General features: G+C 39.5%; 1 protein-coding gene and 2 long non-coding RNA genes across 12 annotated transcripts in view; 1 reads left to right on the top strand and 2 right to left on the bottom strand.

Annotated features, from left to right (window-relative positions):
• Positions 1–7,317: 7,317 nt before the first annotated feature.
• Positions 7,318–45,788, bottom strand: LOC146768496 (uncharacterized). Of its 2 annotated transcripts, XR_014953139.1 has the most exons (4): positions 23,949–45,788; positions 23,704–23,843; positions 21,776–21,865; positions 7,318–21,666 (listed from the first exon to the last, which is right to left on the bottom strand). It is a non-coding gene; the product is annotated as an uncharacterized LOC146768496 (long non-coding RNA). The 2 variants fall into 2 exon arrangements; XR_014953138.1 differs by having other exon boundaries at positions 21,776–23,843.
• Positions 45,789–54,098: 8,310 nt separating this feature from the next.
• The window catches only part of TSNARE1 (t-SNARE domain containing 1), a 460,205-nt gene continuing 442,214 nt past the window's right edge, over positions 54,099–72,089 (bottom strand). For all 9 annotated transcript variants that reach the window (XR_014953137.1, XM_085572620.1, XM_085572617.1 and 6 more), the window contains one exon: positions 54,099–65,164. The gene's annotated coding sequence lies outside the window, so the exon portion shown is untranslated. The remainder of the gene's footprint in view (positions 65,165–72,089) is intronic.
• LOC146768497 (uncharacterized) overlaps positions 65,076–72,089 on the top strand; it is a 12,407-nt gene continuing 5,393 nt past the window's right edge. Inside the window, exons 1-3 of the long non-coding RNA XR_014953140.1 lie at positions 65,076–65,185; positions 65,317–67,217; positions 67,367–72,089. The exon at positions 67,367–72,089 is cut by the window's right edge and continues 5,393 nt beyond it. This is a non-coding gene — a long non-coding RNA (uncharacterized LOC146768497). The remainder of the gene's footprint in view (positions 65,186–65,316; positions 67,218–67,366) is intronic.

Raw genomic sequence — 72,089 nt, forward strand, 5'->3', positions numbered from 1 at the left:
GTGCACTGAATGCTGCTTTAAGCCCATCTGTAATGCTCAAAGGGCAAAGCTCACAAGTCTCTAATTTTGCTGGATCTGTATGAGCAGTGGTGGCCACTGAAATCAGGGTTCAGGCGGGGTGTGCCTCAAATGGACCAGCTCACTGAGCTGTTTCTGCTTGCAGTGGATAAATTCTGCCTTTTACAGAAGATACCTGGGGAAATTTAGCAGTTCCTGCAAAAGGAGCTCATGAAACATCCCTGCTCCAACCTCTTCCCTGCAGGTAGTTCATCTCATGGCCTGAAACCCTTGGAGGCACCTTATTGCTTGCTGACTCCACTTCTTAATTTATCTTCAATACTTCCTAAATCGATACTAATGAGCTAAAGAAGTTGTCAGGAAAGAAACAAGCAAACTCTGGTCTCTGCATCAGTGCCAAGATAAAATGGTGATGTGGATGTTAAGAAAAACAGATCTAGGTAGGTATATAGAGGGGATTAAATACATAACTTAAGAGGAAACATTCTTGGAAGAAAAGAAAAAAATCATTGAGATCTGCTGCTCATTATTTCTAGTTCATTAAAAAGTAATTGCTACATTTTACTCTTCTTATGGCTGAAGATTTTAAAGGACTTTACAAGCATTAGCAAACCAACTTTTCCAGAATCCCAAGCAGAAAGTTGAGGCTTACTATGTGCACTATGTGCATGGAGAAACTAGTCATCATTAACATTTGAAGATAATTCTCTAAGTCCTGGGAACCAAAAACATCTTTTAGCTCTTATTTTACTTCTCTAGAGGTAGAATTTTTATGTAGGGTAATTATTTATAATTTTTCTTTTTTTTTCTGGAAAAATTTGGCTTAGACAAATAATCTAGAGCCATCAGTGACTCCTGCCAGAAATTACAGAATAATTAAATAATTTTTCCCTTTCACATTTTCAGACTTTGACAGCAAGACACTGAAAACTTATGAAAGTTCAGGTTGACATGTGTCAGTATTTTATTGAGAAATTGTTGTCAAAGTTCAGACATAAAATTCTTAATTACTCCTGTGGAGGTCCTAGGTCAGCCTTGGCACAGGTTGTGCACAAGCAGAAGCAACAAGACCATGAGCAGTGGTTACACTGCAGAGACCAGAAACTTTTTCACTCTTTTAATATTGTATTTTTATGCACAAAATCAAACTGCTACATGTTGAAGGAAAGATAATCTGAAAAAAGAAAAAAAACAACAACCTTCTATCCTTCAGCTAAGAGCAGCAGAGGAGAATTTTAGCTCATCTTCAGCATCCCTTTGGGTATTAAAATAGAAAAGAAAGGAATAAGATACTCTATGAGGGTATCCTGAGCAGGTTTTTTTTATGATAGTTATTATTAACCAAACGAATCTGTGATTGGGGGAGATACTATCTATGAATAATGAAAGGTTTCCTTTTGTCTTCAATTTCTAGATGAATTGAGATTAAATGGATGTTGTTCGTGAAATAATAATAAAAAAATGCTGACACCATAAATCAACCAGAACCAATCTTCTACTTTCCCAGGCATTGCTGTAAGAAAATTAATTCTCTGAACCCAGGAACAAGCCCTGTATCTCAAAGTAAATTGATTAACTGTGTTCCAGCTCTTGTGTAATTAGAAATAATGGTTCCCATTCTTTTGGGTGAGTGGCAGAAGCAGGACTGATGAGTTTGCAATGTCTGTTGGTGAGATATTGTTGAGGCCTTGTTGCCTCATTGCCTTGTACTTTTTGTCCTGTGAAAACTCATAAACTAAAGCTGCATCTCTTTGTCTGGGATTTTTTGAAAGTGCTTGACCCTCATCAGCCTCTTCAGCTTCCTTGGCTGTGACGTGCACTGGGAGAATGTGGATCTGTTGGATGGAGCACCTGGAGGAAAGGCTGAGAGAACTGGGATTGCTCAGCCTGGAAAAGAGAAGGCTTTCTGGTAACCTGATTGTGGCCTTTGAGTACCTGAAGGGAGCCTAAAAGAATGATGGAAAGAGACTTTTTAATGAGCCTGAAGTTACAGGACAAGGGGAAATGGCTTCAAACTGAAAGAAAGTAGGTTTAGATTGGGTATTAGGAAAACATTCATGAGGGTGGTAAAGCCCTGGCACAAATTTTCTAGAGAAGTTGGAGATGGCCAGTCCCTGGAAGTGTTCAAGCCCAGACTGGACAGGGCTTGGAGCAGCCTGAATAGTGGAAGGTGTCCCCACCCATGGCAGGGGGTTTGATGGTATTTAAGGTCCATGACAACCCAAACCATTCTGTGATTCTGTGATCCTATCTCATGGAAGAGACTTTCTGTCTCGTCAATTCTGCCATTAAGAATGGTTAGAAGGTGTGACCCCAGAGAAACAGCACAGAGTTTCTTCCTCCTTCCCACTCTGTGCCTCCCATGCAGAGATCCCATGGATGGGAAAATTCAAGCATCTGATGACCTGTAACCTTATCCCCACGTTCATGGGCCATGAGAAGGAATTTGGCACCATGCTGACAATGCATGCATTCTGGCTGATCTAAGATGGAAAATAAGTGCTATGTTGTCTCTTTGGCAGTCTCATAAATTTATGCTGGTTTCTGGCATTTGGATGCCTGAATATGAGACAGATGCTGAGGGACCACATTTACCCAAATCTTTCCAGCTTCATCTCCACTCCTATGTTTACACTTGATACCATGTGGGACACTGACCAAGCAAACTGGGCTGATTCTTCAGGTGAAGCTTCACAAGGCCCTGTGGCACATGCTCGCTTCATCATTTCCATCTACATATTTAGGAAAAGTAAATTTTGCCCTCCAAAATTATTGTTTTACAAATCCAGGCAGATTTCCCTCTCCACATCTGTTTTTGAGCAAACAGAAATAAAGGGCTTTCATCATTCTAGAAATGGAAGTGTAGCATCTGAGGAACACGGAGCAACAAAATCTACAGAAAACCCATGAATTCCAGACAATATTGAGATCATAAATCTTCACTAAACCACTCATTTAGCTAGTAAATTCCAGCATGAGCAGGGGGAGTTTGGACTGGGTCTTTACATTTTAGTTCTTTGTAATGTGTTAAAGTACATTTATGGGATTTCTTAAATCCACAGAGGCCTTCTATGGAGTAGTGGAATTACTGTATATCACTTCAAGGCATATTTCCTATGCTGTTTGCACTGTTTTTCAACCCATTTTGTTTTGAGGATCCCTGAACATTTTCCACTAGAGGTTGTATGCCTCTAAAGAGGTCTTAAATATAGATCACATAGCAAAATAGAAACTGAAACTCAAAATATCCTGCATTTTTTAATGTTATCCCCAGTATTCATCTTTAGACATGGGCTCTTAGAATCTATGAGCCAAAATCCTCAAAAAGTACTTGAAAACTATAGCTTTTTGATTTATTTTTCATTGAAAACAACTTATATTCAGGGTTTTACTCTTGTTTTTGTAAGTAATTTTAAGAAAATATTTTTTTTTGCAAATTTATTAAAGTTTAGTTATTATAGTAGCAATAAAAAAATTAATAATAACTGGAAGGGTGAACTTATTGCTTCATAGAATTTTCTTATAAGAGGCAGGAGAGGGAAAGGTGCTGATGTCTTCAGTGAAAGCATATGAGGAAATGGCTAAAAGATGTGTCAGGGGAAGTTCAGGTTGAATATTAGGACAAAGATCTTCACTGAGCACTTGGTCAAGCACTGGAACAAGCTCCATAGGAATGTGGTCATGACTTCCAGCCTGTCAATGTTCAAGAAGTGTTTGGGCAAAAGTCTTGGATACAGCATTTAACTTTCCAGTTGTGTGGTGCCAGGAGTTGGACTCGTAGATCCTTCTGAGTCCCTTCCACTTCAGGATGTTCTATGAAAAATTGTGCAATATTTTCACCTTAAGTGACTACATCTGTTTCTGTTGTGAAACTAGAATTCTGTTATGTCCTTTGAAACTTTTGGCATTTTGTCACTTGTCAGTTGGACTGAGCTCTCCTGCAAATCAGCAATCAGCAGGTCTGCACAATTCCTTCCCAAAGCTTTCTCTTTACTCATGAAACTGCTGTAGGATGGCAGCTGAAATTATGCCCAATGCTGATGTCCAAACAAGAAAAGCCAGCAGCAGGTCAGAGATGAGAGAGAGCTCAGAGCATCTTTTTAGATACATCTGTGCTGTAATTTGTCTCACTTTCCATCTGGAGCCAACTCAGCCCTGTCTCTGACCTGAGCATTTCAGTCTGGGGATTCTGATCACAGAGAGACAAAAAGCAGAGAGCTTGGGTTCTAACAGCTTGAACAGAAAATGAGATTGGAATTCGACCTGGGAAAATGAAACTGGAATCGGACCTGGGTTTTATATACAACACACCTCAAAACACATAAAATGAGGCCAAAACTCCAGCAATGCTGCCAGGCTGCTGGGAACCAAACACTTCTGAAAAATGCCACGAACATGTGGGATGTGACTCTCACTTATAGTCCAGGAAGTGAAGATATTTGCTAATGGAATGAAACAAAATTCCTAAGATTTACTGGCTTGGGTTGGAAAAGTTTTCCATGGGGATTTCTTAGGCTGTGATGAATAAAAACCCATTAGGTTTCTCCTGGTGTCTGGGAGAGATTGACTGATGCTGTGCAGTGTAATGGAAAGCTGGCTAATCAATACTGGGCTATTTTTCAGTTTAACTATATTAATTGCACATACTGTGTTCATTTGTGTCTGAAAGAGAAATAAACAGGTGTGAACATTGATTCTTGCTAAATAACAACATTATGAAAGAACATTATTTAGGCATGTCTCAGCTTCTCACCATTGTTCTAGGGAGGCAGAATTATGTAGAGCCCTCTTCTGCTCATTACCCATGAAAATGAAGACTCACTAACCATGACATCCATCATGTTCTAACACCATGGCAGTATTTCCATGTATCCATGATGTCTGAATGATTGAGGCAGGTAGCAGGGTAGAAAATTAGGCCATACCTCAGTGGGCAGTCATTGGTTCTTGGCTGTAGGCACAGAGAAAATGTTCCCCCCTTCCAATCCATGGAAAATGAGCCCAGCAGCTTAAAAGTGATGATCTCCTTCTCTCCAGAGGGCAGATTGATAGAGTGGAGAGAGCAGCACCTGCTCAGACTCCTCCCAGCCCTTCCTTAGGGCTTGCTGAGAAATGTGAAGAAAGTCTTGTTTTGCAAACATCTCCCTCCTATCCCCCTGCCCAAGTCCATCACATCCAAGCCTGATACAAAAGCTGGTGCCACAATTCATCCTCCTGCCTCAAGTCACAGCCAGAGAAAACTCCTGAAAAGAAGGTGTTGACCAGTGAGGTTTGGCAGGTCAAATTTCATGCTTTCCATGAGGGATTTGTGCACCTGAACCCCACATCAGCCACTGATGTAAGAGGAGCTTTTGCATCACCATAACCTCTGACAGTCGCTCCATCACGAGGCATCTCCAGCCTGCTGCCACCTCCCTGTGCACCAGATGGGTCCTGGTCATTATCCCCAGTCTGGCACTGCCTCTCTATCAGCCAAAGATGTACAACAGATCCATTGTATCACAGCTTTTTGGATGTGAACAAATTAGGTGCCTTGAAAATATCATCTAAGCTTCTTCATATTTTCATCTTGCTGCCTTGGGGGTGTAATGTATGTCCAAATCCATTTATGTAAGGAAGATTCATAATGTCTGATAATAAATAATAGTAATAATGGTAAATTGCAAAGTGATAACAAAAATTTGATACTAAATAATGTCTAATAAAGTAGATGTTTATTTAATGTGCATTGCCTTTATTATCCTGACTTTAGTTGAGGTGCATGTTTTTCACTGCTGGGAATTCAGCCCACAGATTGTATAAAAGGTGGTAAAAATGCAAGGTAACATTATAACCTGACAATAACAAAGCAGAGATGCAAGACAGGGAGCACTTTCTGCAAAAAAAAACCCCGCTGCCTTCAAAAGTTGTAGTGAGGATCCTTGACCTTGTGGTAAATCAAACCTGCTTCAAACCCTTACCCCCTCACATGCTTTCTTGCATGAATAAAAATAAAGCAAAATCAGTTTGTGGATCTATTGGCTTCACACAAACATCCTGTGGGGAAGAGGAAATGAAACGCAGCAGCTACCAAACAGAAATTAGAAATTGTCATTGTGTCCACATGCCAGTGACCAAGACAGAGAGGGCAAAGGGATAAAGAGACAGACCAGGATGTGAGCTGCTGAGGCACAGGGTGGCCGAATTGCCTTGTTTCCAGCAGGCAGCCCATGATGCTGAGCTGCAGTTGAGTGTTTTATGCACTCTGGGATTTTGCAGCCTCGTGCCCAAGCCTTGGCCGTGGCTTTGGCATTGCAGCAGGGGCCAGAGAAAGCCACAGATTGCACTGGAGGCATCAGAGACCCAAAACAATGTTCTGGGACTTGGTTTCCTGGCAGGCTTCTCACAAAGAGTTTTCAGGCTCCCTTCAGGCACTGAGAAACTTTTAGAGTAAGGAAAACCCTGAAATTTTCCCATATATTAGCATAATTCCCACCATTCTGGCAGCTTTCCCTGCTGTGACATTAACACAAAGAGTCACATCCTGTACTGCTCTCACCTTTGATAAAGTTATAATTTATGCAACCCCTTGCTGTAGCTGTAGTCAGCGTTGCTGTAGGATGTCAGGATGTTTCAGGTGGGTCAGGAAAATTCAGTGTTTCACTATCCCTGCAAGCAATTCTAAGTCCTGTTATTCAAAACCTCTTGTGACTGACAATATTCAGACCAAGAGAAGAACTAATTAGTCTGAGGTAGCCTGGGAGTCTTTCTGCTGAATTCAGAAGGCTTTAGGATCAATCAGCTGGGCTTTGTGCTGCCAGGAATAAGAGACACTTGCCCTGGGCTGCTGTGACAGACTATTTCAGCTCCATGTATGAGTCATAGCATTAAATTTCCTCTCTTTTTAATGACATACAGGTTCATTTGACAGCCATTTCTCATTGTTTTTCTGCTAAAAAATCTTTGTCAGGCTCTTTTGAAAAGACAGGTGTCCAAAATACATATTTTAAAACCAAGCTCTATGAAATCCTCATATTAATAGCTGGCTACCACTTGAAAATTAAGCTCTCACTTCCTGGGTCCTCTGTAACTATATAGTCAGAACCAGCAGTCTTCTTCTTCCTTGTCAGAGTGCAATTGCAAGTAAATTCATTAATTAATTTTCTGGTTTCCCCAGGAGAGAAAGAGGTCATTATTATAATTATCACCCCTAAATTTAAAATGTGTAAACCAAGGCATAGCAACATCACGTGAACTGCTTAGCAAAGCCAAGATTAAACAAAAGATAGGTCACCATCTCTTCAAAAAAAAAAAAAAAAAAAAAAAAAGAGGTAAAATCCATGACTGCAGGTAAAAATCTGTACTTCAGCACTTCCAACCTGTGCAGGATGAGATGGGAGCCCATTCAACAACTTATTTGCAAAAGTCTTTTGATTGTTTATTCCTAGAAGGAAATTATGAGAAGTCAATTGTCCCAGGCTCTGTATGAAATCAGTCTGTAGAGAAACTGTGATCAAAACTGAAAAGAGGAGATCATGGTAACTTAAGAAGAAAATAGGAGAAGTCAGGAGCAATCCCAAGGATTTTAACCTTCCCCTGAGCAAAAAGGATTGCCTGAAGCATGAAATCTTTCCTTTTAAAATTAAGATAATAATAATCTATAGTAGTGATTAAATTGCTGTGTCTTCACTGGTGTCATCTTCAAGAGCAGCACTGCCTTGGGAGTGCTGGAGTCCAGAATAATTGTCTAAAATTGGTGTTTAATCACAGTGATTGAGTCTAAATTCTGTGATGTGTCTGTGTGTGTTATGGCATGTCCAGAGAGCCTTTTCTCTTGTTCTCCAGGTCAGCTCATCTCTTACCCAGGTACAGGGGATTCTAGACCACCTAAAGGAAGGTTTAGGTGATATGGGACTGGCTGGCTCTGTTTCTAAACCCCACAGAATTGGGCTACATCCAAAACACAGACACAGGAGCTTGGGAGCACTACTAACCCAGTTCTGATGTTGATCAGTGCATTACCTTTCATGAGTTGCATTTAAAGCCTGAGGTGCTCTGAGAAACTCAGCCAGCTCCTTGATAGTCAGCCTTTTCTTCCTCCTTTTCTTTTGATTTTTTTTTTTTTCTGAAAGATGCAGGCAAGTGAGAGGAATTCTTTTTAGCAGACAGCCATCAATGAGCAAGAAACCAACAGAGTGTGAACATGCAGAAGGAGAGACATCAAAATACAGTGAGACCAAAGAAAAAAGAAGTATGGGACACATCACCTTTATTATGAGCTTTACTCCAGCAAACCCTCCTTTTTCAGCACTGTTATTGTCTGCTTGAGAGATGTAGGCTTAGGGCAAGTTACATTTCTCTATGTACCAGCCTTGTTACAAGGTGCATTTTCATGGTTGACTGAGGAAAGGGAAAGAGGTTTTCCCAGTTTTGTTCTCCAGACACATTTGGACAATCCAGTGTGAACTGTTTTATAGAGTTTATTTGCATAGTTTTTACTGCAGCTCCTTTTAGTTTAATGCCACAATCTCCACTGCTGAAGTGTCTGATCCCACAAAATCAAGGATTATCTTTTTAAATCATATGGCATAATTTATATTTTATAGAAAAAGAGCAACTGGACAGAGCTAAAGCATAGATAAATCACTGATATTCAAATGGAAGACTTGAATTCTTGCACACCTTGAAAGATTACTTTTATTTCCATTAAAAGAGAAGTTCAAACCTGAAAGTTGCTGAAAGTTACTCAAGGATATCCTATAGAGTCATTAAAATGGATTTGAGTTGGAAGAGACCTTAAAGATCATCCAGTTCCAAACCCCTACCCCGGGCAGGGACATTTTCCACTGGACCAGTTTCTCCAAGCCCCATCTACCCTTGGTCTTGAACATTTCCAGGGATTGAGAGTCCACAACTTCTCTGGGTAACCTGTCTCAGTGCCTCACCACCCTCACAGTAAAGAATTTCTCCCTATAAGTAATCTTAATCTTCTCTCCTTCAATCTCCCAGCCTTCCTTATCCCAGAAAGCTATTTAGGATTGCTAATCACCATTTCCCCCTTGATATACTTAGTTTCAAACTTGACTCTTGGCTTTTGGAGAACTAACATCAATTAAATTAATTATACCTCTGTGTGGTTGGAGTTCAGTTCTAATATTTGCCCTGTATTCTTTTATGTCCCAAAAAAACCCTACTTCTCACAAGCCCCCTGCTTGTGAGGACAGGGATATTTTGTGTTGTCTGTTTACTGGGGCAATGTTTGTTTTCTTTTTGGCTTTTCAAAAATAACTTTTTTTTTTTTTTTTTAAATCCTGTGTCTCATTGTGGGCTATAGGCAGGTACACTAATATTAATCAATTAAAAGATTAGCAAATATCCTTAAAACACTGTAACCAGAGGGATGCAATTTTCTTCTCCAGCCTCCCATTTCCAAACACTACCTTAAAAAACTTCTTGGCATCTTTTCCTTTTGCCATTTCCATTTTTACAGAAAATTCTGAAGGGGAGAGAAAATGCAGTATTTGTAGGCTAAAATAAATTAGCTTAGAAAGTGTTTGCTTCAGGTTTCTTAATGTCCCTTCCCACAACGTAAAGATTTATGATTTGAATAAAATGAAATAAAATTAAAAATAAAAAAGGAAAGAAAAGAAAACCCCTGAAGTTGCATTTTTATCGATTTGCATATTGTTTTTTTTCAAAGGAAGATTCACACTAGGCAACAAAGACTGAATAAATCATTAGGTTGAGACAGAGGAATGCTTTAAAAGAAATGATTTGCAACAGATCTACTGTAAAACATTACCCACGGCAAATGTTGGATCAGCATTATATATAGAGCTGCCACTTAGGAATTTTATGGGCTTCTTGGGAGGTTACTTGTGAAGGGAACTGTGCTCTCTCCAGCACAGGGCTCTGAACCAGGAGATCTGGACTCTATTTTCAGCAAAGTCAATGCCCTCACCATGTCAGCTAAATAAATTACTCCATTTCTCTGTTTGCCCTTGCAAAACTAAAGGTGAACTATTCATACACATGAACTTGGAATCTTATTTAGAAATATGCTATGAGATCTTCTTGCGCTACAAAAATGGAATGTACAGTTTCTATTACGGATTTTGGATTATTTCTGAGAGAAACTTGGAAATAATTTAGGATTGTATGTGCTACATGGCAAGATTAATCCAGTTTTACTAGGCACAAAATTACAATTTTTTTGTAGTGGAACAGTCTGTCAGAGTGTATAAAGTCTGTGGTTTGTTTTATAAACAGATTATATGGGTTATATTGCTTGGGTTGATATTTTCTCTTAAGCTCTATGGAAACCAGCAGCAAGAAATATAATCCAGACTGATATTTTTGTTCCCCTTTCCATTTGTTTTTATTTTTAATTAGATGTTTGAGAAAAAAAGTTGAAATCTGAGGTCATTTCAACTTGACTGCCCATATTTTCTCATCCACATAGACTGGAGTGATGAAGGAACCTGTAACATGCATTTGCTACATAAACTCTGAGGGAGTTCCCTCAGCAAGTCTAAGTGAATTGGACATTGGTTTTATAAGATTGGTTTTATTTTTGTAGCAGTCATCTCTGAGAGGTCTGTTGCAGCACTAAAGGAGATTGGAGTCCCTTTTCACCTTGGGTGCAAATTATTATTTGAAACCTTTCATCACTTAGGCATGTAAGTTAGATGAGATATTTACCTAGCTTAAAAAAACTGAACTTAGCTTAAAAGTCTGCATCTGCCTCTGTCCAGGAACTGTTATTAGATTATTTTCCTAATTACAGGATTTTTAAGTAGGTAATTTTATATTTTACAAATGTGAGGCTGTTTTGCTCCTTAATTAACCTTTAACTTTATTGTCCATAGTTCTTAATCAAAGATTATAGGATCAAAGATTGTCCAAGTGAATGCTTGACTGCTTTGTACATTTAATAGTTTATACATTTTACGTGTTATGTTTTCCTAACTCTGGTGACCCCTAAACACCTTCTGCTGTAACACAGATCAGCAAGACATTCTTCCAGAAGGGGTTATTTGCTTTATATCACCACCCTGTAAACAGTGACACTGGAAGGGACTAGAAAATTCTCTCCTTGCTGTCAAACAATTGGAGGTCAAACACAAGCCCAGCACTTCTGGTATTTTCATAATCAAAAGTTCCTCGGTGTTTTTTTAACTAGAATGTTTAAATACAAATGAGATAGGCAATACTTCAGATGGTCGCACCTCAACACTATTAAGTCAGGAGAGGCTTCTGTAAGAAGGGGGAATTTGAAAATTTCCTTCATGTCAACTGCATAGCTGAGTGCTGTCACCATGATCCACAAGGCTCTTGTAGCTCCATATGTCCAAGTGCTAAACCATGCCCGTGCCCTTATGTTTTTATGTAGGTCAAATCTTTGCCTTTCCATCATTGGCAACAGCTCTTTAAAGCAAAGAGAAACGGCCTCTTTGTGATCAGTGTTATTACAATGAATTTCAGGAGAAATTATAATAATGGAGCACTTAAAAGTAAAGAGCCAGCACTTGAGCTAGCTAGCTATTAATTATAAATGCCAATCTCTATCAGGAATTCCTTTTTATGTAAAAGCAGTCTGTTCTTAGTACTTATTTTAGTGTTAATTAGAGGGAAGTGAAGATGAAGTGTTATCCAAAGATGAGCATTCATTACAAGGTCTGCTGGCGCCTTGTGCTTTTCCCTGGGGTGCACTGGTGCTGCCCTGGCATGAGCAGATGCATTTAAGACATCGATGCTTTGTCCTAAGTAACAGTGAAGATCTGTAAAGATGAGATCTGCAGAAGACTCTTGTTCCATTAAAAGCATTTGTGAGGGTTCAGTTGCAGCAGAGAAAGATTTAATTCTAAAATAACCACACAGTAGAGGCCACAAATGTGCTGGAGGGTCTGGAACATCTCTGTTGTGAGGAGAGACTGGGAGCTGGGGCTGATTAGTGGGAGAAGAGAAGAGAAGAGAAGAGAAGAGAAGAGAAGAGAGAGAAGAGAAGAGAAGAGAAGAGAAGAGAAGAGAAGAGAAGAGAAGAGAAGAGAAGAGAAGAGAAGAGAAGAGAAGAGAAGAGAAGAGAAGAGAAGAGAAGAGAAGAGAAGAGAAGAGAAGAGAAGAGAAGAGAAGAGAAGAGAAGAGAAGAGAAGAGAAGAGAAGAGAAGAGAAGAGAAGAGAAGAGAAGAGAAGAGAAGAGAAGAGAAGAGAAGAGAAGAGAAGAGAAGAGAAGAGAAGAGAAGAGAAGAGAAGAGAAGAGAAGAGAAGAGAAGAGAAGAGAAGAGAAGAGAAGAGAAGAGAAGAGAAGAGAAGAGAAGAGAAGATCTCATCAAACTGTATGAATGTCCCCAAGGCAGGCACCAGCCCTCTTTCCAGTGGTGTCCAACAACAGGATAAGGATAAATGGTCATAAATAAAAACAAAAGTTCCACCTCAGCATGAGTAACAACTTCTTTCCATGGAGGGTGGGACAGCCATAGAACAGCTGCCCAGGGAGGGTATGGAGTCCCTCTCTGGAGTAATTCCAAACCTACCTGGACATGTTCCTGTGTAAAATGCTCTGGGTGATCCTGTTGTAACAGGAAGACTGGACTGCAGGATCTCCAGAGGTCCTTTCCAAACTTAATTATTCTGTGATTCTGTGATAACAACGTCCATATTTTCAGTATATAAAGAAAAAAAAAATTATTGAAAATCCTGAGAAGGAAAAAAAAATGGAGATGTTGACCATAGTTTTTATATATATTGACAGTGCATCCATGAGCCAGGAAGGAGGGAGATAATTTGAACATACTTGAAAAGAACCCTCCTTGACCTGTCTCTGTTGTCAGAGGAGCTGACAGGGACGTTGAAGGTCACAGATACCAACAGCCAGTCTGGTCCTGGTCCATGTCCAGGGAGTCCCTGACCACTCTTTCCCCATGCACTCATCAAGAGAGCCCAGCCAGCAGAGGCTGCAGCTCAAGATAGAGCAGAAACTCACAGTTCTTTCCAGGTCAATCCTGGGAAGGTTGTTTTTTTTGTCCTGCAGGATACAAAATTTCCAAAGATCCCCTCCAACCCCAATAATTTCTCTCATTCTCTGAGTCAGTGAAGGGTGAGGTTTTACAATGCTTGTTTTACTGATGTCTTTACAAGCTGGTGTAGGATTGCATTGTTTTTATCAGCTCCTGTATTTGTACCAAAGGTGAGTTAAGAGTGATTCATATGGAATAAGAGGGATGAATTTTAAAACCAATTTTGTCTTATGTATAGAAATACAACAATCAGTAACCTTTATTTTGGTGCAATTAGATGCTAATGAAAACCATCACACCCACCAGAATGAATGACAGTGATCACTCATTTGGTACAGGACCCTTTAGAGAACCTTGGCCAGTTTCATACTGGTCAAATGAAGGTGTAAAAAACACCTAAAAATGTCCTAATTATGACAACCTACAAAAAAGACTTTCCCAGTTCCTATGACATATAAATCCATTTTTTTTCCAAAAGTTTTCTTCTCTTAACAAATGTAATCAGATACTCTTATTAACTACAGTAAAGTGAACTGTTAGTCTAAAAATGTGATCTACATGCAGAGTCCTGAGGACAGGAATATGACCTTTCCTATTTCCTGAATTTTCCTAAGTGTTTCTTTAATTTCTACATGCATGAAAATGAGCTTCCTTTCTTTGCCAACTGTTGCCCTTATGCCTCTTTTCCTGCCATTAGAACTAAAAGTTTGGAGAATGTAATTGTAAAAATCATGCTTTAATGTAATAGGCTCTAGAGACAAATGTCAGATTTTATTTCTGCTAAAGCCGATAATGGCACTTGATAGAACCATTTATAATTTCTAAAGAGGGAGAAATTATTCTCCTTAACTGATTTATTCATATCAAGCCATTTACTCTTTCCATGTATGTAGTGGATCAAACTGAGTTATGTTCCCTAATTGGCTATTGATATGTGTGGGGCAATTCTAACCATCCCCACCCACCCCTCTTTTATATCTGGGGATCATCAGAACGGGCCTGGGACCTTGGACAAACCAGCTGGAGACCTGCTGGCATCTACTCTCATTCCCCAGCCTCTTAAAATAAAGTTGTTCCATACAAAGGAGCTACAAAACATACAGAGGAGTTGAAGGCAGAATTCCCTCTTAATCCTACTGGGATATGTTCTGCTTTGGAGGATTGAAGGTTTTCAAAACCCACTGGGTGCTGACCTCTTGATTGCTGGTTCACCCTCACTAATGAAACCACTGCCTTGAGTGTCCTGACTGGGAAGACCTTTGCCAGGCAAAATAACCCCTGGCTCTAGGTCTGAAAGGAGTGGAGAGGTACACTTTGACATCTTCCCTTTATAAATAGGCACAAAGCATGGCAGGGAGGCTTTAAAAATAACATTCTTCTAAGAGAAAGGAAGATGAATGCTGAAAATGAAATTTTGACCCTGCTGAAGTCAATGGAAGTTTTCCCACTGATTTCAACTGGGCCAAGGCATCATCCAAAGCACTGATCCATTTAATGAGCTTACAATAGCTACACAAAGGTGGAGAGGGCCTTTGAAAATTGCATTCAGTGCTCCAGTGTGGCTGGGAAATCACTGGGTTTAGAAATCAGGGAAAATGCAACTATAGTGTCAATTATTTCAGTATTTACTGAATTATTAAGAGACGTGCCCAAAATACATTCACTAATTCATGCTTTTGTTTGTCATCCTAAACTGTAACAAACACTTTGTATAGGCTTGGATATACATTTGCGTCACTGTAATTTTATGCTGCTCTTGTTTTTCTGGGTGCCCTCAGAGTTTTTCTGCTGCATTTTACCTAGAAATCAATTATAAAGTTAATAGAGATTTTCTTTGCCCCAGACTGGTTATAAAACATGTCACAACATGCAAAAATTGTAAATACTGTGGATTTCTTAGTGCACCCCATGGTAAGCAGAACCTTTCCCTTCTGAAAAGGATGATCAGAGTAAATACAAAAACTAACTGTTTTGTTAAGGCAAGGCAGATATTCTTACCTATAGTTATCAATTCAGCTTAAATGGGTGTATGCTGATTTATACCACCTGGGGATATTACTCTTGTAATGCATCTGTGTTTTTATAAATGTTAAAATGTTTTTATTGCTTCCTTTACTGTTTTACTTCATGCACAGAACTGCCACAAATGTAATACACAATTATTCTCACCTGAGAAGCTATTCCCACGCATCCCTGTACTTCATACACACTTGTACCTTCATATGACTCCTTTCCCTGTGTTTTATGGGAAGATTTTGCCCTTCTCTGATTTTCTGTATAGCCCACTGGTTCTACCTTATTAAACTCAGTGATCCTCAGACAGGGTTTGCACCAGGACAATTTTTAACTCTAATGGAAATTCGGCAACAAATTCCCAGAAGCATCTTTGAAAATTTATCCTTTGGCATTATAATTACTTTCTGTTCTTCATTCTACCCTGAGTGGTTTTGTTTAAAGTCATTCCTGGAGTCCACGAGTAGTCAATCTCTGTGTGTGCTCCCAGTAACTGCACACAGCTCCTCATCTGCACTTTGATTTGCCAGGCACTTTTTATAGCTTTCCTCTAAAAGGCTGTAAATCTGGAAAGGAAAAATAATTTTTTTAATTTTTGTTTTTTTGAAATTTGATGGCGTTTTTAAAAGACAGGAATCAAATAAGAGAAAAGAAAAAAGGAAATTGAATTGTTTTGAAAGATTCCAATTAAAAATTAAAGTTTTTTTTTAAATATAGGAATTTATCCCTGTGTGGGCAAATCTATATTCCTAGACTTATCCTCTCTTCCAAGCCCTCTTGATTTAATAACCTACTGTTCACACTACAACTCACATGTGCTCCACATTTCAGATGAAGGAATTATGGCTCTTATTAATGATGCAAACAAGGTTGGTTACTTGTACATTTTACATGCCTGGCTTCCATTTGCAAGATTGTAATTAATTTTAGCAGCTAATTACATATCCTCTATCCATGGCAGTGGAAGACTACAGATCTATTTTGTACAATATCATTGAATCTGTTACAAGCAAATTTTAACCTGGTCATCAGCATGATTTGGAACAGGTTTGCTGTCTGTGGTTAAGCCACAGAAGTTTTACCTGAAATCCAGTTAGCTCCCAAAATGTAGAATGGGAACAAAAATTATGTTGTTATTTCTTCTATTGCTCTATCCCAACTGCAGGGGTATGAACTTGTAGAAATAATAGAAGTGAGGAAATACTATATCAGAAAAATTTTCTCTGGAATACTTGAGATTAAATCCATACCTGCATCCCTGGAAGCAGAATTACAGAATGGTTTGGGTTGGAATTAAATACCATTTCCTCCCAACTCTCCTGCCATGGGCAGGGACACCTTCCACTAGTTCCACTTACTGCCTGAATGTGACTTTGGCCAATCCCTTGATCTGTTTGGTGCCTTGACTCAGTTTTACAGATAAGGACTTATGTCGCCCTAGTGCAGAGGGTTGTTTGGATGTTTGTGGGGTTTTTTTAAAATGAACAAGAATTCAGATGGTACAATATCCACTGCGAGGAAACAGTGAGAGAGTTGGGGTTGTCCAGCCTGGAGAAGAGAAGGCTCCAGGAACACCTTAGAACTCCTTCCAGCACCTAAAAGGACTCCAAGAAAGATTGGGAAGGATTCTTTATCAGGGAGCATAGTCTAGAATGTAGACTTATTGTTTTAAACTGAAGGAGGGTAGATTTATTTAAGATATTAGGAAGAAATTCTTCCCTGTGAAGGTGGTGAGGCCCTGGCTGCCCAGAGAAATTGAGGATGTCTCATTCCTTGAAGTGTTCAAGGCCAGGAAAAGGTTAAGATCCATGCTGCCTTTCCAGTTACATAGAAAATTGAACAAAGCTGAATCTGGGCTTTTGTGAGCTTCACTTAGAACTGCTGGCAAATATATGTAGACTGCAAATGTGGAGGGTAGAAATAAGATAGTGCAGAATGGTGGCAAATAATAAAATTAGTCCTATTAAAAATGTAAGGTGGATATCAGGAAAGTATGCATATGTAACACACCAAAGTCTGTAAATGTTCTTTTTCACATGGTAGTAGAAGTTCTATGATTTACCCTGAGAAGCAAAGCACTGATTTTTAAAAAACTGATTTTTCAATGACTTATTAAATGTTGCTTTTCAAGACTACTTGCTGTGAACAACTAAAAACTGGCTGCAACTCAAACTGAGTTCTGTGGCTCAGAGAAATCGTTATTGAATAAAAACAAAAAGAGATGAAATGAGAACTAATAGGCCTATAAACATTGAAACATTTGAGATAGTTCTGATAATTTCCCCATATAAAAAAAAAATTAATATGCAAGGGATTAGGAGGTTCAAAAGATGAAATCACTCTGTAAGTAATTTCTGGAGAACTGGGAAATGTTTAAAAAATGCTAAAGACTTCTATGCACTACACAGCTGCTCAACTTTGCACAGACAAACATTTCTTAAATGAACTCACAGAAACCTTTCTGAGTTCCTGATAAGAACACTAACACCAGCAAATAAATAAGAACAATACTCTGAAATCCATGAATAGGCTGTAACTTGCTATTGTGAAACATAAGGTCAAGTCAAGATTGGAAAAGGGCATTTAATTGGTTCTGAAAACGAACAGAATTGAAAGGAACCTGGACTATGCATGTTACTTGAAAGGAAAACCTTAGCCCCATGCCATAAATATATTTGCAAATGAAATTTGAGAGCAAACAATGAAAAGAGGCGGAAGTTTCACAGAAGAAACAGCTTTCGTGTCATTTGGGTCTCATGAATTTCATGATAAGGTACTTATGTTGAAATCTGAAGTAACTGCAGATTTCTTAATGGACATTTTCAAGAACTTATGCAGATGCAAATGCATTTCTTGATAACTGGCAGAATGAAATCTGAATATTTATCTTTAAAACTCACAGAGAAGAGGAACCCCAAGAACCTCTAAACCAGTGAGCTTAACTTCAGTTCCTGGCCCAACACAGTAACAAATAATCAAATTATCTGTAAACACTTAGAAGATAACAAAAGGGCGAGTTAGGGCCAAAATAGATCTGTCAGTACAAAATTGTGCCAAGCCCTCAAAAATCATACTGTGAGAGTGTAAAAGCCTCACAGATATAGAAAAGCAACAGACATGCTCTGTATTAGATTTGGAAAGTGTTTGACACTTCCGGTATTTTTATCCTGAACAGGATCTAAACAGAATGACTGTGATGTAGATGCATAATTGGTAGAAATACCGTGTTCAGGGTGTGATTATCAGGAGATCACTGTGGCAGGAATGCCCTACTGAACTGGCAGGAACTTATCAGTCTGCAGAGCACAGTGAGGCAGAACAGAAAGCAGAAGATATTCTTATCTGATCTGCAGGTGTCACTATGATGGGTGGGGCTACCAGGAGGAACAAGGTGGAAGACAGGATTAGCACAAACTCCACAAAATTATCTTGACAATGTGGACTGGAGAAAGTATTACACTGCAATTCACTAAGGGCAAATGCATATTTTAATCTAAAGGGCTGAATGATCTTTTTTTTTTTTTTTGTAGATGCAGATGAGAAATATAGGCTAGACAGTCACTCTGCAGCAGAGGATCTAGATTATTACTGGTTCACAAGAGGTTTAGAGCCACACAGTTAAACCAAAATACTCCATCCAGAGTTCTGCATCCACTTCTGGTGTCCTCAGCACAGGAAGGAGATCAGTTTGTTGGAGCAAGTCCAGAGAAGTCCACCAGGATGGTTAGAGGGGTGGAGCATCTCTCCTAATAGGAAAGGCCAAGAAAATTGGATTTTTTCATCCTAGAAAGGAGAAGGCTTTGGGGTGACCTAATTGCAGCCCTCCAGTACCTGAAGGGAGCTGACAAGAAATCTGGAGAGGGAATTTTCACAAGCGTATGGAGTGACAGAAGAAGAGGAAATGGTTTTAAACTGAAAGAGAGTAGGTTTACACTAGATATTAGGAAAAAAAATCTTCCCTGTGAGGGAGGCAATGTTCTGGCACAGGGTGCCAAGAGAAGCTGTGGCTGCTCCATCCCTGGAAGTGTCCAAGGTCAGGTTGGATGAGGCTTGGAGCAACCTGGGATAGTGCCCATGGCAGAGGGTTGGAACAAGAAGATCTTTAAGGTCCTTTCCAACCCAAATTCACTCTGTGATTCTGTGACTCCATGAAAAGACAAGAACTATGAAGAAATATTTCAAGGAGCATGAAGTGCTCTGTGCTCTGTGCTCTGCCAGACATGTGAAACAACATTTCAGTTTTGGCCACAGCTGGTAGGAAAAACTCACTTTCTGCTCTGATATTAAGCTGTTTAGATGTCATGCATAGAGGTTTTCATGTTCCCTTAGTTTCTGTTTCTATTCTATTCAAAAGTCATCTGAACAACACGGTAAAAGTTCTACAACTCAGATTCTGATAGGGGAGACTTCTCCAATAAAGCATAAGGGGGATTATCAAATTCTATTAGAAAGATTTAGATTAGATTTTAAAATTCCAGTTCAGTGACTTGTATGGCATTTATCACCACTCACACAATCTGACACTTCCTACAGTGTTTTGTCTGGCCTCACCCCCTTTCCAGAAGGGTGTGAGTCTTCTGTGGTTTCTCTGTCATATCTGTGAGCCCATGTGAACATTTGGACACCTCACGATACCTCAAACAGTGCTAAATGCCTGTACTCCAGTAACTGTTCACAGTCCCCTGACAGTTAAATTTCAGCAAATGCTGACGGGAAAAAAGAATGTTTCTTGTGGAAGGTGAAGGTGCATGGAAGATTCCACAGAGCTGATTTCACATGGATTTCATGGCTGGGTGTGCCTAGAGATGTGGTCAGGCAGACATTTGGTCAGATCTTTTTCTCAAAGTTTTTGCTGCCTTGTGGCTGAAAGAAGGACTCCTTGATAGAGTTTCTTCCAGCCTTGCTCTCAGTGTTGCTGTGGGCAGCACTAAAGGTTTGTGTTGCTTCCTCTCTTGCTCTGGGACTGAGCTAGAGAACGTCAGACTGCTCACTTGCCAGCTGAAATGCAGTGTTAGCTCACTGAGTGCAAAGTCTGTGCCCTGCCATTCATGCTTGTTCTTTTTTGTTTTCCCCTCAGTAGTGTCTCATTGTGTGAGTCTCTGTTTGGGTTGTCTGAGGACGTGTGAACTCTTCTTAACAAAAAGGCAATGAATAGTTATGTGCACTTTGTCATCTGCACTCTTCCCTGAATATCTGGCTGTTACTTGCAGCTCTGTGGCTCCTATTCTGTCTGTCTCCATGCCTGTACATAACTCTCATCTTCTTGCTCCACTTAGCCTAATGTACTTTTCATTTCTTACAATGATCATCCTTTATTTTTCACATGTATCAAAATAACATAAAATCATCATCATTGGGACAACCTCCCTCTCACAAAAATAAATTCTCTAAATTCTCAAGGCTAACCAAGACACACCTGGTGACTCTGACCTGCTGAAATTTAGCATTTCCTGCTAAAATGAGTCCAGATGAGGCCATCAGTTGATGGCAGGGCTGGAGATACTCTCCCATGGAAAAAGGCTGGGAGACTTGGAGCAGTTCAGCCTGGAGAAGGGAAGGCTCCAGGGAGAATTTAGAGCTTCCTCCAGTGTCTAAAGGGACCCTACAGGAAGAATGGAGAGGGATTTTGGACAAGGGCATGGAATGACAGGACAAGCCTTAAGCTGAAGGAGGAGTTAGATGGGATATTATGAACAAATCCTTCCCTGGGAGGGTGGTGAGGCCCTGGCACAGTTTGCCCAGAAAAGCTGTGCATTCCCAACCCCTGGAAGTGTTTAAGGCCAGGCTGGATAGGGCTTGGAAAAACCTGGTCTAGAGGAAGGTGCCCCTGCCCATGGCTGGGGGTTGGATCTGGATGATCGTTGAAGTTTCTTCCAACCCAAACCATGCTGTGATTCTCAGATGTGGACATGAACACAATAACTCTCTTCTCTCTTTGGTTATAGTCTCATCTTTCACAACCCTTGACATGATCTACAGCTGACTCCAGTTGTATGTAAACTCATCAGTTACTCCAATAAAAAAGAAACTTTTGGTCTGTGCAGTAGTTGCAACTTAGAGACGTCTAATGAGGTGGTTTCTTTGCTGTGATTGAGGGATTCTGGGTTCAAAAAGATACTAAACCAACTTTTCACTAGAGGTTTAATTACAAAGCAGGTTGACCATATGCCAAAACCCCAATCCTTTAAAATCCTCTTTCTCATTTATGTTCTTATCTGAGATTTTTAACACACTGATACTGCATTAGAAAGATATGTCAACAAATGAAAAAATCAGGACAAACTAAAGAGGTGAGATAAATACTTTGCAGATAATGCACAAATACTTCAATTAGAGGAGTGAAATGACCACTGAGCCATCAAAACTTTTAATTCCCTTGTTGCACCATCATATTTCACCAGCAAGTGAGAACATCTCTGGTCTCTCTGTTTCCCTTGCATTAAATGCATTGCTCATGAAAAATTCACTCATGTTGAAATCAAGGAGTTTCTGTTGTTTTCCCAGGAGATGCTGAGGTGGCAGCAGCAGCAGCAGTGTCACCCCTCCTTCCCCACAGTGGCCGCCAGTCTGCCCAGTCTGTCAGCCCAGCTCCTTTGCCAAACGAAGCAGAGAAGCCAAGACCATGGTGCTAAGGAGAGCCCTGCGAAGAAACAAGCCAAGATCCACACACCACACAAGGAGTGATAATTACACAAAGTGAGTGGGGATCAAACCTGAACCTTTAAAGATCCAGTTCCATTGGTACTGACCTCCTCTGTCCTTTTGCTGTGGCAATCCAGAACATTTGGAAGTGGATCAGGTCCTGCAGAAGCTGCAAGTCTGACATGAGCCTGAAAGAACTGGCAAAAAAAGCAGAGAAACCCCCAAAAGATTAATCAACTGTCAGTCAAACTCTGCATTTCCTACACCTCCCTCAGTTCTCAGGTCAAAAAGCTTTACTGCTGAAATCATAAAATTAATTATTGCTAAGGATTTTCAGTGTAATACTCCAATCTTGATGCTTGAACAAAAAGCCTTTAGTGTTTTGAATGCATATTTGAACCAGAAAAACATACATTTTTTTAAGTAATACTCACAGCAGATGACAAATGTGTCTTGTTGTTGTAATAACTTCAGATCTTTAAATTAAGGATTGTGGTGTGAAAGAATAATATTAATACTTCACATACAGAGAGGTTTTTCATCTACAAGGAAATAAAGTTGCCTTTCATGGCCCAAGCACACACACAGGTGTAATTGCAAATACTTTGTTTGATTCAGTGGTCATTCAAGTAAATTGAGGTTACTGGTGCTTCTGCAATACTGACAATTTGGAGTCCCCAGCCAGCAAACTGCTTGAGCTGCATGAATGAATGTGTGCAAGCAATAATCTGCAAGCAATCTGGGAAAGGAAAGGGATGGAAGCAAACTGTGCTCCTCTAACATACACTTAGCAGAAGTGTCAAAGTGTTTGGTGATAATTTGGAATCACAGAGGTAATTTCATGTCTACTTACTGATAGGACTTGGAAAAATTGGTATGAATTTTTAAACCAGAAAATAGAAGAGGTGTGTCCCAAACCCATCCTTGCTTGTTTTCAGGCTGGGATGTCTGACAGAGTAAATTTCACCTAAGTCCTACCTGATGGCTTCAGTCCTGTGCAATGTCAGACTGAGCTGTGTTTTGGGACTTCATCAGTGTTTGATGTCTTACTCTGCAATTCCACACAAGGTGAACAGCAGCTCAGAGTAGATGAATTCACTTTCCCACACTGCCGTGTTTCTTTACCATATAATTTAGTTGTGACTTTTTCCATGGCAATAAACCCACCTGGAGACAGGGAAAACTGACCTGGATGTTTTCCTGTACCTCCTGCACTAGGTGACCTTCCCTTGGCAGGGGGGTTGAATCAGATGATCTCCAGAGGTCCTTTCCAGCTCTAATTATTCTGTTATTCTGTAATTGCCCATTGGTTTGATATTTCAAGCACAATATTCAGCTGTTAATCAAACCCCACCTTTCTCCTTTAATACCTTACTTTATTTGAGAAAAATCTGACATTAAATGTCAAACAGACACTGTAGGGTATTCTTCTTAATACCACTTATATTTAACTTTTCATCATCTGTAATCTCACCTTCCATGTTCTTCTGCATTATCAAGTCAGCATTGATGAAGAGATACTGATTCTCATCTAAACTAAAAAAGGGAGTGTGGAAAGATTATAGAATGAGCATGATCTGAGATCTCCAGTGAAAAGCATGCAAAAATGCTTTTTTTGTTCCATTGATTTACCAAAGTGAGAGTTGGGCATTTTAAAAAGGGACATTTGTGTGGTGTGGCGGATTTTTACCAGGAACACTTTAACACTAGTCCATGATATCCCAAGCTAAGCAGTGATAAAGTCATAAAACGGAGATATGTTTTTGCTGAAAGTCTGGTTTTCATAGACTGGAGGTAATAATACTATTTGAATGAAGGCGATTAGAAAACAGCCAAACAGATCCTACAGTTTGTTGCCGTGTGAGAAAAGGAGGCTCAAGAAGTCATGTGAAAAAAGCACTCCAAAAGCACAACTGACTGAGAGTAACTTGATTAAAATATTTTGTCCTTTTAGCTCCATATAGCTACAGTGGGGTTTGTGTTGAAGAAACACACAGAAGTCTGGAAACAGAGGCAGCTCTGACTGGACAGTCACCTTCTCAGAGAGTGTTGAAAAATGTATGGCAATGGCATCTGGGGACATGGTTTAGTGCTGAACAGGGTGGGTTTGCTGCATTGATGGTTGGACTTGATAATCTTACAGGTCTTTTTCATCCTCAAGGATTCTCTGATTCCCTGAATACAAAATAGACAAAAGTTGAGCTGTCACAGTCCACATATTGAACAGCCTTTATTTTCTGTAATAAAAGGTAGTAATTTTTCTAAAGGTTCTTTACTTACCCCAAATTTGAGCCAAACCTGCATGCAGCAGTAGCATCAGGCTGGAATCCTCAGACAAGAGACTCACAACACTGATGAATTCCTCCCACCTAACTCCAGATATCTGCAGCAGGGCATCTGCCTCAGAGATGGTTCTTGAGGCTCTTAAAACAGTCAGTAAAAAGCTGGTCAACAGAATTTATATTGAACTGAATGCAGGTGCCTGTTTAAGGAGATGAATCACATCCTCAAGTCATTGACTACACAAATGAGCTCTCTATTACCTTTGACAGGAACCCAGAGTGATTTCCTCAGATGTGCACTGTAGATACCAACTCCTGAAGATCCTAATTTAGTGTAGTTTACAGTCACACTGATTTCTCATTAAAGCTCTTTCTTCCAGTCTAAGCTGTTACAAAACCCATCCAGGCTTCAGATAGGAACTCTCAGCTCCCCCATGCACAGGATATGAATGACTAATTATTATTTCACAGACAGAGGAAATTTGGTGTGTAAAATATATGTTGGAAAAGTCAATGCAGTTGCAGCCATTTATGCCTGCACCAAGTAAAATATCCAATATTATTATTCAGCAAAGGCATCCTGTAGCCAGTGCAGACACCAAGATTGCCTTGTAAAGCAGCTGTGTTAAGAAAGAACTTTTTCTGACCGGTCATTAAGTCAGTACTAACTCCCCTTAAGTCAATAGGGGCACGACAGTGTAAAATTTATAGGGAGAGGGAAGTTACAAGAATAAACTTCTTTTGTGTTTTATAAATTCAAGGTCCTTTTTTCTTGTGAAAAGGGAGTATAAACAGACTGATAAGGGAGTGAATAAAAGGGATCTGATTTTATGTTTTCCTGCAGTCTATCAAGTCCAGGTAAAAGTAAACAAAACAGTGTTTATATAAAATATTTTGGTGGCATTGCATAACTTGAGCACAAGTGATGAATCAAACCCATGCCTATTTGCTCCATACTGCAAATTTACACCAGTTGCAACAGAGTTTTTGACAGCAACATTTTATGGTGATTTACTTACTATTTATAGACACAAAAACTATTTTTGTCATCTTCACCTTTATTTGAAATGAATTTAATTTATTTTTTCAACTGCATGTCTACAACCATTAACCTGCATCTTGCACATACATTATTATGTACATTATTATAAACCTGGTCTAGTGGAAGGTGCACCTGCCCATGGCAGGAGGTGGAACAAAATTATTTTTAAGGTCCCTTCCAACCCAAACCATTCTATGATTCTGTGGTGACTGAATAGCAGGTGGAATATTAAGTCCTGGAAAGGAGAGTGTTGAAAAGAAGGAAAAAAAAATGAAAACGTTTTAAGTTGCATCTAAGCTTGAAATGATAGTTGGCTGACATCCTAGAATCCTTCTGGATGTCTTGGCATCAGTTTTCAAGTCTACAATAGGCTTTGGTTGCTAAGAGCTATGAGAAACAGGTAAAAATTGAGAAAATGCCAAATGAGCAAAATCGTGCATAAAGCAAAAAGAAAAGAGGGAAGGAAAGCAATGGGTTTTCACTGCAGATATTGTAAAAACAACTGAAATGCTGGTGAAAGAATGAAATACAAAAGAGTCAAGCCCCACCACAGGACACAGACAAAGTAAACAATGACTGTGTATAAGGACAACATGATGTCAGGATGTAAGAACAGCCAGAGCTGGTCAGAACAGGATTCACCTTGCTCAGTACTGCCCTGTTCTCACATGGAACAGAGTCAGTTTTCTTTGTAGTGGCTGGTACAGTGCTCTGCTTTGCACTTAGGATGAGAATAATGTGGATAACACCCTGATGATTTAGTTGTTGTTTAGAGTTTAACTAAGTCAAGGATTTCTCACTCGTACTGCCCTGCCAGCAAGGAGACTGAGGATGGACAAAAACCTGGGAGGGGACACAGCTGGGACATTTGATCCAAAGTGAAATTCTGTACCTTATGGCATCAGGCTGAACAAAGAAACTCAGAGGAGTTGACCAGTGAGTGGCAATTTCTGCTCAGGAACTGGCTAGGTGTCAGTCAGAAGGTGAAGAGAAATTGTGCACTATTTCTTTTATTCTTATTATAATTTGCCCTTCTTTTTCTGTCCTATTAAACTTCTATAACTCAACATACAGGTTTTACCTTTTTTTTCCTCTTTTTTAGCTTTTTTATCCACTGGGGATGTCTGAATGAACAACTCTGTGGAGTTTTGCTGCCTGCCAGTTGACCAGGAGTGTCGTGTCTTCCACAGTACCAGGTTCCCAGAGAAAGAGGGTAAAACAAGATATTTACTAAATGAACTTTGCGTGTGCCACTCCACAGGAGTGTCTTGAGCAATTTAACTTGCTCAGGATAGGATTCAGTGAAAGATTTAGGGGTAAGTACCCACATGTGAGCATTCCATGGAAACCAAGAGCAATGAACTCCATGTGATACACAAAAACTAGAAAGAATTTAGCTGGAACAGCCAGTCTTTTTTAGGATGAGCTGTTTCCCTTTCTAGGCTCCTGTACGTACATGGACCTGATCTCCCTGAGTGTCACAGGAGCTCTGATATCTCCTCCACCTGTAGACAACTAGAAGCAAAGTTCTAAATTTAGAAACACAGAACCATAGAATGGATAGGGTTGGAAGGGACTTTAGAGGTTTTATAATGCCACCCCCCTGCCATGGACCACACCAGGTTGTTCAAAGCCCCATCCAGCCTGTCTTGACCATCTCCAGGACTGGGGAGTCCACAGCCCCACAGGTGTCTTCACCTGTGGCTTACTCACACATTTAGTAGTTAATGACCTTGGGTAAGGTATATGCTCATTAATGAGAAATAAGGTTCATGTTTTTCCATTAAGAAGGTTTAATTTTTTTGGTGACTGTGCCTCCCTGAATCACCACTGCTTGCCAGGATTTCAGGCATGTAGGTTCATCCTAACAATAGTTCTAGTCTGAACAAACCTTCCCTACGTGATCTTTAGACTGGATATTAGGAAAAATTTGTTCATTGAAGGGGTGGTTGGGCATTGGAACAAGTTGCCCAGGGCAGTGGTGAATCACCACCCTTGGAGGTTTCAGAATGTGTGTAAATGTGGCACTTGAGGACATGGTTTAGTGGTGAACATGAAAGTGCTGGGTTAATGGTTGGACTTGAAGATCTGAGAGGTTTTTCCCAAACTTAATGATTCCATGATTCTAAACATTTCATTGGGGGTTTTTAGCAGGAAGCAATTGCTCATTCATTTTTAACAAGGATCCAGTATTGAGAGGAATGGGTCATCTTCTTAGGGGATGAGATCATAATTTTTGATGAGACATCATTTTTGCATTTTTCTCCCAGAAAACTTCCAACATCCCCTGACCAGGAGAACAAGCTGCTGCTTGAAAGCAAGGCAGCTTTCAGCCCATGGTGCCAGCTCATGCCACTGAATCTGGGCTTTGTGAGCATTTGCTGTCTCATCTAAAGTAGTCCTTGAGTTCCCTCAAGGGAAGGGGAGGAGTGCCTGCAGTGTGAGATGCATCTCTGCTCTAGAGACCTATTTTAGGATGGGATATAGGAAGCAGGAGCTTGCACATGCTCTGCTTTTAACAACTCCAGTCTGTCTGTTTATCCTAGGACTATCATTATGGTCTCTGCTTTATTACATTAACTCAGCAAAAGCACACACATGTGTCAAGTGCTTCAGTGAATAGACTTAAGCACATGATTAACTTTAAGAGTGTGCTTAAGTACTTTGCTAAATCAGGACTTCTATGTTTCCCCTCTCAGTGCATCTGGTCAATTTGCATATATTTTCCATATAAAGAAGTTAATTTTCAGAGCAAAATGAAACTATTTCCTTGCTTGCACATTCAGTGGTACTGCTGCTGTAGCTAACTTAGACAAATTTAGTCCCTCTTCCCTTCCCACAAGTTTCCAGCTGGTTGTTCCAACAACTGCAGGCATTGTGCTGGAATGACTCAGATTGGCAACTGTTTGGTGAACTGGATTAAGGAAATATTTAAGATGCCAAATAATCATCCAGTCATTTAATCAGGACAGTTTGAATTGGAAAGGAACTTATAGGTATTTACCTTCTATCAGTCCAGGTTGCTCCAAGCCCCTTCCAGCCCAAACTTGAATGCTTCCAGGTATGAGGCATCCAAAAATTCTCTGGACAGCCTGTGCCAGGGCCTCCCCACCTTCACAGAGAAGAGTTTTTTTCCTAATATCTAATCTAACTCTACTCTCCTTCAACTCAATGTCATTTCCCCTTTTGCTATCACTTCATGCGCTTGTGAAAAGTCCCTCTCCAGCTCTGTTTTATTCCCCTTTAAATAAATATGTATTCATAGATACGGTAAGTGTAATTTTGGTGGGTTTTTTTATTCTGGATTAGTTTATCATATGCTGTGAAACCTGGCTGCACAAACAGTCAGTAAAACAAATGCAGTAACATGATCAGATTTGCAAGGTGTTTGTCATCAGCCAAAGAAATGTACAAGAAACTGTTGATCTGCAGCATTGGGGGCTATGATAAATTCGGAAGACATTGCACTATATATTGTTCACAGGACTTTTTTCCTAAAAAAATCTATCTTTAAGTGTTTCAATGATAATAGAAAAAATCAATAGGTCCATTTTCAGGCATGTAATTAAGCTCACTGAAAGCGAAATATCATGCAAAACAACCTGTAATTATTGTGATTGTTTGAAACTACCTAGAATGAGAAGGTGTGAAAAAAGTCCTGCTTAAAGCCAAATTAACTCTAATGTTAAAAAATTACTTTTTCTGGTTTAGATGAGCCTGTTTTCCAAAAATAATAATCTTCTTGTGCCAGCAAAGACAGAAGAGCAAGAAACGAGCATTGTTAAAGGTTAGTTTTGATCACAGGACATATGTAACAATACAAAAAACATTAATCATCACAGCACTCAGTACCAGAACAGTCTCTCCTCTGCATTCTGCTGGGTCTGTTGGACCAACAAAATACTCTTGGATTGGAACATTTTGGGAAAGCTGGATATATTTAAAGACCTGGCATTATCTGCTATCTTTGTGGGAGTAAAAGGACAATATGCAGCTCTGAGTAGTTTTAGTCCCTTCGATTATGGCTTTGTCCACCCATAAACTGTTAAAAACAATCTAGCAGTTAAATCTGTGCTGCCTCTAATAAGAACATTTATCCTTGTGGAATTTCTTTTCTGTCAAAAAGAAAATTCATAAGATTAAATGTAAGGCTGACAAGAAAAAATTGTTGTCCAGTTCTATTGGTAATTAGTGTGTAATCTAATAGTTTATTACTGCTTTGTGTTTTCCTTTTCTACCAATGAAAAACCAAAAGCCTCTTCCTCTGTGACACATGAACTTACTCTATGGCCTCATGTAGATGAGACTTGAAACTCAGAATATTTGTATACAACTATTATATTTCAGTTCTATTGAATTATATATATTTAATTATTAACTTAGTTGTTTAATATATTTTAATTCTGGAAAATATTTGGAAGGACCTTATTAAACATGATTCCCTCAGGAATTTGTGTTATGGACCAGGAAATGTCTTTCTCTATTCCCTGTCCCAGATATTTATCTGAATTTGACTTGTATTCTTGCATTGGAAAAGGCACGTATGCCAAAAATGTAAAACCTGGGTATCTTTTCAGAAACTTGAATTCCAGAGTCAGCCCTTTAAGTTTTCATTTAAAACATTCTGTATCTCAAAAAATTCTGAATTACTTTATCCCCATAAAAAAGAACATTTAGTAACTGGCTGGGAAAACACAGCTTTGCACGTGATTAACAGATTACAGCAAGTAAAACCTGAGAATATTCCCATCTACTTATTATTGCTCAGCTGAACATGGTGCAGATGATTTTAGCTGTTACTTATAATCAATGTTCTTAATGATCAGTTATTGCATGGTAATACATGTCAGAGATTGATCTGCAGTTTGAGACTTTTGTACCCAACACTGTGCAACGTAACACAAAATTCTTGCTCTCATAATTCAGAGTCTAAAGAGAAATTATGCCTGAAAAAGGAGGCAAATTGATTAAACAATATATTCTTTCTGTGTGCTTTCCAAGCAAGCAGATAATCAGATAACGGACAAAGTAGTTTAAGCCTCAATTAATGTCTACAAAACCATTTTAGACAAAGCTTACCAAAGAAAATCTTGAAAGGTTTTTCTGCTCTTTTCTTCAAACAACACTTTGATAGCTCATGATACAGAAAAAAAAAATTGATTTGAACAGAAATAGTTTGGCTTCTTTATTTGAAAGTGTGGTCAAGTGGATTAGTCATTGTTACAAAATTAACATTTATGAGCCATTGCCTACAATAAATCAAGGTTTAGGTATAAACAGCTGCCTTGGTTTATCAGTTACCATTGTTTGATACTTATGGGCAACCATTGTTCACACTTGAAACTGGAGGAAAATAAATTACAAAGCTGGATATTATCCGTATTAATGTATCTTATGAGATGATTAAGTTCACAGTGTTACTGACTAAATCTCCCTGGATTTTTAATTTTTGTTTGCACAGCATGCAGAATTTATCCCCTTTACTGGATTAATTACCTCTGGCTATGTTTACATTGACATAATTATGAGATGAAAGAAGAATAAAAAACAGTGTCAATTACTTCCAAAGACAATGAAGTTAATTTACGTGGATAATGGAAAAGGTGTTTGAAAGATACATTGTTCAGGAAAACAATTGGCACAGGCATCTTGAGCCCTAAATGGGTTATCTTTTGTAAATCCTTGAGTCATAGCAAGCAAACCAAGTTAGCACATCATTCTTCAGTTCAGCTCAATTAGTGTCCAAAGTAATTGGGAAGAATATGCTTTCCATGCAGCAACATGCCATGCAAGCTGATATGAACTCCCAACTCCACATCTCCCCATCAGCAGAGAAAGAATCAGAGAGGTACAGCTATGGAATCATGGAATCACTGAGACTGGAAAAGGTCTCGATTTAAATCCAGTCATTAATTTAACATTGCCAGGTCCACCACTAAACCATGTGCCAAAGTACTGCATCTACACATTTATTGAACACTTCCAGGGGTGTTAACTCCAACATTTCTCTGGGCAGCCTGTCCCAGTGTTTCACCATCCTTGCAGTGAAGAAATCTTTCCTAATATCCAGTCTAAACATCCCCTGGGGCAACCTGAGGCCATTTCCTCTCGTCCTGTTGCTTGTTACCTGGAAGAAGAATTGTGAAAAGGAAGGCAAAACCCTGACCCCGTGTGAATCAGTTGAGTGAAAATTGATGTGTTTTCATTCCTCCCACAAAGCAGAATTCCTTTGAGTTTCTCTGAGACTTCCTGATGGCAGCAAAGTCATGCAACTGTGGGACCTCTACTTTTATAGCCAAGAAAACATCAAGGAGCTCTTTAGTGAAGTATGAAAAATATAAGTGAAAAGAAGAGTTTCAGCTGGAACATCTCATGCTACCGTGCATTTTGGCCAGATGCAGAGCAGGCAGATCAGAGAGGCAAGGCAGGTCAGAAAAATACACTGGTCAAAAATTCAGCAGGAATGTTGTGCAGATGTTGTACATTTATTGAAAAAAGAATATTTTCCTGATCAATTCTATCTTCATTTTCTTGCCTTGTGGCTTTTCCTGCTAGTTTATACCTGGTGGCCTGGCAGGAAAATCTTCAGGAATATTTTATTATTCATATGAAATGTGTAGTTGTCTCAGGCGAAGTGAAAAGGGCAACAAAGCTGGTGAAGAATCCTGAGAAGAAGTCATAGGAAGAGTGACTGAGGGAGCTGGAAGTGTTTAGCCTGGAGAAAAGGAGGCTCAGGGAAGACCTCACACCCTCTACATCACCCTGAAAGGTGATTGGGGCCAGGTGGGACTCAGCCTCTTCTACCAGGAAATTAATGACAGGACAGAAGGAAATGCCTCAAGCTGTGCTAGGGGAGGTTCAGGCTGGACATCAGGAAGAATTTCTTCCTGGAAAGAGTGGTCAGGTATTGGAAGGGGTAGAGTTCCCATCCCTGGTCATGATCAGGAAACAACTGGATGTGGCATTCAGTGTACTGGTCTAGTTAACAAAGGTGGTGGTTGGTCAAAGGTTGGACTCCGTGATCCTGGAGGTCTTTTCCATCTTAACAGCTCTGTGATTCTGTGAAAATAATAGACCTAAGAATATTTCATTTCATCCTGTTTATGCAGCCTTCTCACCTTAAAGGCTACTTGATTTTTAATTTGCTGCAAAGAATCAGTCTGCCCATCATCCTCCTGCTTGTCTGGAAAACACTGTTATTCTGAAGATATCTAATTTCAGACAGCATTAGATTGCTAAAGATACTTATGTCTGCTTGTCAAGTTACACAGCACTGCTACAGGTTGCTATTTAATTTTGAATATTCCTTTCCTTTGTACAGATGACCGAGGAGAGATAAATACAACCTGCCACCAGAATTCTGTGCTAACAGGTTGTCATTCTCAGGGCTTGTGTGCTGCAGGTTCATAACACATGGAGGAAAATTCAGAGGAGGGACAGTACTGAAGACAGGAGGTGTGAGTTACCACAGAAGTCAAAGTTCCTTCCTCTTTAGAGAATTGGTATCCACAGGGTCTGGTGGAGACTGATACAACCGAGAAACACAACAGAAATAGAACATTAATAAAATGCAGCAGAAGCACCTCAGGCTGTGGTATGCAGGGAACCTGGGTAGTGTGAACCCAAGAGCTCCAGAAGGGAGATATTCACGTCACCAGGACTAATCATAAATCTTGGGCTAATTATGGAAACTAATGCCTCTACAAAGCACTATTCAGTTCAACATGAACATACTATTTTACTTAAACATCTTTACAACTTACCTTGCACCTACCTTTTTGAGACTGGCCTTTCATTTTTGGAAGCTTCACCTCTTGAGGCCTAGATTCACTCTTTCCTTCACAGATGAAAAGTTATATTCTGTCATCTTACACTGTTAAGTGAAAACAATTTAAAGTGTTCCTAACCACATATTTGAAAAGTCACAAACATATCTGTTTTTTACAAGAAACATTTTGCACAAGTGTTGCCCCCCTCTCATGTTCTTGCACAGAGTTTGTTTAAAAGATGAGATGCCCAAGGAGGGATCAGGCAGGTAAATACGGATGCCAGGATTTGAGTTCCACAGAGTATTTCAGAGGTGGTAAATCTCCAGCCCAAGTACATGCCACAATTAATAAATTTTTAATTACCACACCCAGTGCTGTAACAGTGGAGCTAAAGTTAAGAGGATGCACTTTGATGAGCATAAACCTCCAGCTTAGCACAGAGCACAGAATTTCAGACAGCCAAGAACAGGCATAAATCAAGAACAGAAGAAATAATTATTCCCTGAAATAAACAAATAAACAAGAACAGTGCAAGACCCTGCCAAATTGGAAGTGGAAATACTGACAGGACTGAAATGAGGTAAACATCTCTATAGAATAATAGAAACCCAATCTCCGTGCTTTCTGCATTTTAGCTACAAAATAAAACCAAGACTTAGTTATATTAAAAGAGTTTGCCATATATTTTATACCATGCATTAAGAAAAGTTTTCACTGGAGGTTTTAAACAGCATATTAAGAAGTACTGAAATCACTCATATCAATTGGCTGTGGTATAATTGAGCTCTATAAAGATTATTGAAATACATTTGCAACTATAAGAAGTCGTATAAATAATAAGGTGTAATAAATCTTCTTTTCACTTCCCACTCTAGAAAAAACAAACTTTTTGGCATTTGCTTCCGCATTTTTGCAAGCCAAAATCATCAGGGCAAAGAGAAAGAAATGTTGTTTTATTCTCTTTATTTAATTCCTTTGCAAAAGGAATGTAACAACATTTTTTTTTGTGCTTTCAAAACCCTCCATTTCCTGTTTTTTCCTTTATAGAATTTGTTCCTTTCCATTTTTTTTTTTTTTTGAGGCAAAGGTCCGCAGAGTATGCTCACTATAGAAGGAAGTTTTTTTGGGTTTTTGGGGTGATTTTGGAGAAGTTTCTTCGGTTTGTTTGCTCATTTTTCTGGTGATGGCTTTGATGCTCTTGAAAAAGAACATGATCCAGATTCAGACCTGAAGGAAACTTGATGTGCCAAGATATTCACCAGCAGATATTTTCATTTTGAGGCTGACAAGGCTGTGAAAGGTGTGACCGTGGACTTGTCAGGAGACTCTTGACTCCCCAAGAGAGAAACTCATCCTTTCCCCTCACTCATGGCAAGGGCACCCAGTAACCTATATATTGTGGTGCCAAAATACTTCCATAAATGACCCAAGTATCACCTGTAAATTACAATTACACCAGACAAACATACACACACACGAAATAACAGTGGTTCTTACACCCACAAATAAAATGTCATAGTGGCCATGAGAATTCAATACACCACCTAATGTGCTGCTGCAGTCCAGTGTATTTAATTTACCAGGTAATATATTACCCAATATATAACCAATCTGTCATACACATGGATCAATACAAATCATGAAAACACACATACATTACACACTTCACATAATTGAATTTTGTGCTCCCTGGACTCTCATTACCCTGCCACAAACTGCTTCAAATGGATACCTCTTCTTACCTTCAAGGTAAACACCTCAGGGACACCAGGCAGGTGCTGCACCACTTTTATATATAATCCACTATCAACTTTCAGGGAGATCATGCAGTGTGGAAAACCTAACTCCAATTTCCAAACTGTATATGAGATTTCTCCACGTATCCTGAAATACCATGGAGGAAATGAACAAGCAGGTAATTTAAATTGAAATAGTCTCCAGTCTTCAAGGTCTAGAAGAGCATAAAGACTTGAATGGTTGCACTTGCTGTCACTTGGAGCCACACCTGACTGTGTCACATCCATGTGAATGTGATCAGCATCTTTCAGTGCACCTTACAGGTAGATTGATGTTTTTCCTATCAGGCTGGCCGTGTAGATCTTGGCTGGGAAGGAAATAGGTGTTCCTGTCTCTGTCACAGGCTGGGACTATGTCCATCAAAAAGTCTGGCATTTTGGCCAAATGAGAAGAGCTCAGAGCAACTCCTTAGAAAAAAGTTTGATATTTTTGCAAATAAGTGTGAATATCATGGTAGGATTTTAGGCATGCATATGGATTTATTGAGAGTAAAAACTATTCAGTTCTCTTTAACTGTAATTCAGATTTGAATTTACTTTCTTAATTCTGACTGCATATTCATTGGAATTGTAACTGTCCAAAATGTGATGTCTCTTTAGCTGCAAGTTAAAGGTGAGAATGGATTTTAGAGTACATTTTTTTCCTCACCTTCTTTCATATACAGAGAACAGGCTTAGGTAACTGAAAGAAACTCCCACCCATTTTGAGGATCTCTTGTGCGCTCAGACATTCCAGCTAAGAAGGACATCTCATATCAAAAGTGTCGTGTGTGTGCTGGCAATTGAGAATGAAGCTGTTATCTTCTCTTTAGTTCTGGAAAAAATTTAGCTACTCTATATACATGACAGGCATTTCTAGGTATCTGATATATTCATGATTTTTATCAAGTTTTGTTGAAGGTTTTCTTGATTACAGGTTTTTTGTAGTCAGTTCAGTTGTATTTACTTATTTATTGCCTTAAAAATGCAAACTATGCTTAAAAATCAGAGCTATCAAAACTCCTCCTGACAGGTTTACATGTAACATCTTTCAAAAAAACGATTACACAGCATTTGTGTGTATGTGGTTAGAAGCTGGTGCACAACACTGGATTGACAAGTGTGGAAATTGAATTTTTCTATCTGAAACCAAATAAAGAGCAAGCAGCAACAGCTGAGGCCTGTATGCTACCCATATGGTGGTGTCTAAGGTTGTAAAATGACATTTTTGAGCTCTAAACTATTTTGTCTCCAGCCCTTGCACTTCTTTTGAGCCGTTTTTAAGTTCATCTCTTGTTTTTGTAGGTTCTCCTATTCCATAGCAGGACATCGAAAAAAAAAGATCAGAGCTATCCACCCTAATTTAATGTATTCCTTTTAATTTTTCCTTACAAGTGCTTTATTAGAGAAATTCAAAAATAAAATCTTGCCTCCTTCTTGTTACTGTAATTGTCCCAGTCTGTCATTGTGATGGTCATTTGTCAATCCCATTCTGGCTCACTTTTCTCTGTATTCTGTGAGAATTAAAGAATTAAAGGCAACAGCATCTTATCTGCTGCTTTCAAAGGCTCCCAAAGATTATTCCAAGCATTTTTTTTTTCTTTTAAAATATTTTTTTTGTATCCTAGAATGCAGTTTCAGTCTCTGAACAGTCTGGCAGAAGATAACTCATCTGCTTGGCAGAGTTCTTCATCTGGAGAGAGGGATTCATAAGAGCCTGTCTAAAGCAGCTTCTTTATTTACGTTTAAATCTTATTTTTGTTTAATCTGCCATGACGACCATTCAGGAAGAAAACAAAATTCAGAAATTATCCCTAACTGCATTTTCTTAATGGTCCAGTAATGCTAAGAGCAATAAGACATTAATGTAAAGAGATGAAAACTCTATTTGCTGTAGTTATTTTAGTCATTCACATATTTGCTGTAGAATTCTTTATTGGTAGTAGTCTAAGATATTTTAGAACATTTAACAACATTTAGAGGAGAACTTCTTAGTTGTCTCCTGCAGTCACTTAAACTACATATCTCTAAAAGAACCTTCAGTTCAGCAGGCAAAATACTGGAATAAAATAGAAAAGGTAACTCATCTTCTTCTACCAAACATGTTGGGAGATCTGAGAACCACTCTTCTAAATTAATAATTCTGAAAATCAAACCAAATCCAATCTTTGATCGAAAGACATTTCTGTTGGCATCAAGAATTATGAGGTCCTTCTCAGTATGTTCTTAGAACCCGTGTGCCCATTTCTGTCCCATTCATTTCTGGCTGGATCCTCTCTGATTCACTTGCACAAATCTCAAGCCAAATGGATCCTATGGCAATGGAGATACTGCTTGGACCTCTAGAGATCTGCACATCACAACAATGTGCCCAGCAGTAGATCAGATTTTGCCCCATCAAATCCTAAAATCCTCCATCCTGGGATCCCACCAATTTCTGGATGATCTGTGCCAGTACTGCACTAACCTCCTAGTGAAGTGCCTTCACTTTTTTCCCCTAATATAAAATCAGAATCTGTTGAGCCGACTCTGCACTACTCATTAAATCAGAATTATCTTGTGCTAGACTGAATCTCTTGAGAAGGAAATGCAATGAAAGCTTTGGCCACCATAACCCAGAACTCATCGTGTGTTGAATGCTTATTCAAGAAGTGGGAGACAGGAATTATAGGATATCCTTGGCTTCAGTTGTTAAAAACTCTCTCTCTAACATCCTAAGAGGATGGTTTGCCCTCCAGGCTAAGTAATGTTCTTGCTATTCAAAACATTTCCAAGCATTTATTTGGCTGAGCTGGTCATGTGAGGCCAGAAATAGGCAAATAAAAAGTAAATGCTGAATATGATTAATGATTAAAAAAAAAAAAAAAAAAAGAAACATACCTAGAAAGGTGCCAAAGGTGTCCTGCTGCCAGAACTTCAGGCTGATTTCAGATTGATTCTGTTTTGGTGGGGTTTTTCTGGGTTTTTTTGGGGGGCATTTTTTTTTTTTTGGTTTTTCTGTTTGTTTGGTTTGTTTGTTTGTTTGTTTGTTGGTTTTGTTTTTAATAGTAGCAGACCAAGTTTAAATGCAAATGATCTCTGCTTTTTTATTATCTACACAAGGAATCAAGGAGTCAAGTCACTGTAGCCATAGCCAAAGTGAAAAGTCAAATCTCTGATGTGATTTACAGCTTAAAAGTCATGATAAAGGTGCTGCAGCCCTTCTAAAATTGATTGTGTGTCTGGGAGAGAAAGTAGCACCTCATTTGTCCTTGTTCATTTCAATAAACTCAGAATTAGTCCCACAATTTGGGCTCAAATTTCAATGTGCTCACTCATCATGCTTATTGCAGGAGTGGTTTGAGGGTGTATTGGAACAGATCTGATCAGATTACTCTGAAATTTCCATTATAACCCCGTGAAACAGCTACATATTCATTTTGCTTTGCTCCCCAACCCCCAGCTCATTGTGCAGGCAGCAGAGAGCAGGGGACTTCTCACTCAGTCAAGCTGAATGAATGAATCAGAACAAGAGAAAGTGTTTCTTAGGATTCAGAAGGTAGTTTTTTGTGTTTTGTGACCTTGGCAGATCCAAGGGTGCTTGCGTGGGGCTGTGTTTGGATGAGAAACTTCTGAGGCAAATCCAAAGTAAATGGTAATTTTACAAATCATATTTAATTATAGAATGATGGAATGGTTTGGGTTGGAAAGGACCAAAAAGTTCATTTCATTCCAAACACACTGCCATAGCCAGGGAGTCCATCCACTGGATTCAGGTGTCTCACTGAGAGCTACATGGCATTTCAGCCCTAGGATTGTTCTTCTGAGACATAAACAAGACAATGGGATTTATTGTCTTTCAATTTGTTTTATTTCCTCATGCAAAGAAAGATTTCCTGCACTCTGCAAATACAGCATCAGTGAATTTGGTCCCCTGGCCAGACACAGGTATTTCCAATTTGCCCTGCCTAAATTCTGTTTGAAATGTCAAATGGATCTTGCATTCTTTGTTCTGGGGCTATTGAGAAATATTGCACCACAACAACAAAGAGCCAGAAGAAGCCACACAATAAGGTCACAGGTGAAAAGAGAAGATCTAGAGCTGTAATCTTCAGGCTCCCTGCCTTTAATAAAGACTCATGATTAGCTCAGCTATCTGTGCACTTGGCAGAATTATCTCCACAGCCCAAGGAAAATCTATGAGCTGCAGAAAAACACTCAAAACAAGCCCAAAGTGGAAAATATCTGTGTAGTTTTAGAACAATCCAGGTATCAATAGCTTAGGCACCCACAAAAGCAAAATTCAGTGTCCTGATACACTAATTAATTTGTTTCTTTAGAGAGTTTTTTTCTATTTAAGGCAATTTAATGATTATTAAAGTGACCTGATTCATATATTTATTAAGCATTTTTATATGTTTTATGTTACCTTCTTGTGTGAGTATTTCTTACTGGACGATGGGGAACAACAAACTGTGTTTAAATAAAGTGACTAAAAGAGCCACCATAATCCTAGAACCACAGAATCATTTAGATTGGAATAGACCTTAAATATCAAGTCCAACCTTTAACCCAGCACCACCAGTTTTTCAACACTAAGCCATGTCCTCAAGTGCCACATCCACACAGTTTTTGAACACATCTAGGAATGGTGACTCCTTTGCCAACCTGTCATTGTCACTTGTCCTGTTCCAATAGTTACAACTCTTTCTATTAATATTATTTTTACTAAAAAAATTTAAGTACTCATTTTTTACTCATCTAAACCTCCAACTGGTGCAATTTGAGGTAATTTTTTCCCTTCCTATCACTGATTTTCTGGGAGAAGAGACTGATCCCCCAGCTGCTCCTGCTGAGATCTTCCCATTATGTTTCTAGAGACTGATCTTTGAAGAGAAACAAACTTAAATTTCAAAAACGAATAAAACAGAAAACTTCTGATCTTTAAAGAACGCGTGATTTCAAAAATAGCATTGATTTTTGGTTCATGTTGACTCAAGAAAGACTGAAGAAATGGCTTTTAATAATCATTTATCCTTTTCTTTCTCCTGAACATTTCATATGTCATCAGTATTATGAAATGCTTCTCCCCATCATCACCAAAATGTGGAATCCTGCCCAATCAACCAGTGATTACTTTTTAATATAAAACATTTCCTGTCTTCACTGTATGTCCTGCATGGGACGTGACATAAATTAGGGGCATTAGGCTGGAGAAATTGCCACTGTCCTCAAATCCAGAACCAATTATTGCAGGCAAATGCCTCAGAGGGCCCTGTTGACAGCTCTTCATTTTCTGTCTCAAGGCACTCAGATCCTTTCCTTCCACATCCCTGATCAGAGACTATCCAAGAATTAATGACTAAATGTCACACAAGCTGAGAACACCAAGATCTCTTGTGACACAGAATCCTGACACAAGTCCTTGCCTCTGGATTTACTGTTCCTTGATTTCTTTGCATGAGCAGATTCCTGAACTTTTGCAGATCCCAGGGAATATGTGACCAGATATTTCTAATCCCCTTTTCAAGCACTCTGTGAACAAACAGGTGCCAAAAACCACCAGGTTCAGTGTGTAAGCCTCTGGGATGTGTTGAATAGTGTAACAGAAAATGTTAAAGAAAACTAAGTCCATACTTTCATGAAGACATGCACTTTTGGTCACTGCTCCATATAGTGAGAGAGGGGGACATAAAAGCATGAATTTGTATTTTCCACAGGCACAGCAAGCGGGTTCCTTTGTCTGCATTCCTTTTTGTGGTATTTAAGCAGTTAAAGAGGTACCAAATGCTCTAATTAAGAGGTTTATCTCAGTTCAGACTTCTCGAGGTTTTGAGGTCAAGATGACCCTGAGATCATAAAAAGTCTTTTCCTTCCAGCCCCACAGCCAAAGAAGAAGTGCAGGTGTGTTGGTTTTGCTTCTCAAGGTTCTTTATTTTCTCTTATCTATAACATTCTTTCTCTGACCTGCTGAGCTCTGTCTAGCAAGTCAGATTGTGGCATTCTGTCTGCCCTCTAGGGTGGTGCTTACATTTTATACTATGAAATACGTGTACTTTATTTACGATTAATTCCCAATACCTATCACCTATGTTAGACAGTGTGTCTCTACTCTAAACCAATAAAAAAGTGTCACCATCACAGTGAAAGATGGAGGACAAGAAGAAGGAGAGGAAGGACAAGACACACCCAAATTCCTCCATCTTGCCTCCTGAACCCCATTCTAAAAAACCCCAAAATTCTACTTTTTCACCCTGTGTTACATTAACTCAAACTCTTGTGACCTGTAGATCTTCACACAAAGTTGACAGTTTTTTCCACGGGCTAAAATCAAAGCCACAGCTGTTTTTGACTTCATGCTAAGGTCTCCAAGCCCCCTGCCAGGGTCTCGAGACAGCCAGGGCAGCCAGAGGGGTGTCCTGGGTTCCCGCACAGACTGAAGGAATTGGAGCTATCCATGGCGCTAGTGCTTTGTTCAATACTCTTGTGGTGGCCTGTTAATATAGAAACATGGAAGCCCAGAATGGTCTGGGTGGGAAGAGACCTTAAAGATCATTTCATCTTCAAGGATCAAGGAACATCTTCCTCTTGACCAGGTTACTCAGAGCCCCATGTGGTTGTTTATCACAGCAATGATATCTCACATCTGGGCATGTAAGATGTGTCTGACTGCCAGGAGGTATGGAAAACATAAATAAAATAAAATTTCATATTGAAGTAGATGTACTTTGAATTTGGTTAATTGCTTTTAGAATTGAAAAACATATGTATTTTCAGGTCTGCTTACTTGGTACTCATGCAGTGGTTGAGAATATAATTGCAAAAATTCAGTTTTCTTAAGGAAGAAATTACACCACATTGGCAGTTTTTAGTAAAGGGAATGTTGAGGGATTTGCTTGAATTCTACCTGTTTTATTGCAGGAAGAGAAAATTTACGTAATAGTTTTGGGGCTGAAGTGTGAAGCACACACAAAAGTATTTCTCAATCCTCATGATATTACATTTTATTATTGAAAATTTCCCAGCTTGCTCAGGGGATGCAGCAGGATCAGGCAAAGAGGAAGATCTTTCTGGGATTCACTGCAGCCTTTGAGAGAGGTAAAGTTTATTAGGAAAGGAAACATAGTAAATCTGACAGTGACTTTTTCTCTAAGAAAAATTGTGTTTTACTGCTTGGGGTTTTTGTCTGACAGATTCAGTTGTGGTTAAGGCAAGGAGCTGGACTTGTTTATCCCTGTAGGTCCCTTGGAACTGAGATTATTCTGTGATTTCATGAATTTAGGAGATTCTATGACTCTGTGGTAAGTAACTTCTCCCAAGATACCTATTCCTTGTATGTTTCTCATTTTCTTTGTTGTGTGTTCTTCACTTTGTGGGCACTGAACTCTTGAGCTGTGCATGAAGCCCATGGCAGAATGATCTAAAAATCACAGAGTTGCATTGAGTTGTGCTCTAACTCTGATCCATTCTTTTCTTCTGAAGGCTGGTGGTCAGGTGAGCCTTAAATTAACAAATTACCTCACAAGTGTGAAACTGGAAATCTCACAAATCCAGAATTCCAGCAAAGTGTTTACTTTGCAGATACTGGTGGAACAAGACCATCATGATGAAGTTTTTCTTTCTCTCCTCCAGATTACAGTTTTCACTCTCAACCTCCCCATCAGCAATTGGAATTAACACTTATTTCTCCCATTCATTTTAACAAAAAAAAATCACCTGGAAGAACGGGAAAAATTACATTATATTAATAACTTCAGGCTTGGAGAAAACATACTTAGAAAAAGGAAAAAAAAATAGATATTTTTGGAGATGCTCGGCATGAGACATTTTGTAAATAGATTAGAAAAGTACTACAGAGGATTTGACATTATTAACACTACAAATATGAAGAGAGTCCAATCCAGAAGGATGCTGATTCTATGGGAACATGCAACACTTGGCAGCTCTCAGGAAGCTCTCAATAATTCTCAAATTCAGGCATAAATTGCTGTGATCCTGAGTCTCCCATTAAAGATGCACTAAATGTTTCCACTAAGGGAAGTCCCAATTATGTGGTTTTATATAGAAAAAGGGAAAGTTAATGAATGGAAATGTAACAGCTCTGACACTGCTGAAGCACTGAGCTGTCATCCTCATAACTTTCTCAGGGAGATAAATATGCTCTTTCCAGCTCCTCAGAAGTTATTATCACATCTGATTTACAAGCAGTATAAAGGCAGAGAAGGGGGGAAATTAGTGGCAATTTTTGAGGTTTTTCGTAATGAAAATTTTAAAAGCTTTTCTTAAATGAGCAGTAGGGAAATAGCACATTTTTCTTAAAGAAAAAAAAATCCTCCATGGGCTATTAACTAGTTTGTATCTAATAAAATAATCATGTTGGCTAACATGCCAGCATACCATATTAGAACCCTCCTGCATTTAAAAGCTTTTTTAAAATCTCAGACATTTGAGGTTCACAACTGTCCTGTAGAACACTCTAAAACCACACAGCTTTTAAACCTTCCATCTGCAAAAGGCAAGATTCACTAAAGGCAGTTCAGATTGGAGGCTGCATTTTAGATAAATTCTTACCGTAGTATGAGTAATCCATACAATTTTTATATCTGTAATTCAGTAAAAATATCCACCTTCTCGAGGCTGCAGTGTGTTTCAGTTGTGTATTGAAGAACTTGTTTAAGTTAGAAACCCAGTTTTTATCCTGTAGGAGCATATTAGATTAATGCTACTTATGCTGTCTGTTGTTCCCACCATCTGTCTCTGCTTATTTCACTCTTTTTTTCCTATTCCTGATAGCAGACACAGAAGAAAAATCTGCCTCTACAGCTTTTTGCTGTTCTGATGGCAGCAGCAGGCACTGTCCCCTGACAGCAGAGCCCTGTTGAGCTACACGTTGCAGACGAATTTCCTAAAAGGCAACTTCAGCTCTTCAGGTCCATCCTGCCCAAATACAGCAAGGAAGGATGGATGAAATGTGACTATGGGAGGACAGGTTAATTTGGCATAATCCTCAACTTGTCTTCATTGAGAATCAAACCTGGGTTTGTTGCTATCAAACTCTGTGTATAAACAAATAAATCTTCACATCTCTGTGCGTTTTCTGGTTTTAGCATCATTTGAGAGTGTCAGTAGTGATGCAGATGAATGCCAAGCCATAGCAAGAGACAAGAGATAATTCATTAAGTCCCGGGCAGATAAAATCTGCACCCATTCAAAGCAGCCAAATCCTCAGGGTTGTGTTTCAAGGTGGGTGCCTGAAGCCTGGGTTTGTCCCAGCCTAAGGGTTTGAGCCAGTCTGGACTCCTGACACACACAGCAGTGGGTGAAACTCAGCCTAAAACAAGATGTTCATCTTTTTTGGGATGAGTCACCTCCTTGTTCCCATTGACTGCTGGTACAGAACTTACTGCCTGTTAAATATGAGAACCTAAACCCTCACTTCATGTGGAGATGGCTGGATTGTGCACTTCCAAAAAAAGAGCAGAAACGCTCTCATTTTAGTTATTTTATGAGGGACCAAACTGTACTCTACAGAAAACCTTGGTATTTCCATCTGTATGAGCTTAATTGTATGAGTTCAGCTGGTTTGATTGATCTTCCAAAGAAACTCAGGGATTTCAGCTTCCTCTTTTAGAAATTTCCCTCCCACCTCAGGTTCTCGGGTCACTTGATAGCTCACAGCTTTATGCCGTTTAACTTTCTCTGGGAGAGTGGCAGGTGAGGAGTACAGAAGAGAGAAGATATGTAAGAAAAGGAGTTTGGTTTGTCCCATATTTTGCAGACCCCATATCAGAAAATGGAAGTGTTCAGGTTTTTTTTTTTTTTGCCACTGATATCTCCTGAAATATTCCATCTGCCTTCAGCACAGCAACCTGACTTCAATACTTTGATTTTGCAGACTCAGCAGCAGAAATGGAGCAAAAGTTGCAAAAGGAGAATATGCACAACTACTCCATATTTACAGTTATTATTTTTAGGCATCGAGCCTTGGCACAAAAAAGGAGAAACAATCACCAGCACACAAAGAAGTCAAATGTTCAGCATCCCAGTGTTTGGTGAATAACAGAGCCAGCATGTTTGGCAGGAAAAGATGTTTATGGATCTGATCAGACTCTTGAAGCACATAAAATATCTCTCACACCATCATTGTTTGAAGTGCCTGTGTTTGACAAAGAGATCAGAGGGAGTTCAGAAAGGAAATCTCAGTGGAAGAGGATAATCCAGAGTGGCTTTCAATTGGAAAAAAACAACAGGACTGCTTGTTGCTGTATGTGTTAAAGCCATTACTGATGAAACAGCACAGATCAAAAGGGAGGAAAAAGACGCAATTGAAGAAAAATCAAGATAAGTCAAGATATGCTTTCAGGTGTTTTAAATCAATATTTCACAGTGCAATGTTCATGAATAAAAAATGTTACCTTTTGATGTTAAATAAAATACCCAAAAAGCAAGCATGACTAATAAAAATTGAATATTCATTTAAATGTCTTATAAATAAAACAAAATTGGTGTCATAGATAAAGAAAATAAGTGCTTTCTGTGGAAAAAAATTCTGACATCTGCCCTTGGTCTTGTTTCTACTCTGCTTGAGAGAGGCTGAGATATCAACAGCTAAATTCTTGTTTTCCTTAAGAAACTTATATAGTGATCAAAATTTTTATAACCTGACATTTTCTTACTCTATGAAAATACATTCTTTTTGAAAACAGCTTTAAATAATCCTTGTGACTCTTTAAAAAGATAAAATTACTAGCTTTCAATAGTCCATGTGACTCTTTAAAAAGATAAAATTACTTCAGAAGCAATTATTTATTAGAGCTATCTTTGTATCTACTAACTGTTTGTCACTACAGAATAATTTTTGTTGCCTACTATTTGACTATTTAATGACCTTCATGTATTCATCCTCTACAGTCTGCAGTGAGGTAAAAAATTGGACTTCCTCTTAAAGAAAGGGGAATTAAGGCAAGGCAAAAGCATTTCATGACATGAAGGAATCTTTTTAACTCTGTAATTGTCACCTTCTGTTTAAATTGCAAATCCAACCTTCAGGTTGGAACTGGATTTAACTGTCTACTGGAACCACCTTATGTCTATATAATGCTATTTTAATAGGCACAAATCTAGTGTGTATATTTTAGAAACTGTGGAGTAGATTGCAGAAACTAGAGCACAGATATCACATTCAGATCATGTAAAATTCAGTAAATATCACAAGAAAGCTGACTGTTTCAGTTTTATACTGCATTACTTTACATTTCATGAAGAGCTATCCTTACCCAATAGAGAACAAGCAGTGTTGGGCTTTTTTTTTTTTTTTCATTCAAAGGAAATAAATAAATAAAATTATTTGCTCTGCGTAGAAAAAGTTATCCTTTGGGATACAATGTGGTTTTCACATAATTATGGCATAAGCCTGAAGGCAAAATGCTGGAATGTGGAAGATTTTCCTCACAGGAGTTGTTTTACAGCCTGTCAGCCTGACCTCAGTGTTGGAACATGTTATGGAATAAATCACCTGGAGCAGCACCACGTGGCTTGTGGAGAACCCCCAGGGGACCAGGGGACACCAGGGGTGTGAAAGGCAGATCCTGCTTGGCCAGCCTGATCCTATTTTATCACAAGGTGACTTCAGGGATGAAGGAAAGGCTGGAGATGCCTATGTGGATTTTAGTGAAGCTTTTGCCACCATTTGTCCCAACATTTTCATGGATAAACTGTTTGCTCATGGTTTGGGTGAGAATGGAGTAAAATCCAGCTGGGGCCAGGCACCAGTGGTGTCCTCCAGGGTTGAGAATTGGGGTCAGCCCTGTTTAATATCTTTGCAAATGATGTGGATGAGGGAATCAGCCAGTGGTGGAGTCACCATGTTTGAATGGATTTAAAAAACATTTTAAAAATGTGGGACTTCGGGACATATTTTATTGGGATCGGTGGTGTATGTGACCCTAGAAGTCTTTTCCAATCAAAACAATCTTATGACTTAATGAGGTTTTAAATACATTTTTTGAAAGGTCCAGCCAGCCTTGTGGCCTGAGACTACTGCAGCATCCAGGCAGTCCCAACTACCCAATTAAGGAGATGTTTTCTCTGTCCCAAAGAGAGTTTCTGTCTTAATCCTAAGGGTTCTGCACAGGCACTTCTTGAGCAGCAGTGGCTGTGTGTACCTTCCAGGAAAGGGAAGACACCATGGGAACACAGAGCAGGCAGTAATAGCTCTCAGCAGGGTGGAACTAAGCCATTAATTGTTACCTCAGTGGTGTCTTACACCAGGGAGACCCAGATGAACTAAATTGTGACCTGCAGAACTAAATCATGTGTGAAGACAGATGTTTTTTCTGATGAATGAGGTCTTCTCCCTAAAAGAAATAAATTGTTTCCTAACACTATGCTACACATGCTAATGCATCTTGCACAGCAACGGGAAGAGATGTGCTTTGGGAAGACTCGCTGCATAATTCCTTGTTCCCTGATGTTGCTGTTCAGTTCTTTATTATTGGGATAATTTATTATTTGTAAATCAAGCCCTTCCTAAAAACCTCCAGACTCCACTGTAAGCAAATGCTTCCTAACTGATTGATTTGGGGATTTCCTCCAATTAAAGTAAAACAGAGACTAAATCACAACCAAAATTAACATTTGCTTAGTTGCCTATGTAATGGTTGACTTGTGGGGCTGCAATTCTTCAGATGGGTCTCCAAGAGTGGAACTGTACTGAAATAGGTCCATATAGACAAATCACATTATTAAATACAATTTTTTCAGGCAGAATCTCCCAGTAAAAGTGGAGCTGGCTACCAGGGGAAATGACTAGGATTAGACAATTTCTCTTCACAGCCCATTTTGGGATTCACCCGTTATTAGTTCTGACAAACCCTTTTTCTCCCCAGCTCCAGGGAAATTCAAAATTAGAGGTTGCTGCTTTGTTTGGTACATTCAGGGAATTGTACCCTTTAAATATGCATTTGTGTTCACACATTATGTCAAGCCAAAAAATGAGAGAGCAAATGAACTGGTCCTGGAGGGAGTTCTGCAGATCCTGGTTTTTCCAATCATTACTGATAGCACACAACCAATGCTGGTGGATAACCAGGAGGGCTGCACCAAATGTCAAGTACTTCCAGTCACAGATATTCTTTAGATTGTAGGTTCCATAACCCACTAGAAATATTGTCAACTTTGCATTTTATTAATTTGGAATAGAACTGGGAAGCCAGTTTGATTCAATCCAGTCTGGCAAGACTATTTACAAGGGCAGGTAATGACAGGACAAAGGGGAATGGGTTCCAATTGAAAGAGAGTTGATTAAAAATAGATATTTACTCGAGGATGGTGAGGCCCTGGCACAGGTTGCCCAGAGAAGCTGTGGCTGCCCCACCCCTGGAAGTATCCAAGGCCGGGTTGGATGGGGCTGGTCTGATGAAAAGTGTCCCTGCCCTTGACAAGGGGCTGGAACTGAGTGATATTTTAGGTTTCTTTTTACCCAAACAATGATTCTTGGAAAATAACTGATTTCAGCACTGATACCAGTGCTGTGTACCCCCACATCTTACATCCCAGTTTTTGGTCATTGCAACAGAAAATTTGCCAGATAAGACAAGGGAAGCAAAAATCTGAGTCCATGATCTGGGTGACCAGACAGTGAGCGTTCCAAGCTCACACAGAAACTTTGGTCAAAGACTCTGAACATCAGCCTCAAGCTCCAAACATATCCTTATACAGCCAAATTTAGTTAGCCATGGAAATTCTGACAGATGGATCTTTGAATCATAGACTGGTTTGGATGAGAAGGGACCTAAAAGTCATCCAGTTTCAACCCTACAGCCTTCGGCAGGGACACTTCCCACTAGAACAGGTTGGTGAAAGTGCATTTACCCTCTTGACAAGTTTAGTGAGTTTTTATTTTGAGACACTAGATGCTTTTTGAATGATTTATCTCATCTGCCTCAAGTGATGTACAAATTAGTCTGAGTGATTTATCAAAATTTCCAGTCTATGTGATGGACAGAGATAGATAACTACAGAAATCTCTGTAGAAAAGAGGGGGGCAAAAGAGGTTAATTGAATTTCATTAATAATGGTAGAAGTGTTTTGGGGAAGAAAGGGAATACTCATGAAGAAATGGTATTTTTGCCTCTTTTTCCTTGAGCTGTGCATGGATTCCTTGAGCTGTGCTCACATAGAACTACTGGATGTGATATTTATTTTACTAGTGACTGGATTAAGTAGTTGCTTTTGCCCTTCGGGGTAGGTTTAGATTGGATATTATTTAAAAAAATAAAAACAACAACAACAACAAAAAAACCCTCAAAAAAAAACCACAAAAGCTCTCAGCAACCTGGAGGTGCATAGTGAGATGTGGGAGAAGATTACATCTTGGGGCTGCCCCTAAGAGTTCCACTGAAAAGTAATAATTTCCACCATAATTTCCACCAGCTGGTTGGAAAGATATGGGTTGGAGTGTTCATGTGTCACAGGTATCTTCAGTGAACTCACCCAGCTGATACCACCAATTATAAATTCAGGTTGAATTGAAGTGAGGTTCATTAAATCATAGAATCATAGAACCATGGAATTGACTGTATGGAAAGGGATCTTAAAAATCTCAAGGGACGTTTCAAGGTCCCTACTATGAGCAGGGACATCTTCCACTACCCCAGGTTGCTCCAAGTCCCATCCAACCAGCCTTGAACACTCCAGGGATGGGCATCCACAGCTTCTCTGGGAAAAGTGTTGAACTCAAATAATCTTCTTACCCATTCTTTCTTGGAGAACATCATTGACATGTTGAAACCTCCCTCAGGCTCCTAGGAAGAAAGCCTTGCTTAGGATTACTTCTTAAATTGTGAATTTTGTTCCGTATGACATTAACCTGCTGAAAGCAATCCTGGAAACCCCTATAAATACATGTTTCTGGTAAACATAGTTTGCAGTTCTGTTTTCTGCTTCTCTGTGTCTTGGTTAAAATTTTTCTGACAAATCTGTCAGTCCCAGTTTTCTCAGGGGATCATTCCTGGAGCCACATTTAATGCAAAAGCTGGAGGGGGAGGAAGGAAATGACTGTTCTCACTTACTGTGTGATACTGAGAAGCCCAAGGAGTAGTGCTTGGTTTTGGAAAGCATCAGAGGACTGCAAAGGAAGAGAATAAATTCTACAAGAATCCAGAAGGTCATTTGGTTAGTCCCTGAAATGTCTGGCAGATTTTTATCCATGTTCTTGAAATCACCCAAGGGTAGGGGTTGCCTTACACTCCTGATGGGAGACCATCTCTTCCAAAGCCTCACATTCCCTTTTATCAAAAATTTTGACATAAAACTACATGAGTATTCCCTCCTTGGAAGTGTGTGTGTTGCTTTCTATGTTGGAAACAGAATAGTTTGTTCCCTTTTTCTCCATGGTATCTTCAGCAAATTTGAAGACTATCTTTGACTAATTATATAGCCGAGACTATTGCTGAATTTTGTATCTTAAAACAACTCTAATTTTTATCCTGCTAAGTTCACACAGAGCTGGTCTGTGACACTCTGCAATCCCATTGTGGGTATATTCATCCTTCCTGACACAACTTCTGCTTTCTTAAAACCATTTTCTACCTTAATTTGCCACGTCAGAACACAGAGTGGAGGGGGAAAATTAGGTGCTTGGTTTGTTCCTCTTATTATTTGCTTTACTATTTAATTTTCAGAAAAGTCACTGCCCACCAGCGCTTCTGATTCTCTTGAGTCTTGTTTGGATCCAGATGGAAGCCCTGGCTTCATCCAGCCGAGACTGGAGCTGTCTGTTGGGTGAGAAAAAGTGGAAATAAGTCAAGATTTAATCTATTTGTTACACTGGTGTATCACATACATTGGAGATACAGAGAACTTTTCCAACTTTGCCACCAGGAATATATTTACAGCCCCTCTGCCCTGAGGGTTGTCGAAGCCACCGCTTCCTTGTCCAAAGGAAGTGGAGAGGATGGGAGGATATGGATACATGGATATTAGTTTTGGGATTAGAGTAAAATATCAAACTTTCCACAGGCCTGAGTGTTTTTTGTCATTCTTCTTTAAATACTCTTTGAGTATTTATAAAAAAACCTTTGTTGTCAGTATCCTTCTACCTTTGAAGCTGAATTTTTCATCTTTAGGATTGCTGGAAGCTTCAGTCTGCCAAAGCCTTGATCTTAATTTTTCTGAGAAAAAGAAAATTTGGGTTATTTTAGTTTTCTATAACATCATATCTTTATTTATCTCTTTAAAGATAATGTTGGAACCTAGGAATACCAGTGCAGTAAGTGATTCACTTTTATCTGGTGATATGTATCAGGCCATTCAGACCTATTGCTATAAGAAACCCACATCTTCACAATTTTTTTTTTTTTTTTGTAGAAATCTAATGAAATAAATCATTTAGTGGTATATTTTCAAATGTTTTAAGGATACATGTTGTTTTGCTTTGGTTTGCTTCATTGGTTGTGGTTTTTTTTCATTGCATTGAATTGCCATTCAGAATTAAACTCAGCTGGAGGTTAAGAAAAGGACATGTAGGTGTCCTTTATGAAGAATAAAGCTACAAAAGGTAATAAATAAAACATGGCATCACTAACCACTGGAGACATCTTGTGCTTTTATCTGCACTGTAATGAAATACTTAACTAGTGAACATATGTGATACTTGAAAAAATGACCTTTGCCAAGCAATAATTTTTTGTTTTCCCTTGTCTAGAAATAAATCCACAAAACTGTATAGAATCCTACTATGTTTATAGGTTTATTAACTCTTCTTTTTTTGTTTCTTACAACCTAATGCAGCGGTGATGAAATACTTTGTGGGGACAGCCCCAGAGGCTCTGTTTAGCTACACACCTGTGAAAACATCCCCAAGGCACTGGACAAAACCAACGGGCTCCAGATGTGCCCTGCAGGGTCCTCACCAGATATTTACTTCATCAGAATGAGAACTTTGCTGTTTGTTGAAGAATGGGGGCAGGACAGGTAAAGCACTGACAATTTACAGAAATCCCTTTGAGCTGGCAGCAGGAGCTGCATGTTTTGGTTTAGACTTTGCTCCATAAACTGCTGGTAGGGAGTCACTCCAGTTGTCCTGGTGAGAGATCCACACAGAATTAAAAATAAAAAAAAAATATATCTAATCAAAGAATGGTTTGTATTGGAAGGGAGCTAAAAAATCATCCCATTCCAAACCCCTGCCATGTCAGGGACACCTTCCACTGGACTAGGTTGCTTGGAGTTTCATTCAGTTTTGCCTTGAACACCTCCAGGGATGGAGCAGCCACAGCTTCTCTGGGCACTGTCTAAAGTTTTATTTAAGTTGGAATCTGTTGTTTCAGCATTCATCTCTTTGCCCCCACAGCATATTTTGAAAACCAATGAATGCTGAGATAAAATCTACAAAGATCTCAGTCTCCACAGGTCACCTTGGGGCTGTTATGTGAAATATTGCACAGAATCCCTGAGGAATCATTCTGGGGTCTCTCATCTTGGAACTCCCTCTGCTGCTTTTGCATCTCTTGCCACAATGGTCCTGGTGACAATTTGACCTTATCCTGTCTTTTCTGTGGCAGCCATTCAAACTTCATAAAAAGTGCAGCTGCATTATTTCTTCTTTGTCAGCCACGAAAGAGTTCAGAACATCAAAATGACATCAACATATTGCTGCATCAATAGTCACTCAGCATCTCCTTGATGTGAATGGGACAGGTTTTGCTCTTCCATGGCAGTTTTCCATGACTCTGCAGACTCAGGTGTTCTCTCCTTGTCCCAGATGATGTAGAAGATATCAAGTCCAGAGTGACAATTCCACCCTTTTTGATTCAAACAATAATTCAACACCTTAGCAGTGCCCAGGTTTTAAAAATAATCTTGATCTTCATATTTTTTCTTCCTAAAGGGTGACTTTTTTCCTTCATAATCCTCTAGTTTTCTTAAGGGAGTCATGAGACTGACCTCAGGCAGCAATTATTATTCTTTACCTAAATTTATATGCCTCTAACCAGCTGTAGAAATATGACAAATGAGTATCAGTGGAAACTGCAAACCTCAGACTCCCCTGGGATTTAGCAACTTTCTTAATGAGAAAAACAATAACCATCCCAGTCCTGGGAGGGTTGAAAATAAATGACTGTCTGTTGTTGATATTTTGATCTATGGGACAAATATGGTGTTTCTATTGAGAGAGAGTTTAGAGAGAGAGTTTATATAAAAGCAGCTAAAACCCATAGGCTGTGTTCTTTGCAGGCAAATCCACTTCATATCACTAACAGAGAAAAGCAGAAATATGTTTTTAAATCAATACTTTTCCAAGGCTTTAAAAGGAACCTGTTTCCCCCTTCTCTTTTTCTTTTATTTATTTTTTTTTTTCTCTTTACCATTTCTTGAACTAAAAGACAACCTAATGGGTGGAAAAATACCTGGAAAGTCATGTTACAAAATTCACAGCTCTCTCTAAAACTGTCCTTTGGACAGCCACATACAAAGGCTCTGAAGGCCAAAGATGTTCTTTAATATGTCAACAAAATACTTTAGCAAGGGAAAAAAAAAAAGAAAAGCACATGTAAAGAGACAAATTCTAATGGATCTCAGAGACGGAATTACAGAAATATTTCACAGGTTTTCCAGGAATATAGCTATTTTTTCTCTTAGCTTTCAGACTGTATTGTCATACTCTGTGATGTAATATCATTATATTTTATGAAGACTGTATATCACACTTACTTTAATTAACCCAGACAAGTCATTTTCTGTCTGATGGCAAGTTTCTTGGTGTCAAAATAAGAAATGGATTTTATCTTGAAGAGAGCATTGTGACTTTCCTGATACAATTCCCTTGTTGTTTAACCCCAGCTTAGAACTCAGCCCCACAAAACCACTCTCTCACTCCTCTAAAAATGAGTTTTTTGTTGTTTTATTTTTGTTTTAATTTTTTTTTAAGTGAAGGAATTTAGCATCTGAAACAATTCATCATATAGTATTAGCCACTTTTAAAGAGTTCAATGAGTTAAAAAATCAAGATTAGCATTGGTGAGGACAAAGTCTCCTGAGTAGTAGCACACCTCTTCTCAGGCCCTGAAAAAGCATTAAAAAAAATTGAACACTATCGGGCTTAAATTTTCCAAATTCCCAGGAACTGGAAGGCACAGAAAACTCCACACAGTGGAGGGGGTGTGTCATTTTGGGACCCTGCAACTGGATTTTCACTGAATGCATTGACTATGCCAGAAAACAGATTAAAAAGGGAAAACAAAGGAAAAGAGACATATTTCCGCAGTGGCACACACCACATTTTTCTTGTGAACTGTATTTTTAGTGTTCTCCCATCACATTTCACTCCTCACTCACATTATTCCCTCCCCAAACTTCTGATTCTTTCCCTCTTGGGGTCATTTTATCCTGTAGATCTCTGCCTCCACCATCTGAACTTTACATCATCTTTTTTTCCAGATTTTTCCTCCCTTTAGCTCAGATGTCAAGGGACTTTAGGCAGCAGGGGTTTTAGCAGTTGTGCTCACTTTTGTGGTAGATCTCAGGGATTTTATCACTGTCCAGTAAAATCAAGGGGGAAAGATGACTAAGAGAAAAAGAAGTGTTCTTTTAAAAACTTTATTTTATAAAACGTTTGTAGCATAGCTTTGATTACAAATAATGCAAAAAACAGCGAGGTGAAACCAGCAATGGAGTTGATAAGACAAAGCAAGTCTTCATTACATATGAGTAGTGATTGTGTGATCATGGAATAAACACTGAAAGCTTTTCCCAGCCCTGCTGAGGCTTTTGTGGCTCACCCTCCAAATTACCTCTCCTTCTCCTGTTCCACTCCAGGGGTTTTACCTGAGCTGCAATCATCCCTTCAGACCTTCTGACATGGCCCAGCCAGCTCCCCTGGCTCATATTTGTTCCTATTACACTTATTGGCTGTGACAGAAACCAGCAAGGGGCTGTTCTCCCACCCCCATGGAACTGAAAACTGAGTTGTGGTTGGGGAACATTAACTCTCCAAAGGCCTATGGAAATGTTTGCTCTGACTGGTGATCTGGGAGGTTTTATTGTCATGATTATCATCTTGCTTTTCTATTCTTAGCTCCAGTTCTTGCTTTTAGTGCCTGCCATATCTCAAGGGGTTCTGCAGAGACAGAAGTAATTTTCTGGAGAGGAATGTGGAAGTTTCCATGTGGTAAAAAGTACGGAAAGGGAGTGTGGTCAAGTGAGCAGCAAATCAGGATATGAATCAAAGATTGCTGAAACTGAGAGGAACAATAATGTGAACTTCAGGGCCTTTGGGTCCTGGGAGGCAAACTATATCTTATAATGCCACATCTTTGTGTATGGGGCAAAAATTGTAAAAGATCACTCTTCTTTTGGTGAAAAGCTATGTTTAATAATATGTAAGAGGGACTGCTGAGAGCAGGAGACCAGTTTATTTTTTAGTACTTCTTAATAATAATTTGTTCCTTTACTTGTAAAGTGTTTTATTGGGACGTTAAATACAATCCTTAAATCCTTTACTGTCAACATAGTCCGAGTCCAAACCAAACAATGCACAGAGCAGCAGCAAGCCTTTACTCCTGATCAAGGAGGGAATTCATGAGCTCAGAAGGCAATGCCAGGATTGTCTCTCTTGGCCACGTGTAAGGAGAAAGCTCTGCTCCAAAACAAATATCTGTGTTCTTGCTTGCACAGATCAAACCACTATTTATACTATCATGAGTCTGGGAGAAATCCATGGGAGGCTGTGAAGAGGGAAAAGATTTCAGTGCTGTGGGCAGAGTGGTGGAAGGGGGAAATGTGGCTTTTTTAATCTTTTCAAACCTCCTCAATACTCCAGACATCACAGGATTGTCTTCTCAACTCATCACCTCCCTTTATCTTTCCTCTTCTTTTCTTTAGCTAGTGTCTCTTGGAGGCCTGACATCATCTTCACATTCTTCCCCTGAAATTCTACCACACTTTTGATGCTTTAAGGGTTGGAAATGAGAGTGAGGATCCCAGACATGCCAGGCAAGTATTCTGCCTTTTGAGGTCACCTCACAGATATTTTTTTCCCACAGCTGACAGAACAATGAACTTTCTGATTCAATTACAAACTTCCATTTCCCCACACCAGTAAAAAGGAAGGGAAATCTCCATCTACACTGCTCATCAGTAAAGCAGACAAAATCAAGCTCATGTACAGGCAGTGATTAAGTAAAGAAAAGAAAAATAACATACTAGGATGTCAATTTGGCTTCTCAGTGCTTGTCTCTTGTCCCTTAGTCTTTGGAAATTGCCTCCACCTTTCAGTAGAGGGCAAACCTCGATGAATTTAGTAGCTGGAAAAAGGCAGAAATATTCACATCATGTAATAAGCTGACAAAAGTGAAGTGATCTTTCCTTTCCTGGTTGCTCTTCATCTTCTAACACAAAAGAAATATTGATGATTTTTAGCCCATGGACACTTCATAGAAGTTGTTGATCATGGAAGAGGGGTGGCTGACTGCCAGGATAGCATAATACATCCTGTTTATGTTTTAAAGCACAGACTATTTGATGGCATTTCTCAGTAAGATCAAAGATCAGAAACTGAATTCTATAGTTATGGATCCAACATGGAATTAATCATATCTGGAATCCACCTTACTTAGAGGAACAAAACACACTAACTGAAGAATTAGTAACAGTTTCCACTCCTGCCTATCTTGACTCAAACATGAAAAGCTGTTTTTTCTTTACATTTTGTCTATAAATCCATATAATTTCGATTGTCTCCAGCTAGTGTTCAATTTCCACCCTAACTTCTTTCTCTGAGTCATCCTAATAAATCCTTTCACACTATCTAGTGCCAGAGTTTTGTGACCATAACCCACAGATATAATTTGTCAGGTGACATCTACAGTGAAGTTCTTCACAACAAAGTTTTCTGATTTTAGTAATATATAAAGTATAAAACCATTGATGAATCCTCCAATGAATTTAGGGAATGGAGAGTCTTTTTTTCAGTCTTTGCACTGTGCTTGCATTTTTTCCTTTGGGGACCTTAAATATTTCAGGGCATTTATAAAGGTTGACTTCTTCTCGCCTGCCTGCCTACCTCTGTGGAGTATTTTATTTGGTCTTATGTCAAATGAAGATGCAGGCTCAGAAGGTTAGTAACACTTAAAAGCACAGGAAAGATCAATATGGGATTTGGAAAAGTAGGAAGAAGCAGCCCTGATGGAACTTTATAGCCCACCAGAGAGTGTTTTTATCTTGGAGCTTTGTGAAGGGAAAATCAGTCTAGACTCACCCTACCTAACCGATGCTCTAAATTTTGAGCACAGCAGCCCTTGGGAAACATAAGAATCTCCAGAGGGTAGTAGAGACTATCCCAAGATCTTTTTCCACTGACTGTAATAGGAGCTGAAAGTGGCTGTGCTCATTTTTAAATGCTTAAAGTAAGATAAGGTAAATCTGGGCTCAGCAGTGAATCCAACTTACCTGTAAAGAAAACGAACACTAAAGCCATCCTGCAGATTGAAGAATTGCTGAGTCTGTGCTCGGAATGTGCAGGACTGGAGGATCCTGGCACAGGCTTCCCAGCATTTGGTGTTGCTGCTGAGTATGTCAGAAACGCCCCAGGGGAATCATGAAGCCAGAAAACAAAAGGCAGAGGACATCCCAGACCTGCCTGGTGTTTTCCTTCCTGCTGCTGTCAGCACTGCCTTGTGCTAACTGCCTGGTGGTCAGGAATTCCAGGAGCTGTTCTGGTGCATCAACATTCTCCATGAAATAATTTTTTGCTTTGTTTTGTTTCTTTATCTAGTGTGACAGCAAGATGGATACAACAAGGTTAGTGCCACAGACAGAGGTTGGCAGCAATCACTCCTGGGGTCTCTTTCAAGTGAACTCTGCTGTTGTGAGACCCCTCCTGCAGTACTGTGGCCAAACCTCAGGCCCCCAATACAAGAAAAAATATTGGAATGGGTCCAGAGAAGGACACTATGTTGATCCCAGGGCTGGAACACCTCTACTATGGATCCAGGCTGGGAGAGCTGGGGTTGTTCAGCCTGGAGAAGAAAAGGCTCTGGGGAGACCCAAGAACCCCTTCCAGTGCCTGAAGGGGATACAAGAGATCTGGAGAAGGACTTTTCACAAGGGTGTGAATAGTGAGGATGGGGGATGATATTCTTAAACTGAAGATTAGGTTTTAGATATTAGGAAGAAATTCTTTATGGTGAGGGTGGTGAGGCCCTGGCACAGATTGCCCAGAGAAGCTGTGGCTGCCCCATCCCTGGAAGTGTTCAGCACCAGGCTGGATGAGACTCTAAGTGACCTGGGATAGTGGCAGGTGTCCCTGTGCATGGCAGAGGGCTTGGAACTAGATGACCTTTAAGATCCCTTCCAGCCCAAACCATTCCATGATTCTTTGATCCTGCTTTCATGTTTTGCAGCCAGCACCAGCCAGAGTCCCCTGGGCTCTTTGGTTGCCTCTACAGGTACTTCCTTTCTCCTCCAGAGTTCAAGTCCTGCAGGCATGTCACTGCACTCAGCATGGAAGCACCTCTGCAGGTACACAAACACATCCAGACCCTGTATATGGATTTCTGGTGGTTGAGATCATAAAGAGTCTTTGCTTCCTAGCCCGACGCAGCCAAAGAAGGAGTTTGGAATGCCTCTGATTGCACTTTCAAGGTGGTTTATTTTTTCTTATCTAAACATTCTTTCTCTGACCTGCCAAGCTCTGACTAGAAAGAAAGCTCTGGCAGTCTTCCCTGCCCTCTCGGGCGGTGTTTTCCTTTTATATCAAAAGTTACATATAGTCTGTTTACAATTTCTGCACCGATACCTATCAACTATGTTAGACTGTGAATCTCTACCTTAAACCAATAGAAAAGTGTCACCATCACAACAAGACATGGAGGACAAGAAGAAGGAAAAGAAGGCTAGGACACACCCAAACTCCCCTATCTTGACCCCCTGAATTATATCCTAAAAATCCCAAAATTCTACTTTTCCACCCTGTGTTAGTTCAAATATCACACTACTAAAACCCTTCTGGCTTGTAATTCCTCATACAAAACTGACAGTTTTTTCCACAGGCTAAAATCAAAGCCACAGCTGTTTTTGACCTGCCAGGGTCTCAAGACAGCCAGGGCAGCCAGAGGGATGTCCTGAACTCCAACACCTGTAGCGTGTCTAAGCTGTGTCACCTCCTGAGACACACAGTGCAATGGTAGTGGTGACCCACAGAACGCCCAAGTTTATCCAGTGAGTACCTGCTACAGAGCCTTTCATTCATATCTACAAGCTGTGTGAACAAAGGATGGAAAATGATGCTCCAGCTACACCTGTCATGAATTTTTTGGCTTTTCCCCCTTGAAATAAAAAGGAGACTTAGCACGGGGATGATTCACTACATCCTACTGTAGTCTTGTGATTCCTGAGCACAAAGAGATTGTGATAGGCTGTCACAGGGAGCAAAGCAGCCAGGTAGAAGTTGTAATAGGACATTGAAAATTCAAGCAAAACATTTTCTAAAAGTGATTTCAAGATGGGATGTTGAGGAATTTCCCCAGGTGTTTGGTTAGAGTCCCTCACTGGAAGAGAGAATTAATTTGTAACAGTGTTTACTTCTGAATCTTCAAATATTACACTTCAGGGGCAGAAGAATGTCATGGATGGATGGATGGCTGGGATGGATGGATGGATGGGAGGGAGGGAGAGAGGGAGGGAGAGAGGGAGGGAGAGAGGGAGGGAGGGAGGGAGGAAGGGAGGAAGGGAGGAAGGGAGGAAGGAAGGAAGGAAGGAAGGAAGGAAGGAAGGAAGGAAGGAAGGAAGGAAGGAATTCCTAATAGAACTAATAGAATATGTTTTTTAGATATTCACTTTCCTACACATTTTTTTCCTGAAACCTCACTACATGACCTTCCTTGCTCTGTTTATATAAACCAAAAATATGTTCACCTTGGTGGTAGGTCCTAATTTAATTTCTACATATATCTGGAATGCCTAGCTATGATGGTTAGAGATCTTGGCATTGGTTATAACTCCATTACACTGAAACAAAGATTACAAAGCAACAGTGACATTTTTTAAATGCTATCTGATACTCTTAAATCTGATACTCCCATTACTGACAGCATCCAAGGATCAGGAATCCCCATCTTTTATTGTGAAACTCAGTAATTTCTGCCATTGCTGTGTATAACCAACAACCAAATTACTAATCATCATCATCATCTTTTTATTCACCTGCTTCCCATGGCAAGGTGAGGTGGAGTTGGCCCAATATCCAAAGCAAACGATAAATTCTAGAACCAGTAGAACAAAGAAGAAGCTAATTAAACTTCCTCATTACGTATTACTGAGCTGCCCCAGACCAATTATAACCATATTTCTTTGTGGTCTAATTAGGTTCAGCTCAGTTTCACAGTGTGGAAGCCTGTAATGAGTGAGCACATGAGAAGCTCAGCCCAGACTCCATGTGAGGGATCATTAATATGCTCTGGGCTGCTGCCTTGGAAGAGCCTGCACCTCATTATGTGGGTTAATGCACTTAAACTATTAATGGATGAATTGCAGCCACTTCCAGTGTTTCAAGTCCCCTTGGACTGACAGAAGTGCAGATTAATAAGTTGTTAGAGAGTGATCTGCTGACCTGCTCCGTCGTTCTTCCTTTTTGCTCCATCCTCTCTTAGAGGCGCAGAACGCTAAAGTGTAGAATGTGTCAATCACTGCATTTTCAGTTTTGTGGATTTCTATGTTTTTTTGCCTAAGAAATTACCAAAATAGGTGAAAGAGAAAAATAAAATGCTTGATATGTCCAATAAGTTCAGTTGGCTTTGGACCAAAATGCAGCATGCACAGGAGATATCAGGTCCCCTGACAACACAAAACAGCTTAGGATAAAGCCTGAACTCCTTTCAGCTGGGGCTGTCTAAAAGTCAGCATATCATAGAATCAGAAAGTGGTTTGGGTTGGAAGTGACCTTGAAGATCATCTTGTTCCAATCCCCTACTATGGGCAGGGACATCTTCCACTAGACCAGATTACTCCAACCTGGCATTGGGACACTTCCAGGGATGGGGCAGCCACAGCTTCTCTGGGCAGCTTGTGTCAGGGTCTCACCATCCTAATAATAAATAATTTCTTCCTAATATCTATTCTAAATCTTTGCTCTTTGGGGTTTATATCCTTTATTTAACAGGCTATGAAATTATGATGTGGTGGAAAGGCTGTATTGAGACAGACTGTCAACACCTTTTGTCAATGGAAGGAAGAAATTGATATGAAATTACAGTAGTAGGAGCCAAATTAAATGAGAAAAAAAAATAAACAAACCCTGGGATTTCGAAGATTTCTTTTTTTTTCCCTGTTGGCAGTAGATCTTTGAAACTTGTTTTCAAGCCACACCATCACCTGGAAATCCCCTCAATGGGAAAAAAATAGGATTGAAGACTGTGAGATTATTAGGGAGAAAAGATTGAAGGTACTTCTTCTGTCTCCTATTTACTAGTTTTTGCCAGTGCTGGAGACAGAATACTGAGTGATGAAGCAGTAGAATTGTCCTCATGTCCTACCTTGTGCTGATGAAGGCAAAGAAGGTCCCTCAAGGCTTCCTCTTGCTTAGTTCAGGCAGCTGTTTTCCCAGCACAGCACATTTCACAGAATCACAGAATATCCTGAGTTGGAAGTGACCTACAAGGTTCATCAAAGTCTGACTCTTGGAATTGTATATACAGTACAATTTTTCACATGTCATAAAAGGGGAGAAAAAGTCAAGAAATTGTTGAAGAGTTGATGGTATGTGCAACACTATCAGTTTTGAGATCTGTGTCCTTTTGTGGACTCAGCTTTGGCATTTTTAAAGGCCCCATATCTGAGAAATTTCCCTGTCTCCTGCATGGCTTGTCAGCAGCAGCATAAGGCACCCAAGCAGGTTTCTTTTCTGATGTTCACATTTATCCTTAAGGCACTAGAGAAAAAAACTGTTTCCTATTCCACTCCTGACTAAGAGGACCTGACAACTTAATAATTGGCTGGGTACTTAGCTCACCATGCCTCTGATGTGCCTCTTTTTAATTGATTTTGTCAGGATCTTTTTTAACTTCTCTTCCACTATTGCCAGCATGCTCTCACTCCTCATAATGCCTTTGCAAAGAAGTTTTATTAGAATTTTCCCCTGTCATATCCCATTCTCACCTATTTGTTACCAATTAACCCTCTACACCATGGTGGTTTGCAGGATATGCTAAATGGAACTGCCTGCTGTTGGAAACCTTTGAGCTCTGTTTCTCTGCCTGAGATATTGTAAAGAAGAAACCGTGCCTGTATTTTCTCCCAAAGCATCAGTAACAAAACCAGCTGCTTAATGGCATTTTTAGATATTCTATTTTCCATGAGGAGGGCAAAGGAAAATATTCCCATGAAGTGACTAAAGAAATAGAAAATAAATCTTCACTTGCAGTTGGAGACAATGGCTCATTGTCCAAATGGGGATTGGTAACAATCTGTCCATTTGGAGCCAGCATGATTTAATATCATTATAAATGACACAGACATCAGGACTGAGTGCAGCCTTCTGCAGGTTTGTGAAGCTGATACACTAGAAGGAAAGGATGCTGGGCAGGGGGACTTTGACAGCCTGGGAAATGTGAACTGTGTGAAGCTGAACAAGAGCAAAGCCCTGCACCCCATCAGGTGAGACCACTCAGCAGTTACTGCCATGGGCAAAACACTTGGGAAAATTATTTTAATCTGTTAGCAATGAAATCAAAGCAAGATGATGAGAATAAATGCAAATGTTTAAACACCTTCCCCCCACTCCCCTCTTCTCCCTGAGTTTGACTTCTCTCCTCAGTCTGCTCCCCCTCAGCGGGGCAGAGGGACAGGGAATGGGGCGTGCAGTCACTTCCTCACCCATCTTTGCTGATCCTTCTTCCTCAGGAGGAGGACTCCTCACATTCCTCCCCTGTTCCAGTGTGGGGTCCCTTCCACATGAGGCAGTTTGCCAGGAACTTCTCCAGTGTGAGTCCTTCCCATGGGCTGCACTTCTTCACAAACTGCTCCAGCGTGGTCCCTTCCATGGGGGGCAGTCCTTCAGGAACAGCCTGAGCCCTTCGGGGGTGCTTGTAGGGACAATCAAAGCTGCTCCAGCGTGGGCTCCTCTCTCCACGGGGTCACAGGTCCTGCCAGGAGCCTGTGGACCCCCAAGAGCTGCAGGAGCTCGGCTGCCTCACCGGGGCTGCACCCCGGGCTGCAGGGGAACCTGGAGCAGCTCCTGCCCCTCTTGCACTGACCTGTCTGTCTGCAGAGCTGCTCCTCTCACACATTCTCTGCTCTCCTGACTGCTGCTGTGTCCCACTGCTCAGCCTGGGGAGGAGAAGGCTCTGCACAGACCTCATTGCACCATCTCAGAATATGAAGGGAGCTTATAAGAAAGACATATATTCTTTTCACCAGGGCATGTAGTGACAGGACAAGAGGTAATGGTTTCAAACTGAGAGCGGGGAGATTTAGATTAGAAATAAGGAACAAATTATTTATAGTGAGGGTGGGGAGGCCCTGGCACAGGTTGCCCAGAGAAGCTCTGGCTGCCCCATCCCTGGAAGAGTTCAAAGCCAGGCTGGGAAAGGGCTTGGAGCAACCTGGTTTAGAGGAAGATCCCTGTGGCAGGGACTTGGACTACACAGTCCTTGAAGGGTCCTGACAAACCAAACCATTTGCTAATTCTATGATTTAGCATGAATATACTGTTTTATAATGACTTCACAAATTGTTTGGTTTTTTTTAATGAAGTTTACCATTATAACCAAGTCTATAATACACAACAGCCCATCTTGGTTGCCAAAGGATTTCCTCCTTGACTGAAGTCAGGCAACCTCTGTAGTTTCAGCAGAGAAAATCTTTTACCCAGGTCATCAATGCCAAATGATCTGCTGTGTGAGCTGGCCCAGGGAAAGCTCAATCATACTAATGAGGTAATCACTGAGCTCCTAATGAATGGGATTAGTGACTGGGCAAGGATTGTTTGTCCTGGATCCCTTGTTCAAATGCAGCTCGAAGCTCTCAAAATATTTGCTTGCAATCAGCTATGAGCTGGGTTCATTTCAGCTCTCACTAACTAGATGAAAATTATTTTCATCTCTGCAGGATTTGCCAAGTGTGCTGATGGAGGCAGTCTGCAGTTTGTGGTGGAGAGGAGTTCTATTTCAGAAGTAAACTCTCTGTAGTAAGGTAAAGCTGTAAGTGTCATAATTTCTAATTTCATGCCAGCACGAAGCGTGGCTGGAGAAGGAGAAGAAGAGTGTCACTCTATTCATTAGCTTTTCTTAATAGCAATTAATGAATATCTAATGTAACATGTACCAATCCAGTTAGGTAGATTTTACATATTTAAAGACAAGCCACCAGAAACTGTCACTTGTGTTCCTTCTCCAAACCTGACTGTGCTGATTTAAGAAGTTTCACAGTTCTGACCCTGAGTGAGCTTAAGAACCTGCAAGATTTCTCTGAGCATTTCCTGTGCTCAGCCTTTACTGATGAAAGACTGTGTCAGCTCTTTGGAAAGGGAGCATGTAACTGATATCAGTGCAGGTAATAATCCAGTTTAATATTTGTTATTATTTTCTAAAACTTTGCAGTACCCAAAACCCATAACATATAGAGGTAACATTTTTTTCCTATTCTTTTTTTCTTTTCCTGGTATGAAATAGTTTTGTTAAAATTTTGTTTCTCCCAAAGAGTAAAAAATATAAAATTTTGTTAAATTATCTTCAGTAATTCCTATGGCATTTTAATTAAAACAATTTTTGAAATGCTTTATTTACTGGAGGAAAATTGCATTTATAATACATGACACATTTAAAGATGAATTTAAATGGCACTTTCAATCATGTTATAAAGAGAACACATTATGGATGAAAATGGAACAAAATCACAAATGTTGGTTGCATTGAAACCTATTAAATGAAGTCTAAAGCAAGATTTGGCATTTTTCATGAGATATCTTACTTGGTTTTTTTTTAAAGGCCGCCGAAAAATTGTAATATAATAGTTTGTTTATTTATCCTGCTCTTTCAGTGATGTTTCTCATGAATAAATATGGTGTTCTGTGCATACAGTGGGATCAAATAAGCATCTAATTGATGTGTTGTAAATGGCACATGAAATTGTGGAAGTGCTTAGCTCAGATCCAGCAGAGCAAATTCTAAAGCAGCAGTGCACAGTAGGGGAATCTGAGCTAAATTAATTTTTAAACATACAAAAACAGTAACAAAGAAAAAAAAAAAAGAACCAGACAAACATCTTGACTTTTACAGTTTTAAATGAGCAGAATTGGAGATCAGGAGCATGTTAAAAACACAAACAATAGAGATGAATTAACAGCTACTTATCTTACAGCACATTGTATAGCAAATGTGGAGGCAAAGAAATAGAATTCCCCAGATACAAGGGGGCATAATTAAAATCTATAACATAAGGTAAAACATGCCTACGATGAAGAGGGGGGAAAACAGGCAAAATTATTCACAATGATACCAACACACAGTATAAAACTTAACTTTTCTTTCACACAATTAGTGCTTGTTGGCTATAGCAGGTTTAATATGACGTGATCATAAATGCAGACACGGACGTGGGGGCTGAGTGTGCAATGCTTTGAGAATCCATTCCACTTCCCAGGTGACCACGGGCTCTGTAAAACCAAGAACAGCTGGTGAGTATTCACAGGATCCCCAGAGAATTTCTAGTGCAGAGGTGTCACTGGTGCAAGGGTGCCTGCCCCCAACAGGCACAGACAACAACAAAGCAGATTAAGCTCAGGAAAATGTTTTTTACTGATTCCAGGCTAAGGTAATTGTGGAAGTGGAAGGGATGAGAAGACTGGGACAGATTACCCACAAAGGCTGTGGACTCCTCATCCCTGGAGATGTTCAATAACCAGGTTGGAAGGGGCTGTGAATAACCTGGTCTAGGGCAAGGTTCCCTGCCCATGGCAGAGAGGTTGGAATGAGATAATATTTAAGGTCCTTCCAACCCAAACTTTTTCCATGGTTCTGTGGTTCTGAGACTGAAAATACAGAAAAAGACAGATTCATCAAGAAAATACATTTAACCTGCTATAGCAAGGAAAAGAGTAAATTTTTGTTCTTTTCAATGCTAAGAGATGTCATACCTAGAGAAAAGTGCATTTAGTTTAAAAAATATACTTTTTTGCAAAATAGACAAAGAATAGAAGGCAGATCATGACACTGGTGCACTTTGCTGGACAGAATATAGCTGAGAAATTGTATTTTTTCCCATTTTTCCATGCCATGAAAAAATGAAAACCTTAGGCACTTCCTCTGACTAGGAACAACTCATTATAACTTGTAGATGTCTAATTAGAGATCAAAAACATGTAGATCTAAACCATAAAATGTTTACACTATTCATGCAGACAAGATAATGGATTAAAAAAAGGCAATTTTTGATCAAAGAGTCTGTTTCTCTCCAATTACTGTAAAAGGAACTTCTTAAGAAAGACATCAGCAGCAGGATAGCACCTCCAAGATCAGCACTTTGCACTTCTGAGGTTACACAGATTGTATTTTTGCACTCAACACCTATGAAACAGCCCCGAGTGCTTGTAGGAAGCATCACTATGAAATATATCAGCAGGCTTTTGTAGTGTTTGTGTTTATTCTACCTCTGCTTCCTTGGTGACTATGTTTGTGTACACATCCAGTCTAAGAAAATCTAGTTAAACTTGTTATCCAGGGTGAGAAAAGGAATGAAAAACTTGTTTGTCATTATTACTACTGAACACATAACTGATAATAACTTTTTTTTTTTCCTAGTTCTTTTTAATACAGGTGAAAGCCTCAGAAACACTGTTTTAATTATGTTTTACTGCAAACCAACAAGGTATTATGATCAGACACAAAGCAGCCAAATACAGACACAAGCATATTTTCATTTATGCTAATTTTTAAACCGCTCATTATAAGATTGTTCAGATAATATTTTTGAAACCAGATGTCCATTATGTGCTGTGCTGCAGATACAAAGCAGAGATAAGAGCTCCTGCATTGTATTCACATAAACACTTCAAAGAGGCAATAGAAACACCCTAATGGAAGGGTACCCTTCTGAAGATGACATTCATCCCAGCTAATTTAAGGTCTAAGCACCTCCATCTGATTAGAATGACTCCCAGGCTCCAGGCTCCTATTACAGTAATTACAGATCTAATCAATACAACCAAAGATTTTTTGGGTTTTTAGGGTGGGGATCATTTGAATAAAGTAATCAACTCCATATTGACCTAAATTTCACCGGCTGGTATTGACTCACATTAACTGCAAAGGGATCTTCAGGATGACTTTCTCAAATGCAGAAAGGTTCACTGTTGCCATCTAAATTTAGCTGCACAAATTCAGCAGCCAAAGTCCTTTTAAAGTCACAAGAGGAGTTGCTCAAGTCACTCACACAAGTGAAAAACTCTGGGAACGGGATGGACACCACTCATCATTTAACTTTTCCTTCCACTTGGGAACTATCCTCACTTCTCTGTTTATTTAATAGTTCACAATACTTTTTAAAGTGGAAAGGCTCTAAGGTGAACCTGGAAGGTCTCTTCCAGCCCAAACCATTTTACAGCATTTTAGAATCCTATCATATTTCTGCAGGTGCCAGTCAACAACATGGACCACTTTTTCCAGTTAGAGAAACACAGAATTTCACAGAGATTCTGGAGATGAAGCAGGGTGAGCAGGGCTGTGTCCAGTTGCATTTTGAATAGCTCCAATGCTGGAGGCTCCACAACTTTCAGCCACCCATTTCCCCATTTGGTCAATCTTATATTAAGAAAAAAAAAGTGTTTTCCTATGCTCAGAAAAAATTTCATATTTTTCAGGTTGTGATCATTGTCTTCTGAGCTGCAATCCCAGCTCTCTCAGCCTCTCCTCACGTGTCAGAGAACTCCCGTGCAGGCACACACAAACCAATGTCCAGGAGAAAAGGAACACAGACAGATCCCCAGGAGCTTGGACAGAATTTTCCAAGCACTGGGATGAAGAGCACCACGGGTTGGACACAAAGCCAAATCCTATGTCCAGCAAAGACCATTGCTCTCAGCAGGCTCTGCAGCTACTGGGGATTCTGAATTTTGATTTTAAGGCATGGAAAATATTTATTTAAATTAAAATATTTAAAATGCAAAACCCATTTGAATGAGAGTAGGTAATCTACTGGTTTGGAGTGCAGCAAGAGAGATTCTCCAGGCACAAACTGGCTAAAATATATTCTGGGCCAGAAACCCAAAGGACTTCATGTATGTTTCAGGTTTGCTTGAGGATAAAAATTAACTGGAGTTACTGAGAGATAATTTGAGTTCTGTCATACTCTCAGGTTTTGATTAAAGATGGTTTTTTACTTTTTGAGTAGTAATAGTTATGCTGAGTTCAGCACTTTTGCTCACAGTCTATACAGTCTTGTCTTACTTGCTATACAAATAGAAAATTAAATCACAATCTTTACAAATAAATAAATTAAAATTATGCTGGAATAGACCCTAGGTTTTCTTTAATGTCTTGGGAACTTTACCAGTATGAATGTGCCTGACTTGAGCCTTTTTCTGTCTATATTTCTGTGATTATTTTCATAATCGTTAAAAGGAAACTGATATATTTATCTTTTTTTTTTTTTTTCCTCCACGCATAAAGAGAAAGGGCAAATTAAAAAAGGACCCTGCTGCTATCAGGGTGCTAAAATTATGCTTCTGCAAGCTGACAGATCTCTTTAATGAGAACTGTGAAATCAGAGTGTAAAGAGCTGCTCCAGCCGTGTGGTAGCTCAAAGCTGCAACAAGAACCTGAGGTAAGGATCCACCCTCCAGCCCTCCTCAGCTCAGAGAAGAATCTGTCCCCTCTTTGAGGTTTACAGTGTAGATTCTCCTCGTTTACTCAGTCTAGGCTGTTCTGGCTGTGAATTAAAGAGGTGTCTCATGGGAAGATAAATTATTCAGAGTAATAAATAATAATTTGTCCCTACCTGCTGTTGTTTCAAATCAAGTGAGATGTCTGTCTGAGCAAATACGAGGGTGTGTATCACACTGTGTAAATAAGCGGTGATAATACAACCTTTGACACTTGTAAATTTATATGGATTTAAGATTTTCTCATAGATACAAATCTCAATGAACTTCTCTGTTGGAGAAGGCTCACCCAGATAAATCACAGTCTATTATTAACAGTGGCTGACCATTACATGTGCAGAGCTTTGGGGTGGTTGAATGCTTCTTTAAAAGTGTGAAACAATGACAATCATTAGAAGCTGATTGAGATGACTGAAGGTGGCCCATGAAATTACCAAGTGGAACTCTGCCTCAGTGAAAGGAGATGACCCAAATCTCATTAAAGTCCAAGCAAACACTCTCACTGACTTTACCCAGCCTTGCATCAGGCCCATAGGAAAGGTCTTGCAGCTGCTCTGCAAAGTCGTGGAATGAACAGATGGATTTTGGTGGTGAGCACTGAAAACACGGACATGAAAACAGCTCTTCAGAGTTATTTAAAGGCTCCTTCCCAACATGTCAAACTCAGGCAGGGAGGGAGCCTGTGCCAGTGCTGGACCCTTAGCACAGGTATCTTGAATTGCAGCACACAGAAAGGGAATGTTAAGCCCTTGATTTGATTTTGCCATTTTTTCTTTAATTCAGTTTTGTTTTCTCTTATTTTGATTTTTATTTTGAGTGTTCTGGTGAACCTGTTTCCAAGGCACTACTGTCTTTTGATGTTTTTAAACTGAAACCTTCCCATATGCAAATTTACACTAATTAAATCCATGTCACAACACACTTTATCTGCTTTCTTCTGAAACTGTTGCATGCTTTATAGTTTCAAATGTACATTGCAAAGTAGCTTCCAAATACCACAGAGCTGAAATCCTGTGACATCATTCATGATGTGACTGTAGAACCTAAATTTATCTGTGAGGCTGATAGTGGAGACAGCATCTTGTAACACGAGGATCTAAATTTTCTATTTCTGAAACCCCTAAGAGAGTATTAAAGGGAAAGCAGAAAATCTATGGTTGTTTACATTTTTCTGGCTCTAGTTCCTTGTAGCTGCTAATATTCTGATTTTCATTTCCTGACAATATGATAAATATAGTTTGCTTCTGTGTTTAGGATTCAACCAGATCACCAGCTCTGAACATCAACATCAAATTTATCTTAAGTCAGATAACCTTTCTCTGCAGTTGGGGTGCAGTTCATGGCTTAACTCATTTGAAATTAATCTCTTCCATCTGTGGTGGCAGGGAATGGCCCCTGAAAACCCTTTCTGATCACTTTGATAAAGGTTTCAAAATGGGCTTTTTTTAATGCATAAATTTTAATGATGTATTTTCAGGACAGAAAAGAAAAAAAAGACAAGGAAGAAGGAAAAAGGTCACAATATTAAGAAAACCTGTGGTGCTGCCTGCCTCTTTGAAGTTAATCAGATAGCAGATTAGTCTCAGAATTACATTTCAGACACTGAAAACCTTCCAGGCCTTTAGCTGGGCCTTTTTTCAAGTGTAGTACAAGATGATGAGATTTTGCCTTCAGTAAAGACTGTAGTTTCATCAGTTAAAGTTCATCTCTTTAAAGAATCCTTCCCACTTATTTTCTAGGGAAGTAAATGATCTCCACTTTTCATTACAGAATTTCTTCAGTGCATGACTGCCCACAGCAGGAAAGCTGCTGTTGTTATTTAGCCACACTGGTCATTTCTGCTTATACTGGAGTTCTAACTGCAGCTTCTTAAAATAGGACAGGCCTAATAATCCAGGAGTCTTGTCAGAAAAAAAAAAAAAGAGATGGCAGGGTGATGATATACCCCATGCAATATGGCTTAATATTCACTTACACTTTTATTTCCCCTGTGCATTCTCTTAATTGCATTAATGGTTCCCAGAAGCCACCTTTGATTCAACTTCACTGAAATAATTTTTTTTTCTGTTTGGAAAGATGGCCCAGTAGAAATCCAGGTCCTTTGGAAATCTAGAGTATTTTTGTCCCTGATATGAAGCTCTTCAAATTTGGCAGCTGCAGCTCATTGTTAAAATGGGAGTTTTAGATAAAGATATTAATGCAAGTTCATGGGTACCTGTCAGGGACCACCACAAGAGCATAGGCGTGTTTTGTGGAGAGTATGGTTAACCCTAAATCACAGAATTAGATGATACTGGGAACAAAACAAAACCTCAGCAACAAATCGCAAGCCCACAATCCAGGCACTTTTTGGGGGGTCCAAGAAAGGTGTTGGTTATCCAAGTCAGTTCTTTGGGAATCACTAAAAGAAATCCCCAATTTTTTCCATCTTCATGGTTAGTCCTGTGCCCAGTAGAAATTTACCCTATGAATTTCTGTCTGACCCCTAAAGATTTGTCTTAACAATGCACAACACATGGCAAAGCTTTTAAGAAACAGGCAGCTGGTACTCATATAAACATGTAAAGAAGGTCTGCAGCAGTGCAGAATTTGCACCTGGGAGGCAAAACTGCATAAGGTAACATAATAATGGCAAGGCAAGGCATACAATGGGTGATAACACATTTCAGAAGAGAATATTGCTATCTGAACTTCAGGGATCATGAGAAAATTCATTTCACAAAGGTGGAATGCCCAGAGCCTGGGAGGTGACACGTAATGAATTAGAGTAATTTTGCCCAACCTGTTAAAAACAAATGCTGTTATAGATGTAGCAGGGCCATTTGCATAAAGATTTTTAAATTACCTGGTGTTGAATATGTGAAACATCGGGTAATGACATTGCAAACTCAGCTCTGATTAAATGGCAAGTGAAGAGCAAATCTCAGCAGCATTGTCTTATCACATTAAAACAAGGGGAAAATCTATTTATGAGTGAGCTGACCTCATTTTTTCTCTCATAGCCCGCTGTGTGTGGCAGAGATCGGTGTGATTGAAAAGTCATTGCATAGTTCTTTAACATGACAATGTTTAATCCAAGAAAAAAAATTCCTTTTCAACCTCCAGCAACTTTCTTTTTCTTTTTTTTTTTTTTTTTGAGTGATACAGTTGATATAAGCCCTGAATGTATTTTTTAGGTTGTGTGAGGTTTAAAATTTGGGTTCTACCAAGTTGTCCCAGAAGGTTCTGACAGCAAACCTCAGGAGCTACCTGAAGCACAAACTTCATCCCTATAACAAGTCAGGAAAGAGAAATAATCAAACTCACATAATAATAATGCCTTGCTTTTTCTCATGGTCACAAGTCACAGGAGATGCTCCAAAAAAATGTGTACTCATTTTCTCTTAATATTACCAGCCTTGTAGAAGCGTTGTCACCCTGTTTAGCCTGGAGGAAAAGGAGGCTGTGGGGTGACCTTATTGCTTTCTACAACTACCTGAAAGGAAGTAATAGTGAGGTGGGTGTCAGTCTCTTCTCCCAGGTAACAAAAGACAGGAGAAGAGGAAATGGTCTCATGATGTGCCAGAGAAGATTTAGAGCTGATATTAAGATGATTTCTTTCAAGGAAATGGCTGTAAAGTGATGGAACAGCTGCCCATGGAAGTGGTAGAGTCACCATCCCTGGAAGTGGAAAAAAAAAGTGTGGATCTGCACCTGAGGACTT

This window comes from Lonchura striata, chromosome 2, assembly GCF_050655825.1.
Source record: "Lonchura striata isolate lonStrDom1 chromosome 2, ASM5065582v1, whole genome shotgun sequence".
Lineage (NCBI taxonomy): Eukaryota > Metazoa > Chordata > Aves > Passeriformes > Estrildidae > Lonchura > Lonchura striata.